The following is a 72,089-nucleotide window of genomic DNA, read 5'->3' on the forward strand; positions in this document are numbered from 1 at the left end:
TAATTACATAAGTATTTGTTGTCTACAATGAAATCAGTTTTTTATTTGATTTACTGTTGACATTGGTTCGAACTCGGTTTAACAGAATCCCACAATTTTTTGTACACAGACTTAAAGTTTGTCAGTTCTCTGCTTCCTTTAGCTATGTCTTATTCTGCACAATTTTCTACCCTTTGTTCACGGCGCAGCTGAAGCATGTGAGATGAACCTACGTGTTGCTTCTTTGTTGGAAAACATTTACGCCACTTCATTTTTCAAATTCGTAACCTTACTGCCTTGATATGTGTAAAATTAAGATGTTTTGTCCATTGTTCTTCCATTCTCTACATTTTAAGTATAATATTTAAGTTAAAAATTTTTTGCATATTCAAAAATTTACTACAAGCACTGCGCCATTTTTCTAGGACCTGTGATCGGTACGAGTGATTGCTGCCCAAGTACATTCACTTTTTGTACAATAATAGTGATTATCTTATAGAATCTTTTCTAATTGTTCTTTCGCATCTTTAGTCAGCAGTTTGGCAACTGAGATAAGCTATAACTAGTTACGTTAAGGTGATCTTTTTCCATGGAATAAGAGAACAATTCTGCTGGGCCGCTTTTTTTTCATACAGGGGTTTCAGTTACCTTGCCGCTATTGGGTCCGTTTAGCACATAATGAATATCCGCTTTAATTCCAACTAAATGTCTTGTCAAACTGCCTATTGGCTTCTGTCTCGGGTTCTTCGGCCGACGTTCATCTAATGATTCATTTTCTAAATGTCTTGTCTTTCCTTTTTCCGGCTATTGCACAACTTTTCATTTCTCATGTTGTGTTTCATTATCATCTGCCTGATGTTTCCTCTACGCTTAACAATGACGTTTCAGCGACATGGCATACTTTTTGTAAGCGAAGTTGTGTTTTCAAGGGTAATTAGTAGGAGAAGCACAGAAGTAAATAAAAGTATCGGAGAACAAACTTGCGTGAAAGGCATAACTGCGACTGTATTGAATGTGAAATGAAGGTGTCCATATTATGTAGGCAAATGCACAATTCGTTGGACAGTGAAGTTCTTTACTAGATTATAAGAGATAAGAAAAGACCGGGGTGATAACCTAATGGAAGATGGGTACACAACGTGCGAAAAATTTGAGGGAGCCAAGCAGCCTTATCCAACTGCTAGACTGACGAGACGAGAATCAAGAAAGAACAATAACACTGAAATCAATATTGCAAGTAACCAGGGAGATGGCGCTGGTCCAATTTCAATATGAGAAACATGTGGGTGGCTTTTTCTTGAACTATCAGCCATGGGACACGCGTTCAGTGAATACTTCTTTATTAATATCACACTACAAGTCTGTTACATCAACACGCCATCCTTGGTACGGATGGGATTGCTTTCAAACTGGCAGTGCAGTATATCACACAAAGAAAACTTTCCAGTAATAGCTGAAGAGAAACGAATGGAGACTGAAAAGTCACTGAGGCTAAACTTTTTGTTTTTGTGCTTATTAAAATCCAATTAATTCGTATTAGCTCAATCATTTCCCTTTACTTTTAACAGGTATTTGAATCGAAAAAAATACGATTTCTCGAATTCATTAAAATAAGCCATTTGTCTATGTTTCAACAGATACGGATTGGATAACCACTTCATATGATCTGGAAAATCTCTAACCGCATAATTTATTCAAAATGAATAAAAAGATCTGGTCGGAAGGAGTCGAATCTGGAGAACAGGACAACAACAGCGCGAGTGAGAGCAGTTACATCTTGTACACACTGTTCATCATGTGTGGCGTCATGAAGACAGTCTAGGACTGCATGTTAACATGTCTACATGCATTCTTTCCAAATAAATCGAATGGTTCCCACTTTGAATGGCGTTAGGAGTACTAATTTATGTAACGCTCAAGAATGAGCCACATTTCATCCTGGAGGATGATGTTCCAGGAGCATGTGATATCCATAGATGGGCAGTGTTACAACTTAGTCAATATTGCGATGAGGACCGACATAGCGATACCACTAGCCTGGATGGCGTTACCTTACGGTCACTTACGTCACCCTGTGTATTTTCTACAGATCTTGTGCGGCTGAAGTCTATAGGTATGACAAACTGCAAAGGTTTGTGCATCTTTTTCGTGGTGCACGTGACCAGGGTTCGACGTTGCGGATGATATTGCCTGATTAAACTTGGCTGGTCTAATAACTTCAACATTAATTGAGACGCTGCTTGTCTAGGGTGGCCAACTTACTTCCCAGACATAAAACCGGTTTTTTGCGGATAGGGTGCGCCACACCAAATGGCAAGCTACTCTAGTACTCACAGCACGTGAGACAGACTCTTATTGTGGATAATTTTTTGTCACATCAAAGATCTTAGCACAGCAGTAGTCGATTTCTATTTCTGGCATATGCAGAGAGAGAGAGAGAGAGAGAGAGAGAAACCTAACTAGAAATTTATACATATATGTTTAAAGGAAGTGAAACAGCCTCCTTTAAGGCCTCCAGAGTGCGCTTGTTAGACTGTTAAGGGCGTTTCCACCGTACGTGCTGGACTTAACAGTGGCGTACCCTGTACTGACGTGTGAGATCGTCACTCTCCTTATTTGTGTTCTGCATGCCACCAGCGTAGGGACATATAGCACTATAAGTGGCACCCACAGCCTGTGGTCAGTTTTCTAACGGCCTTCTTACCTGTATCATTGTGCCACGTATGAGAAAGTTACCAGACCACCTGTTAGAGCAAACATTATCGCCATGCTTAGTGTTGTTTCTAGTACCTCCAAGGCACCTTAATTTATTGATAACGTTGTATAACTGAACTGATACACGCATGAACCTTTTGTGCTTTTACCCAGGTTTCATTCGTACTTATACATTTCATGTTCAGTTACCTATTACCTGTTTGAAACACCTCACTGGCTGCAATAGACGAGAAATCAATATATCGAAGGAGGAGATAATACTGGATGGACGCACACGAATTGGCGCATATAAGACTTTTGATTTATCAACTATTTATCTCTAACTGTCGTGTTCGTTGTCAACAGGAATTAAAGGAACACCGAGTACATTACTTAATAAAAAATCCTCATTCCTGTAATGCAACAGATCCAAGCCTGCGGTTAGAGATTTTCCCGTCGCGACTCGCGCCCTTTGTGAACACTTTGTCTTGATGATTAAGTTGCTTCTAGCTTCATGTAGGTACACGCACGAGCTTCATTTAGAGGCGCCCTCTGAGTGGATTAAACGACTGCAGCTTTCCATAGACATGTGGTTCTTCAGTTACACCAAGAAACACAGGATATTATAATTACATATTCATTGAGTTGAATGAAAAGGTGTGTGTGGCGATGATGTAATGGCATAGGCTGTGGGAGGTCAAGATGAAAAAGAAATAAGAAGAAGGAATGTTGTAATCTTATCAAAAGCTACCGTATGAGCGATATGTGTATGTCTATTACATCGAAGATAACTCTTTCCTGCTTCCACAGTCTGAAAACTATAGGTTGAACGTTTAATGTTAAGTCATACAGTTATCATGGAAAAAGGAGAATGCTGCTGAAAAAGGAATGCTGTTTAATATACCCACGCTCTTCCTTGACCTGCGACAAATCCTTGCAGTTGTTCGTTTTATGCAGTTGCATATGCACTCACATTGTCTTTATTCCCTCCATCAGAGTAAGTGACACATTGTCATGGAAGGCCAAGCAACTTTCATTTCGCTGCGCTACACTTCAAAGTACCACAGATACAAATGCGTTGCTTTGCTAGGTATGGCACTATAGGCTTCCCCGTAATCTTTAAACTGAGTTGCCCAGCTGGGTGTAGCGGCACCTACACCTTATCTGGACTGTGAACTAAGGAATGGACACACTTGAGAATATAAGTATTTTTTAAATTTATTTCTACAAATTCCAAACTTATTTTCTCTACACACCCATTGTGATACTCACAATGCCCTGTTGTCCTGCTGACGTCAGAACTTTCCCGGACGCACCCTCCAATCTTCCTGATGAGAATGTGTTTGGTAGCACTGAGAAGTTCGAATAATTCCTCTATAGGGGCAAACACGAAATCCGTAAACACCTGTCTCACCAACGAAGAGGAAAGTAGAAAAAAAGCCTTAAAAACACTACAGTACGCGCTGTTAGTACCCGCATACTAAATAAGAAAACATTGTTGTAATTACTATTCTGCTAACTTACGTCTGCCTCTATAACTGAGTGATCAGCGTAGATGGCTGCCGTGCGGGGGACCCGGGTTCGATTCCTGGTACTGCCTAGTATTTATCCTGGGTGGAAGGACTGTTACGTGATGCGCCAAGCCTCGTCTTGCCAATTGAGGAGCCACTTGACCGAGTAGCAGCGGTTCCACGGTCTGGAAACTCTGCAAAACCGCCTGGAGGGCGGTGTGCTGACCACACGTCCAGCATATCATATCCGCATGACGCCGCAAGGCAGAAGATGACATGGCGCCCGGTAGACATCCTTTGGTTCTTCACGTCCCGAACGAGGGGTTCGTTTTAACTTACATTCTTTGTAGATGAGCAACATTTTTACCTACTCTTCCCTGGTGCAGACTGTGTTCACACAAACCTTCAACTGAAGAGGGTGTGCATCTCCCCAATGTTTTCAATTATTGACTGTAAATTACAGCAAGCGGACGAGGTACGTTACCTGAACCGTGTGCTAGCAGAGGAAATTCAGTTTGTTTTACGTTCTTAACAGCGTCACATTAATGAGCTGCACATTGTGATACGTGTTTTAACATGTCGTGAGTAGAGGAAGTAGATTACCGAAAAAAATACAGTGTGCTATTTAAACAATAACGAACTGATCTCCGTATCTTCTTTGCTTGAAAACCAGTCATGCTGGCTCATGTTCCCCTGGAAGCTAAACAACGTTTCCCTGATACATGTTTTACTTTTCTTCTGGACAAAAAGTGAATATTGATTAAAATTTTCGAGCCCCAAAGCTATACTTGCAAATAGTTCAAGTCAGTAATAGCTCTAAAAACAGAAGGGTCTAAGGGCACATACAGGAGACTGGTGTCAGTACAGTAAAATCCTTCCCTTAAGTGCTACACTAATTTTGCAGGATTTTCTATGAGCCCTTAAACCAATACTGTCTTCTTCAGGTATACATCTAGAAGGTAGGAAACATATAATCGCCATTATGATAAAAGCTGATATCTATCCTAATAATTTACCTTCAGAGTGTGGTGTCATTGTAGTATCTTTCACGGGCTACCTTCTCTCTATTTACAAGTCTTTGACCAAGATTCTGTGGGATCAAGAACGCAGGCTTTATCTTTTTTGTTCGTAACATTTTGCCTACTTTTTGTGAAATTGTGCCAAAGAATGGTGTGCTCTGGTAACCAATGAACTCTTCTTCCCCTTCGTCCACCCTTCGTAGTATGATTTCAGTACCATTTGACCTCTGCCTATTGGTAGCGATTTCCTTTTTACTCAGTATAACATTATTAATATTCATTATATCAATGGAATCATATCCATTGATATGTACGATGTACAGAATACACTGACATTCTCGATCATGTAGTCCTTAGACAAGGGTACACTGTGAAGGTGATAAAACATTGATCTAAAACCTGCCATCTTATACGAAAAGGGCTGATTAGACGTAGGTCGTATGGCGGTATCCGTGATTTTAGCCTTTCTAAAAAGGTTATGCTCAATCCTTGTATCATGTACGGAAATTTTTAGATCTATGTAAGCTAATCATCCTGTATCACTGTGTTCTATGGTAAATTGCACCTTTTCATGTGTAGCATTCATTTTATCAACAAAATCACAGCACTCCACTACAATGACGGATACTATCATAGACCGCAATTCTAATCAACCCTTTGCGCACAAGATTGGCAGCTTTTAGATCAACTTTGTATCGCCATCACAGTGTACCCGTGTCTAAGGAGGCACATGGTGGAGAATTTCAGTGTATTCAGTATTTGCACATGTCAATGGATACGATTCCAGTGATATAATGAATATTAATAACGGTATACTCCGTAAAAAAGAATTCGCTAGGAGTAGGTGGAGATAATGGAAATAAAATCACACTATGGAGGGTGGACGAAGAGGAAGACGAGTTCATTCGTGACTGTAGGATACCGTACTTTCATTCGATTTCACAAAAAGTAGACAAAAAGTTAAGGACAAAAAATATAAAGCAGCGTTCTTTATCCCACAAAATTTTGGTCAGACTTGTAAACAGAGAGAAGGTAGCTTGTGAAAAATACGACGCTACTGGTGTAGATTCGATTATTAGGATAGGTATCAGCTTTTATCATAATGACAACTGTATGTTTTCTGTCTTGTAGATGTATACGTGAAGATGTGAAACCAGTCGTGTTCCTGTAAAAGTTCATATACAGCGGTTTATTTCAGAAACATGGATTACTTCAGCTGTGATCGCCCTCGGTAGTAAACTATCCTTAACAGATCCAAATGTTTGAGGGTCTCTGTTGTACAGGAAGTACATTCATTTAGAATGTTATCGTGAAATGCAAGCAGACTTGCAGAATATCAATTCAAAACAGACCGCTGGCCTTTAACATCGTTATCATCATAATATACATCCCTTCGTTACGTCCTCTGCTGGATAGAGGCCTCCTCCAGTTGCTCCTCAACAAAACTACTCCCTGACGATGACAACACTCAGGCCAACCAACTTCACACCGCCCTTCGCAGACTATTTTATGACAAATGCGAAAACAAAGGTGTCACAAATTCTTTGCTCCCGAGAAGGTTGCGCTGGCAATACTCAAAATAAAGAACAAAGTGGCTCCAGTATCTCATAGCATCCACCACGAAACCGTCAAACAAGCTGCTCCACTTATCGTACGATACCTGACAGACTTACTGGAAGGAAGTAAGATTAAGTTTAACGTCCCGTCGACATCGAGGTCATTGGACATGGAGCACAAGCTGGGATTGCGTCAAGGATGAGGAAGGAAATCGGCAGTGCCGTTTCAAAGGAACCATCTCGGTATTTGCCTGGATTGATTTAGGAAAATCACGGAATTCCTAAATTTCGATGGCCAGATATACATTTGAACCTTTGTCCTCGAGAATGCGAGTCCAGTGTGTTAACCACTGCGCCACCTCACTCGATGACAGACTTACTGAATGATAGTCTACTACAAGAACTCATGTACGGAAGACGATAAATGCAGTTATAATCAAGAAACCGGAGGACAAACCAATGTGCTTCATTAACATCCTGGCAAAGGTACAGGAGAGACTTCTGTGCGACAGACATAGTCGCACCGATAGTTCTTTGGCCTTAGCCCAGATCAGTTTGTTTTTCGACCACATTGACGACGTAGTAAACACGGCCATAGAAATGATACGCACAATACGTTACAAATACATAGTACCAATGCTAATTGACATAGCTGGTGCTTTCGGCAACCTTTGTGGCCGGCGCTGTTTGCAAGTCTTAGAGAGATGAGTATTCTGCTGGCTCCATGCAACAGTCTTAGAGATTATTGTAAAAGCAGGACAGTGGAATGGAAGACCAGTCGCCAAAAGGCTAAAACAGTGTTACCAGGGGTTGTCCTCAGGGATCCATATGCCGACCGATTTTCTGCGTCATAGCCTCTGAACCACTACTGAATGCACTAGAAGACAATAACACAGCAAACGGCGTGGTTGTGTACGCTGATGACCTTATGGTCGTGGTATCTGCAAACTCCAGGTCCGAATTAGAGAGTAAAGCCACGTGCCTCCTCGCGTTCGTCGGTGCATGGTGCACGAACACAAACTCAGAATAGCAACTAACAAAACGGTTTACCTACTTCTAAGAGGCACACTGTAAAGAAATCCAATTATAAAGTTCAACGATATATCTATAAAAAGTAAAGCTATGACAACATACCTCGGCATTTATACTGGCAAACATTTACACTTTAATAAATATGCCAGACTAAAAGTTGACAAAGCGGCGAAACTCATGCACAAACTTGCAAGACTGAACACTATACGATACAGACTACCGCTGCAAACACTGCGGACATATCACACAGCACTCTTTGAGTCAATAAGTTGTCTTGCGGCTGGTGCTTGGGCACGTCGATTATGCTTAGGTACTCATACAAACATAGTAAGGGGCGGCCAGAGGAGTGTTCTACTCAGAATTTCGGAGCTTTCGTCACGACCTCGACTGAGGCACTGGAACTTTTCCCTGTAGATATTACAATTCACCACAGAGCAGCGGCCCACTGTCTGAAGAGGGGAAGACGCGACAAAATAAGAGAAATAGCTGGACAAGATGTAACCGACAAACGGAAATTGAACAAGTGAAAAATTGATACATAGCAGACAGAATGGGGCATACTTCATAAGGGAAAACGGGCCTCTATTTCTTCCCAAGTATCCGAGAGCGGATGAATTTGAAGTACGAATACATAAGCCAACACGCGGCATGGTGCACTTTCTTACTGGCCACGGCTCGTATCCCGTGCATCTCCACGGGTTTGGCCTGAAACAGACTTACATTTGTGCCTGTGGTGGGAATGGCACACTTGAACACATAGTGTTCATCTGCGATGCCCTAGGACTCGGATGCATAATACCGAGTTTAGTGAACCAGGGCATAAGACAGTAACACCCAGATGAGATGACTGGAACCCCGTAAACAAGATCGCAGACGAAGTATCGCCAGCCCTGCTTGCACTCGAGAGACCATACGCCAGTACAAGACAGGCTCCACATCTGACAAATCAGCAGTACACAGATACAAACTGACTTGGATGCTATAATAAAAAATGGGAAGTGAAAACGGTATACACATACGAACATAGCAAAAATAAGCTAACGTTCTCCAACACTAAATCGAATCAATCTGAAAATGTAACTCTCTATGTAATTGGTTGTTATACCATTCCACAGCCTGTGACACGATCTGATTCTTCTTGCGCTGCATCAGGTGCGACTGGCTCTAAGATTTACCTAGCCCTCACACCTGATGCAGCTGACTATGACATATTAAATCAGCTTCCAATGTTCACTGTTACCTTAAGTTTGGAAACATATTGCAACCTAATTAATCAGTTCATTATTAATTAAATATTTCGCCAGTCAAGACAACATATGGTACAGATGTAACCATACGCATAGGAAATATAAAAGGAAGAACTGTCACATCATATCTACGTCAAATTGCCATCTCTTATTTCTTCCATTAAATAGACTTTTAATTTTAATTTAAAATACACCCACAACCAATTATATATCTTACTTATTACCATTATCTAAGCTGGCAACATGTTTTAAAAAAATTGCATATACGAATTTGTAATTCTTTATGTTTTTCATTTGCTGTTTTTAATTTTATTCTTTTGCAAAATTCTCAAAAAAATGTAATAGTAATCAAACTGAATTTGTATGATGTAACACAAAATATACGATGTGTTATATAACAACATGCAGCAGGTCTTTAATTGAGAAATAAATAATAATATTAATAATAATAATAACGGAGCACCTCCTGCAGACTTCTCAGTACATCACAATTATAACTATCTATGCGGGTTCTGCTTGTTTTCTCATGCCATCTACCCACCTTGTGATATACTGTCTTCTTAGACTTTCGTATTCAGCAAAGAACTTCTTTGTCTGCCTCCGCAGATAAGCAGTCAGGGTGTCTTACTGTTGTGTGGAGAAACAGGGTTCAATTCCCGGTGCTTCCGGGGGTCTTTCTTTGGTGGGATTATTGGACCGGGATACACTCAACCTCATTATTTCGACTGAGGAGCTACTTGAGTGAAGCCCAGTATAACACTAAACTGCCGTGAAATAAGCTAATGTTACCCTCTGAGAGAATACACTCAACCTCATTATTTCGATTGAGGAGCTACTTGAGTGAAGCCCAGTATAACACTAAACTGCCGTGAAATAAGCTAATGTTACCCTCTGAGAGAATTTTGAAATTTTGACCGTGCGTATGTCTAATGGATAAAAGTATTGGACTAAAATTTTGAATATGGTAAAATTAACACAAAAACTAAACAGACGTTAACCTTGGGAGTTAATAAAAGTGATAAAATTCATATGTGAATGAAAAAATGAACGGTCGCCACCCCCATTGGGTACATTAATTTGGAAATATGTGTTTAAGAAAATTGGATAATGGTTATTAAAGCTACTTTCATTAATATTTCCCTTCGAATAGCCACAGGATACAAATTGACATAGGGTACTCTGAGTTATGTGTAGCAGCACACTGCAGTAATTATGGAAAGCAAATTTGCATTAAACTCATACTAATAATAGTTACACTCAAGATCTTTAGTTAAACCAATACTGAAATGTTACTGCATGAAGTACCGAACTAAATTTGGACATGAGGGACTTCTATCTTAACTGACATGTAAAACCATAAATAAAGGTAATTAATATCATCATTACACTGTTTATACTCCAAATTTCCTTAGCAGCAGTGATAGTTATGATTATTTCAGTAAAAAAGGCTAATTTAAACAAAGCTACTCCTTAACTTCACTTGGAATAGTTTATATTCTACTTTGCGAGGCAAAATATTCGACACCGAGCTCAATTAACTTAAAAAAAGGAATCATTCATGACAGGAATCAACATACCACTAATTTTAAAACAAACTTAATATATTTGTCTCCTTTTTACCACGTGTGAAGCAGGTATTTGAGACAATAACATTTACACAATCTGGCACTGTATTCTTGCAAAACTATACTTTGCAATAAACTGAAAGTACGTTAGGAAAATCCTATCTGACTTAAATTTTGTGATTTTAGCTTTAACTTTTGCTACTCCTGTCACATTTGAGAAACCAAAAGAAACCACTTTAGAACACTTGAAAGCAATAATAGTTCATTTAAAACAGGATACTCGGTTTTAGTAGCACTTAGGAGAGGACCCTGAACAGGTTCGTGATCGGGATAGAAGATATGGCTCCGAACACAGATTTACAGCATTTGGATTATTGTTAGAACCACTCACACAAATTAACTGGTCCATGTCCATATATATATCTGGATGTATGAAGTTAGTGAAGCAGTTGCGAAGCTTTGGTGGCAAGCGACTTGGCGGCTATCTGTACTTACGGCTCTTGAGGTTCGAATGCTCTATAAAATCTCTTCTTGGCGTCGAATTTCCAAAGTATTAGACCTATGCCTTTTTTTACTGAGAATACCTTGTAATAACCAGATCCACATCCGAGGATAAATTCCTTGCAAAGCAGCTTCCAATGGCCTCTCTTGGCACCGTCGAAGTATATTGTGCTACGGCTGGCCACGTATTACCTACTGTTCCCACCAAGGAGCCACCCAGTTCGACCACTAAAACCACCTTTTACATCGGGCCATGCCACTTTCGTTGCGGACGGGCTTCACTACATCTTCTACAGTTTAGAAGTGCCCTAAGCATGAACCAGGTTCCAATAAACATTGTCTTTCTTATAAACATACACATATTACAAAAATTCATTTTTTAACAAATAATTTTGCTTTTTACGTATATATATTACAAAACTCTAAATTTACTGTCACAAATCAATGACCTTAACTAACACAGAATACACACTCCATAATTGCAGCTACACAGTTGCATAATATAAACCTACTTCTAATCGATATAAGTGTTACAGTAACGGTTCTGGTATGCGTGTGTGTGTGTGTGTGTGTGTATGTGTGTGTGTGTGTGTGTGTGTGTGTGTGTGTGTTGTTCTTAGTATAAGTTACCTTAAGTTAGTTTGAGTTGTGTGTAAGTCTAGGGACCGATGACCTCAGCAGTTTGGTCTTTTAGAAATTCACACAAATTTGATAGTAGCCGTTCCAAGGTCTAGGAAATTGACAACGGGCGAGAGAGCGGTGAGCTGACCCCATTCCCTCCATAGCCCAATCGAATGACGCCATTATTGAGGATAACAGGGTGGTCAGTCGGTACAGAACGGCCCATCAGGGCCAGTATGTGGAACTGGTAAGTGCTCGCTCGGCACACCGACTACCGACGTATCCTACCCAACTCCATTTCACTACCTTTATCTTCCCTGTGATCCATTTGTCTTCGTTCTTGCCTCTCCTACTAATTCTCGAAATGTGTCTCTCCATCGTCGAGTAACCGTAAGTTTTTCAGTAGTTTCTTCGTTAAAAGAGCATATCTAAATGCCACTAGCCAAAACTGGAGAAGCATACTGATTGCAAACGTTAATTTTTCGGATATATAGAAAGCTTAGCTTTTTGTATCCCATTTTCTTTACGAAAAACACTTCAGGCCACTATTCTGTTTATGTCTTTTGCTCTCCGTCCAGTGATTGCCTTCAGACATCCTAACTACGTCAAATCCTCGACTCGTTCAAGAAATTCGTTGTTAATTTGTACAATTTTCTTTTCGCTATGCAGGACGCGTATTATTTTCGACTCATTGTACACTGCCGTAAAATAATTAGTACACCTGTAAATACGACATCCGTTTTCATCCATTAATAGCATATGCCACATGGGTGACAATAGGTGCACTGGTAATCGTTTCAGTGTCGTCAGCCAACAGAGAGCGTAGTGGCGTAGGTACGTGAGCATTACCTGTGTCTACCCTATAATAGGGAATGCTCACAGCCAGAAGTCTCAGTGTCGTACAAACAGCCAACTAAGCGAGTCTGAAAGGGGTAAAATTGTGGCCGAATGGTCCTTCCGGAGAACTGCCAAACAAGTTGGATATGCTGCGTCAGTTATGGAAAGATGTCGGTATCAGTGACACGTGAACATTCTCCCACCTGTAGCATGGGCATCCATGCAGCACAGACGCCCGCCAGAATGTTCGTGCTGTAAGGGCAGCAGTTACAGATCGAACAGCTATCACACAACAGATAAGAGGTCACGTCAGCACTTGCGACCCGTTTGTTAGCAGTGGGACTACGGGCACGCACAACTCTAGCCTGTCTTCCATCCACACCACAGCAGCGGCGTGTGCACGGCTCTACTGGTGCCGTCAGAGGATCACTTGGAAGACGGAATGGCGCACCGTGGTCTTCAGCGATAAAAGCATAGTGTGCCTGCACGTAAGTGACGGTCGTTTGCGCGTGCCACGTAGGGCTGGTAAGCACTGTCTCGTAGAGTGCATTCGTCCGAGACACAATGGCCTCACCCGAGTCCTTAAGGTGTGGGGTGCGATGAGTTACAACTCTCGTTCACCTTTGATGTTTCTGGAGGGGACGCTAATCAGCGCTCGGTACGTGAAGAATGTTGTTAGACCTGTTCTTTTGCCGGTCTTGCAATGGGAAGGTGATGAGTTGTCCCAACAGGAAAATGCTCGCCCACACACTGCCTGTGAAACTCAACGTGCTCTGAAAGACGTGCAGCAACTTCCCCGGTCTGCACGAGCTCCGGACTTGTCTCCAATAGAGCCCTTATGGGATATGATAGGACGAGAAGTGACTCGTACGACTCGTTAACCCACAACTCTTACAGAACTGCTTAAAAAGGTCAAGCAGGATTGGCGAAATGTATTCTAGGACAGTATTCGCCATCTGTATGATCGATTGGATGCGAGAGTCAGCATCTGCATTTCCGCCCTCGGAGGCTACATCACATGCTAATATGGATGTTTCAGCACGGGTCGATACCTGTTACCTCAGAACAGCTTGTGCTATCGATCTGTAAATGTAATCATTTCATGTACTCCATATGCACTATTGCAACAATAAATCGTGAGCAAATTACAACGGTTGTATAATTTTTTCCGTTAGTATATTTGCTGGGAATAGTTTTCATGATATGGAATTTACTTTCCTCAATTTTGTCTCTGTTGTGGATCTCCTACTACCCCCAGGAAGTATATATTGCCAAACATAAGAGTTGTACAAAAATATGGAAACCCGTGAGAAATGCATGCTTGCAGGTTGCGCTGTCGTATTTGACCACGAACGGCAATAATGCAATGTCCTTAATACGTTGCAAGTATCAATCGTGGAGCCGGCCACTGTAGCCGAGCGGTTATAGGCGAATCAGTCCGGAACCGCGCTGCTGCAACTGTCGCAGGTTCGAATCCTGCCTCGGGCATGAATGTGTGTGATGTCCTTAGGTTGGTTAGTTTAAGTAGTTCTAAGTCTAGGAAACTGATGACCTCAGATGTTAAGTCGCATAGTGCTTAGAGCCATTTGAACCATTTGAATCAATCGTGGACAGAATAGTGTTCTCTGTAGTTGTGAGTGCATTATGTCGGAGGTAAAAGAATCCGAACTTGGGCACATTGTTGTTATTCATATGGTGGACGCCTCTGTAACCAAGGTAGCCGAAGTGTTTCAGGAGGCACCGCATCGAAGATTTATACTGCATACTGTGAAAGGGAAAAACTTAAACCGCTAAGTCACAAAGCGGATGAAATTGTGTGTTGAATGATCATCACGGACAGTCCTTCAGGAGGATTGGGACGGAAGATACGAGGGTGACTGCTGCAAAAGTCACTGCAGAACTGAATGCCACACTCGCGTACCATGTCAGCACCAAAACAACGCGAAGGGATCTCCAGGAGCAGAGGACTGCAGGGCGACCTGGAATTCCAAAACCGTTCATCAGTGATGCAACTACCCGTAACAGAAAAATATGACGCCGAAGGCATAAAACCTGGACTATGGAGCAATGAAAAAATTCATTTGCTCGGATGAGTCTTGTTTCATATAGTTTCCAACTTCTGGCGGAGTTTACATCCCACGAGTGAAACGTGGCGGGGATTCGGTGATGATTTGGGCAGCCGTATCGTGGCACAAAGCCCATGCCTACTACAGTAGTACAGGTTTATATGCCAACTAGCTCTGCAGATGATGAAGAAATAGATGAAATGTATGACGAGATAAAAGAAATTATTCAGGTAGTGAAGGGAGACGAAAATTTAATAGTCATGGGTGACTGGAATTCGTCAGTAGGAAAAGGGAGAGAAGGAAACATAGTAGGTGAATATGGATTGGGGGGGAAGGAATGAAAGAGGAAGCCGCCTTGTTGAATTTTGCACAGAGCATAACTTAATCATAGCTAACACTTGGTTCAAGAATCATAAAAGAAGGTTGTATATCTGGAAGAGTCCTGGAGATACTAAAAGGTATCAGATAGATTATATAATGTTAAGACAGAGATTTAGGAACCAGGTTTTAAATTGTAAGACATTTCCAGGGGCAGATGTGGATTCTGACCACAATCTATTGGTTATGAACTGCAGATTGAAACTGAAGAAACTGCAAAAAGGTGGGAATTTAAGGAGATGGGACCTGGATAAACTGAAAGAACCAGAGGTTGTACAGAGTTTCAGGGAGAGCATAAGGGAACAATTGACAGGAATGGGGGAAAGAAATACAGTAGAAGAAGAATGGGTAGCTCTGAGGGCTGAAGTAGTGAAGGCAGCAGGCGATCAAGTAGGTAAAAACACGAGGGCTAATAGAAATCCTTGGGTAACAGAAGAAATATTGAATTTAATTGATGAAAGGAGAAAATATAAAAATGCAGTAAATGAAGCAGGCAAAAAGGAATACAAACGTCTCAAAAATGAGATCTACAGGAAGTGCAAAATGGCTAAGCAGGGATCGCTAGAGGACAAATGTAAGGATGTAGAGGCTTGTCTCACTAGGGGTAAGATAGATACTGCCTACAGGAAAATTAAAGAGACCTTTGGAGAGAAGAGAACCACTTGTATGAATATCAAGAGCTCAGATGGCAACCCAGTTCTAAGCAAAGAAGGGAAGGCAGAAAGGTGGAAGGAGTATATAGAGGGTTTATACAAGGGCGATGTACTTGAGGACAATATTATGGAAATGAAAGAGGATGTAGATGAAGACGAAATGGGAGATAAGATACTGCGTGAAGAGTTTGACAGAGCACTGAAAGACCTGAGTCGAAACAAGGCCCCGGGAGTAGACAACATTCCATTAGAGCTACTGATGGCTTCGGGAGATCCAGTCATGACAAAACTCTACCATCTGGTGAGCACGATGTATGAGACAGGCGAAATACCCTCAGACTTCAAGAAGAATATAATAATTCCAATCCCAAAGAAAGCAGGTGTTGACAGATGTGAAAATTACCAAACTATCAGTTTAATAAGTCACAGCTGCAAAATACTAACGCGAATTCTTTACAGACGAATGGAAAAACTGGTAGAAGCCGACCTCGGGGAAGATCAGTTTGGATTCCGTAGAAATGTTGGAACACGTGAGGCAATACTGACCTTACGACTTATCTTAGAAGAAAGATTAAGAAAAGGCAAACCTACGTTTCGAGCATTTGTAGACTTAGAGAAAGCTTTTGACAATGTTGACTGGAATACTCTCTTTCAAATTCTGAAGGTGGCAGGGGTAAAATACAGGGAGCGAAAGGCTATTTACAATTTGTACAGAAACCAGATGGCAGTTATAAGAGTCGAGGGGCATGAAAGGGAAGCAGTGGTTGGGAAGGGAGTGAGACAGGGTTGTAGCCTCTCCCCGATGTTATTCAGTCTGTATATTAAGCAAGCAGTAAAGGAAACAAAAGAAAAATTCGGAGTAGGTATTAAAATTCATGGACAAGAAGTAAAAACTTTGAGGTTCGCCGATGACATTGTAATTCTGTCAGAGACAGCAAAGGACTTGGAAGAGCAGTTGAACGGAATGGACAGTGTATTGAAAGGAGGATATAAGATGAACATCAACAAAAGCAAAACGAGGATAATGGAATGTAGTCAAATTAAGTTGGGTGATGCTGAGGGAATTAGATTAGGAAATGAGACACTTAAAGTAGTAAAGGAGTTTTGCTATTTAGGGAGTAAAATAACTGATGATGGTCGAAGTAGAGAGGATATAATGGCAAGGAAAGCGTTTCTCAAGAAGAGAAATTTGTTAACATCGAGTATAGATTTAAGTGTCAGGAAGTCGTTTCTGAAAGTATTTGTATGGAGTGTAGCCATGTATGGAAGTGAAACATGGACGATAACTAGTTTGGACAAGAAGAGAATAGAAGCTTTCGAAATGTGGTGCTACAGAAGAATGCTGAAGATAAGGTGGGTAGATCACGTAACTAATGAGGAGGTATTGAATAGGATTAGGGAGAAGAGAAGTTTGTGGCACAACTTGACTAGAAGAAGGGATCGGTTGGTAGGACATGTTTTGAGGCATCAAGGGATCACAAATTTAGCATTGGAGGGCACCGTGGAGGGTAAAAATCGTAGAGGGAGACCAAGAATGAATACACTAAGCAGATTCAGAAGGATGTTGGTTGTGGTAGGTACTGGGAGATGAAGAAGCTTGCACAGGATAGAGCAGCATGGAGAGCTGCATCAAACCAGTCTCAGGACTGAAGACCACAACAACAACAATCGTGGCATTCCTTGGACCCATGTCTACTCTGCAGGCTCGCATTACTGCTAAAGATTATGTGACGATTTTGGCTGATCAGGCCCAACACATGGTACAACATTTATTCGCAATGGGTGTTACAAGACGACAGGGCTGGGCACGAATGTGATTTGTCGCATCTTCCCTGCTCATCACAGTCACCATATCTCAATATTATTGAGCCTATATGGTCACTTCGGAGGGAAGGGCGTGTGATCGCTCTCCACCTGCCTCATCGTTACCTGAACTTGCCACTATTTTCCAGGAAGAATGGTGTTAGATTCCCTTGAAAATCATGCAAGACCTGTATTTATTCATTCCGAGACGAGTGGAGGGTATTTTGATGGCCATAAGTTTTTCTACAACGTATTAGACATGGTAATGATGTTTGTGGTGTTTCCATATTTCCGTCCACCCTCTGTAGATTATTCAGTGTGCTAACGTGACTTAACTCATTGCCTTATTGTCAGGAGTTGATATTTCAGACTGCTGAAACTAAATCGAAAGTTCTTATCCATAATTCCAGACAAATCGGTAAACCATACCCATTGTTGTATTCTATAATTTCGTTCACAATTCTCATGGGGTCCATTGTGCTGTATCCGTTTCCAAAGGTAGTTTGTTTCTTTGATTAATCAAAACTCAGTTTTATTATGCAGCTGGTGACTAATTTAGTGGAAACATTGGAGAACATTTATATACTGCCAGTCTTTTTTGCTGTGAAGTGGACAAATGACAGCAATGTCCAAATTTACAGGATTGTCTTTCTTTGCAAACATTCTGTGAATAATATAGTGAATTACTTTTATATTTTTAAATGCCATCATTTTAGGTTAGGTTTGACTGTGACCGTTGTGAATATCTACTGAAATCACAATTTACTTTAAACACCTCCACTCATTTTACATTCCACGGCTAGTTTTGGAGGATTACACCTGACATACCTCGGGTGCCATACCGGGCTGTAAAATGAGCTCCTCGTCTAGGCCGTGAAGGCCCAAGGGATGTCGACCGGCCGCCATGTCATCCTCGGCCTTGAAGCGTCATACGGTTCGGTATGGAGGGGCATGGGGTGAGCGCATCACTCTCCTGGCCATTTTGCCGACTTCCCAGACCGTGGAGCCATTACTTTTCGGTCACACAGCTCCTTAGTTGGCATCTCGAGGCTGAGTGCACCGCCTACCAGTTCTCCCAGCAAGGAAACTGCCTTCAAAAAATGGTTAAATGGCTCTGAGCACTATGACACTTAACATCTGAGGTCATCAGTCCCCTAGAACTTAGAACTACCTAAACCTGACTAACCTAAGGACATTACACACATCCATGCCCGAGGCAGGATTCGAACCTGCGACCATAGCAGCCGCGGGGTTCCGGACTGAAGCGCCTGGAACCGCTCGTCCACAGCGGCCGGCGAAACTGCGTTACCAGGCCAAGTCATAATTAAAAATCACTTAGAATGATAAGCTCTAAAACCCACAGTTTCCTCAAAGTGATCATAATCGCACTATGTCCTCTCTCTCTCTCTCTCTCTCTCTCTCTCTCTCTCTCTCTCTCTCTCTATCTGTCTATCTATCAATGTATCTGTCCCGCCTTACTCATCAAGGGCTCTTTAGATATCGCATGATCTCACATAAATGCTTAACTCATTGCAATGGAGACGCTACACAAGAGACGTATTACTTCCACCAGAATACATCTCGCCTGATGACTATGACGGTAAAAAAGAGATGTATTATGAGCAGTAATACCGACAATCCATCTTGTTATGTACAGTATGCATATTAAGTGGGCTCGACGGAGGAGCGGGGGCGGGATTATTTTGTGATATAATAAACCCTCGGCCACATACCGTACTGAGACTTGCTGAATTTAAATGCAAATATTCTGTTCTTTAAATTAACAGAATCATACTCCGTTGTGTAGTTGGTGATGCTGGCGAGTGATTACTGTGAGATGTTATCAGACGGACGGGGAACTGAGGCCATGGAAGGTAGGACCGTTAGGATGCTACACGTTGTGGAAGGCACCATCATAAGAGGCGCAAGACAATTGGAGAAGGATGGAACGAGAAATTGGCCATTATCTTTCCAAAAGAACTGTCCAGTATTTGACCTTGGTAATTTAGGGAAACTAATGAAAACCTAAATGTAGGTTAAGGGAATTTGAATATAGTTTCTTCCGAATGCGATTCAAGTGCCGTTAAAACAATTCAGGAACAATTTTTGGCGGATTTCTCTTTCCACTTGGCGTATGAAATACACTATTTCAACATAAAATACTCCACCAGCGTAAGGGAAAAAGACTCCAATAGGGCATATATATGAATATGCCGATTTCTCACAGTGTAAGAACTACACGCTTTCCAAGATTTCGTCGGAACTTTTGCATTTACTGCTGGAAAAAGTCATAGATCCGTACCTTGTCAGATCTATGTATTCTAGACCATGTCAGTATTGTCTGTGTAAAATGCAATGCCTTACCATTTCACTTACTTCATTGCTCTGGAATCCACGCTCAATCAAAAAACTCCCTACTCCCTGCGACAGCGATTTATTGTCAGAACACTTAGAAAATGCAACAAAGCTACTAAAGAGACTGCTCCGAGTGCTGTTCGACAGTGAAAAGGTAGAGAAATAGGTTGAACGTGGTTCGATGAACCCTCTGCCAGGCACTTAAATGTAACTTGCAGAGTAATCACGTAGATGTAGACTCTTCAACTGATCCAGGGTTCTGTCGCTGAATCATACATGCTACAGCTATCGCATTAAAACTCCCCTATGACTTGGCGCTAGTGAAGTGATACTCGCTCACACTCCCGAATCCCATAGATTAATAGAATAGTCAGGCTAATGACACTGTCACTGGCTGGATTAGAACTTTTTTCTAGTCTGGCAGTCAAATTTGGCACAACGCTTAAAATGTAAGGAAATTGGTGCTCAGAGAGATCGCCCTATTAACTGCACAGATTACTAGCGAATGCACAACTCTCGATAATCCTTCTGTAAAGATATACGTCTATGTTACACTTATATTGTACTATATTTATTTCTATATTATATTCATTGAGGAACGGTGTGATTTCCGTAATTACAAATGTTTCAAATGGTTCAAATGGCTCTCAGCACTATGGGACTTAACATCTGAGGTCATCACTCCCCTTTAACATAGAACTAACCTAAGGACATCACACACATCCATGCCCGAGGCAGGATTCGAACCTGCGACCGTAGCGGTCGCGCGGTTCCAGACTGAAGCACCTAGAACCGCTCGCCCATAGCGGCCTGCTGCAAATGTTTAACACGACAGTGGCTAACATATTTATTATCAAGTGTTAAAAAGAAAGTGACTGAAGTGAAACACATCTTTTTTTTTAAAAAAAAAAAAGTCATTCGCATCCTTCTGTATCTGTGCATCACGAGAGTTCAGGGTGAAACCCAGAATATACCGTAGCGCCATGACACGAACTTAAGACTGAGGGCGCTACGAACACTGGGACGCCCTGTGTGCAACTGCTTGGACATTATTTCGTGAACTACTTGCATTTATTGGAGAAAATTACGAGGGTGTCTTAAATCCACAGGTATCTGTTAAATTCTTGGTTCACGTATGGAAAGGTCTATAACAACTTCGATCCGGCGTGTACATATAAGCTGAATGAATGTTGTTATAATGCATTCTTCGAGACTTCAGTGTATTCAGACAACCTTTCTCGGTTCTGCTATTACACAACAGCTTTGATAACTGAAGAAAGTTTTCCATTAAGACTCAGTCACGTTCGACCAGATAATGAGAATGCTGTCGAAACAAGTCGTTGAATAAAGTGAAGTCTCAGTTTCCAGGCGGCACGCCTTCCTTTTTCAGATCTGAAGTTTGTTTAGGAATAATCTTTGTGTAAGTGTCACATTGTTATCAGGCTTATGCAGTAACTTCCAGGCGACCGCATGACAGAATAAATCTTTCGAAACGATAAGTCTGCCTACAGAAAATTGAACAAACCCCTCGAAAACAATTTCTCCTATGAAGCGAAAACGTAGGTAATGAAACACGACTTTTGATCAGGCCATAGAAAGAATCCAGGCCTGGAAGGAGTTTAGCAGTAATAGAACAAAAGAGACATGGTAAGATTTCCACAAAGTCCATAAACAATCCTCGAAATATGTTAGGAGCGTGAAAAGGTCATATGACAAAAATAGTCTAAATGAGATCGAGGAAGACTTCAAGAGATATATTACCACAAATTTCTACAGAATTTTCAGGGAAAATATAAAAGGTTATCAGCTTCCAAATATCTGCTTCAAAAGAACAAAGTGATCTCTGGAAATAAATACTAAAGAAAACAGCAACATTTTTAAAAATTATTTTGATAAGCTCCTCAATTGCGAGAGGCCTAAAGAAAAATTACACTTCACGATAATAGTACCAAACGAAGATTCAGTACCACCTTCATTAACAAGGATAGAAGAGATTATAAAACAACTAAAAACAACAGAACCCCAGGAGCGGACTCCATTATCACCGAGATCTGGAAACTCAAAGACCAAACTATCACGACGAAAATCCATGAAATTCTTACAGAAGTATAGAATACAGCGAAACTTCCAAGGGAATGGAAATGTCCGTTGATTCATCCACTCCACAAAAAGAGCGACAAGGCAGACCCCAATAACTACGCTGGTATCTCATTGTTACCGGTCACCTACAAAATTCTCTCCAACTGACTAAACCACAAGCTGATGCAAAGATAGGTGAATACCACGCAGGCTTCAGAAAAGGAAGGTCCTGTGTAGAACAGATTTGGAAAATACGAACGCTACTGAAGGTCAGACAGACGAACCACCGTAATCACATTCGTGAACTTCAAGAAGGCCTAGAAGAATATGCAATACACAGAAAAACTAGGACACTCGTACAACAGACATTTGTAAATACAACAACCAAATAAAATTAATGGGAGAAATCTCAGACCCATTCGAGATACATACATGGGTCAGACAAGGAGATGGTCACTCACCCATTTTATTCAAAATTATATTAGACAAAATTATCAAACAATGGGAAGAAAAACTAAAAGGAATTAAGGTAGGAAGAATGTGTGCAAACAAGGTGATCTGCAAATGCCTAGCATTTGTGGATGAGCCGGCCGCGGTGGTCTAGCGGTTCTAGGCGCTCAGTCCGGAACCGCGCGACTGCTACGGTCGCAGGTTCGAATCCTGCCTCGGGCATGGCTGTGTGTGATGTCCTTAGGTTAGTTAGGTTTAAGTAGTTCTAAGTTCTAGGGGACTGATGACCACAGCTGTTAAGTCCCATAGTGCTCAGAGCCATTTGAACCATTTTTTTGTGGATGACGTGGCAATACTTAGTAATAAGAGGCAAGAAGCACTGGAATACTTAAATGAAGTCTCTGCGAAAACAAGTATACACATATCGTAAGAGGAAACGCAATACTTGGAAAGAAAGAACAACATCGACCAAACCAAAAAATGGTTCAAATGGCTCTAAGTACTATGGGACTTAACATCTGAGGTCATCAGTCGCCTAGATTTAGAACTACTTAAATCTAAGGACATCACACACATCCATATCCGAGGCAGAATTCGAACCTGCGACTGTAGCAACAGCGCGATTCCGGACTGAAGCGCCTAGAACCGCTCGTCCACAGAGACCGGTGACCAAACCATGTACATAGAATACGGAAAGGTTAACAGAGAGGAAAAATTCAAATACCTTGGGTAATATATACTCAAAGGATTATTAAACAAGGCGTCCAACGTACAAAGAACCTAAAAACTTCAGAAAGCGTAAAAATCTTCATGGAGGCACTACAATAAAAGAAATATTTCAAGATAGGCTAAACTCAGGCGCTACAGACCAGTTATACTAACAGAAGCAGTCTACGCCTCAGAAATTACCACAATCGAAGCATCAGGCATCACACAAACAGAACCAATAGAAGGTAAAATACTCAGAAAAGTTTTTGGATTAGTACACAGAGATAGTATATGGATGAAGAGACCAATTAAAAAATTATATAAACACACAGACAGGCTCACAGACATGATCAGAAAATGCCGATTAACATTGTGGGGACACATGCATAGAATCAACAACAACATACAAGCGGATTTTTGTTGTAGTAAACGGTTCAATTAAAAAAACAATTGGTTCCAAGAAAAACAAGCAGCGATCATTATTTAAATGATATATGAAACAGACAAATTCAAAAACAGAATTCTGAACACAGAATCCGAAGTAAAAGAAACGAAGAAAACAGGCAAAATATGAGCATAGCAAAGAAAACAGGAATACAGACAAAGAATGAAGAGGTTTTGGGAAGAGGAAAAGAAGAAGAAAACAAGAAAAAATGAATAGTAGTGTAACATTCAAGTTAATCACCTCCATCATAAATTGTTTTAGGATACGAATAAATTTGCGTTGTAAATCTTTAAAAACTGCTTAATCAGACTGACACGTCTATCTCCGCTTGAATAAGTAAAATACAGCCAGCAAATGCATTATACGTCTTCCACTGGGGAAACGGAGTGCAATTCCAAAAAACAGTTGATCCAGCCGGCTGACCGCGTCGTATGTATACATCTTGTCTCCGAACTTCTACCAGTATAATTCAAAATAAGAATCGGCATAAGGACATTTTTTCCGACTCAGGCGCCTCAGGCCGAAATAGGCAACCTAAAGTGCAAGCCATCTTTTGAATGCAGCATGTGTTTTCTCGGAAGTGAGTCCTCGATAAAAACAGCATTTGCTTTCAGGAAACAGAGATGCAATTTTTTTTGGCAACATAAACTTGAGCTTGACATTTCGTCGCTCTCTCTATTATATGAAATAGAGAAAAGTGAACAGAAGTTCTCTCGACATCAAAAATGACAGACAGTGAAAGAAGCTTGAAAATGAAGTATTTGGGATAACTGAGAAATATTTTCGCAAAATACGGATCATGCAAGGAGAGAGAAAAAGGAGTGTTACAAAAATAATAAAAAATTACTGTGAAAAATTAAAACTTTAGGTGAGAAACACTAATCTTGTAAAGAGGAAAGATGCTTAGTTCTTTTTACCGTCTTATGAACTACGCTTCTTGATAGTGGTGACAGTAGGAAGGGAACGCTTGGTAAACTGCAGATTGTGGTAGTCCCGAGACATTTTTATAACTGTCCAAACATGGCGTGAGACAAGAAATGTCTACAGACGTCAGGAGCAAAGACAAGACTTCAGGAGACGTATAAGACGTCTGGGATTAAGAAATGGATGATCGGTAAAATTAAAAAGAGCTATATTTGGGGAAAGATAATGTACTACACAATACACATTAATAATTGCATAAATGCATCACTGATTTCTCGCCGCGTCAGATTTGTGTGTAAAGTCAAGCTTCCGATGATTTCCACTGCTGTCATCGTCGGGAGTTACCTACAGGGCGTGTGGCACTTCATTTACAACTACAGAATGGATCGTTTATTTTACCCTGTGCGAGTCTGTTTAAATGTTTTAAACTCTAACAAACAGTTTTACAGTGTGCTCCTCTATACTCTGCCTGTCACGTCCAAGTGATGTCAGTTAACGAACAACTTGTAGAACAGCTGCTGCGTGTTGTTTAACAACGTTCTGCAGTTTGTTTATTATTGTAATATGAAAACTGACTGGTCTACAAATAACCCTTCCTGACACTCACGACAGATAAAAGTTTACGTATAACTTATGCTCTGTCTGCATATACTTTTAATTACCTATTTGTAAATAACGTGGAGATTCTTAACGCTGACTCCATAAAAGATGACATAGGTATTACAATGAAGTGATATTAAAACAGGAAAACATATTTCTCTCAATTCAAGACTTTGTTCTCCACAATACCGTCAGCTACAGGTATTGCCGAATGAGGACTGATACCTACAAACAATGTTATCTCATAAGTCATAAGAAAAAGAGTAAATGTGTCACACAGATTTAAACCATATCTCAATTTAGAAATTACGTCTTTAACTGTAATTACTGAGTTGTGCGAAAGAAAAGGAGAATTGGAAATGAAAGGGATAGAAGCCAAAGAACGAAAATTGGAGTATGGGCGGAAGGCAACTGCCGTAAAGTAAGAATATAAATTGCAATCGGAAAAAGAAAGAGTTATTGCGGATGTGCAGGTAAGGCTTACAAATTGCTTTAAAGACAGTGTATGGCTACTATCGGGGAATATAAGTATCTGCATTTACTGTTAATAGGACTGTTAAGTGGCTATATATTGGAGGCCTACTATATTAAAGAGCACTCGAAAAATCTGTTCATTAAGCTCCATTCCCACCCAGATCTGCTTAAAAAAAGAATGCTTATGTTGTATCTAAATGTGCTGGATTGGACACAGTGCATCTAGTAACAGAACAACCTTCTGCAGAGCTTAAAACCAACTGAATAACAACATTTAATGACCACTCATTTGCAAATGTCATAAATATGAAGCTCCATGCGGACATTCCTCAAAAAATGTGCAGCATCAGAGCTAATAGCATACGCCTAAGAAGACGTGGAGTGTTACAACTGTAGTATTATGCAGGAAATAAGAGGTAAAATTAAAATCCCTGAATGTTCTCGCTTGGAAGAACTGCTGGAAGGAAGGGAGCTAATTGTCAAAGCCATAAAAGAGATTGTCTACACGAAAAATTTTATTTATATTGGAATTCGAGACCATGCCTTCTTCGTATCTTTCAGATTACTGTTTGGAGAAAGAAATCGAAGAGTCCAATGCGTATTTAAGTTATAAGTTAAAAATTAAGAGTTGTTTTCCGTGCGTGAATCTGCAGGGAAGAATTAATAAAGTTTGAAAATATATTATGATTTCTTATTCGCTGCCCTAGCAAAAATCCCGGGAAGTCTCCCATTTACGGTGATGTACGTGTGTGTGATGTAGGTAGTGTATGGCCTCGAAAAGTAGCTGAAACTAGGTAGCTGACAGCGCAGCGAGTCTCTATAAGACTTCGAGAGCCCACATTTCCGGTTTTTCTTTTTTCATATACGTGAGACACTAACAGTGCTTAGGGGCTCATTACTCCAGTATATAAACTGCGGAGCACCACACAAAGGCTGACATTTTTTTCTGTATACAGCGAGGCTCACCATTGGAGTTTGAGAGCTATCTGCTATGCAACGCTTCCAAATTACGTTGCAAACTAGCATTCCTTTAAAGTTGCCAGACGATTGTTAAGTGATTATCACCGGAACACTACTTGCAGCTTGTATGTATTGGGATAGACTACCACTGCATTCAGATTCCAAATAAAGGGTACAATAGAATCTTGTAGCTGGGAACAGAATGGATCGTGTGCTTTAACATTGTGCAAGACTCCTTAAGTGTATCAGAAACCATCCAACAGTATTTACGATGTGCTCCAGTCTACTCAGTACCGTTGTTTCCATTTGGTATCAACTAACAAATAACTTACAGAACAGTCTTTGTGTGCTGTTTACCAACGTTTCTGCAGTTTGTCTACTGTAGTACAGGTAAATCAGTAACTACAATGAAGTGCCAAAGAAACTGGTATAAGCATGCGTATCCAAATACAGAGATATGTAAACAGGCAGAAGACGGTGCTGCAGTCGGCAACGCCCTATATAAGACAAGAAGTGTCTGGCGCACTTGTTAGGTAGCCTACTGCTGCTACAATGGCAGTTATCAAAATTTAAGTGATTTTGAATGTTGTGTTATAGTCGGCGCACGAGCGACGGGATACAGCATCTCCGAGGTAGGGATGAAGTGGGGATTTTCCCGTACGACCATTTCACGAGCGTACCGTGGATATCAGGAATCTGGTAAATCATCAAATCTCCGAGCTCGCTGGGCCCATATAAAGAACCTGCAAGAACGGGACTAACGACGACTGTAGAGAACTGTTCAACGTGCCATAAGTGCAAACTGCTGAAGATTTCACTGCTGGGCCATCAACAAGTCTCAGCATGCGAATCATTCAACGAACCATCATTGATGGGGCTTTCGGAGCAGAAGGCCCACTCGTGTACCCTTGATGACTGCACGACACAAAGCTTTACGCCTGGGCCCGTCAACACGGACATTGAGCTGTTGGTGACTGGAAACATGGTGCCTGGTCGGACGAGTTTCAAATTGTATCGAGCGCGTGGACGTGTACAGATAAGGAGACAACCTCATGAATCCATGGAGCCTGCATGTCAACATGGGGATTGTTCAAGTTGGTGGAGGTTCTGTAATGGTGTGGGGCGTGTGAATTTGGAGTGATAAGGGACCCCTGTTACTTCTAGATACGACTCTGACAGGTGACATGCGAGTAAGCGTCCTGACTGATCACCTGATTCCATTCATATCCATTGTGCATTCCGACGGACTTGGGCAATTTTAGCAGGACAATGCGACATCCAACATGTTCAGTATTGCTACAGAGTAGCCCCAGGAATGCGCTTCTAAGTTTAAACACTTACGCTGGCCACCAAATTCCCCAAACATGAACATTATTGAGCATATCTGGGATGCCTTGCAACGTGCTGTTCAGAAGAGATCTCTACCCCTTCGTACCCTTACGGATTTATGGAAAGACCTGCAGGGTTCATAGTGTCAATTCACTCCAGCACTACGTCAGACTTTAGTCGAATCCATTCCACGTCGTGTTGCGGTACTTCTGCGTGCTCGCGGGGACCCTACACGATATTAGGCAGGTGTGTCAGTTTCTTTGGCTCTTCAATGTGTATTGTCTCTGAATACAGCTGTAATAAGCTACTCTGACTTCGATAGAAATGCTGTGTTAAAACAGGGGAGAAATATTGTTCTCCACAATACCATTAGCTGCACAGTCCATCCGTCACGATCTGGTACTCTGTCACGCACAAATCGTAGAACAAACCACTAAATTATACCGTTACATTATTATTCTCAGCCATTTTTTGTGGAATATCCCATGACACCATTAATTTATGCACCGCGCACGTGGAATTCATATACTGTTCTGCTTCGTGTAACAGCTTTATAAATCTTTATTAACGGAACCAGCCTGCTTCGGCTGTTGTACAACGTTTTTCCTTGGTGGAGCGTAATGTTCGCTTTGAGTTAACATCTCACATCTACCGCGACAACTAGGGTTATGCTATATGATAAGACAGTTAGGGTTGAGTGTTTAACGTGGGTCTCCTCCAGTTGTAGAATAAAGCTTATATAATATATCGTATTGTCAACTCGCAAGCCCCAGAGTGAGCAGCATTATTAGTAACTAGCTTATAGACTTTATGAAGTAACCTGACGTGTGACTACAGAAAACTTTATGCGGCTTCCCTGTCTGAAGAACATGGCATTACCCGGCTGGGGACCACTGCAGAATGGATTGTGTGTTTAATCCCTATGTATGACTGTTTAGGTACCTACACAATGACTTGGATCTTTTTTTCAACTATTCTGTTATGGAACATAATTTCGTCACTTCGACCGTTACTGGTAATTCCTCACAGCAATTGCTGCTGCCATCATATTATTTCGTCTGTGTTTTCCGCGTGGTACGATACCGGCACTCCCATGGTGTCTCACTGCAACGTTGAGGTAATATTTAATACATTTACAGCCATTTTGTTTAAGCTTAGGTTGTTAGAAGTCGATACGGATAAGGACTCGATGTTAAGCATAGGTTTCAGCTGAGGCAGCATCACTGTTTGGTACAATCTCTAACGTCAAATCCGGTTGTGACCCACTAAATTTTAGAACACGCAACCTCCACATCCATATCTATATATATGTACGTTATACAGAATGACACGACTTTAATACGTGTTGTGGAATGTGTGTAGCATTTATAGCAACTGAGGGCTGGCATGCAATGCCTTGCTGTAGGCGTTAGGCGTATTTGATGCGTCGTTGTGCTTGCAAGATGCGTGAAATCGAATTTTGCAAAGAGATCTTGCTTATGTTAACGATAAGCATGCATTTTAATGATTTATACAAACAACTTAGACGCAGAAATATTTAATTTGTGTTCGCAAAGTGTGAAACGTCTCACAGTGTAAGGCAAGTGGTTTTATTGCCTTTGGAAATGTCACTTCTCTCACTGTTACAATCTTTGGTCGTGAGTTAATAAGCGTTCCATGTATATCTGCACTTAAAGTGATAATTAATAATAGAAGCACCTTATTTATTATTTCCTAATACGACACTTGGAATACAAACGTCTCAAAAATGAGATCGACAGGAAGTGCAAAATGGTTCAGCAGGCATGACTAGAGGACAAATGTAAGGATGTAGAGACAAATGTAAGGATGTAGAGCCGCTTATCACTAGGGGTAAGATAGATACTACCTACAGAAAAATTAAAGAGATCTTTGGAGAAAAGAGAACCACTTGCATGAAAATCAAGAGCGCAAATGGGAACCCAGTACTAGGCAAAGAAGGGAAAGCAGAAAGGTGGAAGAAGTATATAGAGGGTCTATACAAGGGCGATGGTCTTGAGGACAATATTACGGAAATGGAAGAGGATGTAGATGAAGATGAAATAGGAGATGTAATACTGAGTGAAGAGTTTGACAGAGCACTGAAAGACCTAAGTCGAAACAAGGCCCCAGGAGTAGACAACATTCCATTAGAACTACTGACTGCCTTGGGAGAGCCAGTCCTGACAAAACTCTACTATCTAGTGAGCAAGATATATGAGACAGGCGATATACCCTCAGACTTCAACAAGAGTATAATAATTCCAATCCCAAAGAAAGAAAGTGTTGACAGATGTGAAAATTACCGAACTGTCAGTTTAATAAGCCACTGCTGCAAAATACTAACACGAATTCCTTACAGACGAATGGAGAAACTCGTAGAAGCCGACCTCGGGGAAGATCAGTTTGGATTCCGTAGAAATGTTGGAACACGTGAGGCAATACTGACCCCACGACTTATCTTACAAAATAGATTAAGGAAAGACAAACCTACGTTTCTAGCATTTGTAGACTTAGAGAAAGCTTTAGACAATGTTGACTGGAATATTCTCTTTCAAATTCTGAAGGTGGCAGGAGTAAAATTCAGGCCGCGAAAGGTTATTTACAATTTGTACAGAAACCAGATGGTAGTTATAAGAGTCGAGGGTCATGAAAGGGAAACAGTGGTTGGAAGGGAGTGAGACAGGGTTGTAGCCTATCCCCGATGTTATTCAATCTGTATATTGAGTAAGCAGTAAAGGAAACAAAAGAAAAATTCGGAGTAGGAATTAAAATCCATGGAGAAGAAATAAAAACTTTAATGTTCGCCGATGACATTGTAATTCTGTCAGAGACAGCAAAGAACCTGGAAGAGCAGTTGAACAGAATGGACAGTGTCTTGAAAGGAGGATATAAGATGAACATCAATAAGAGCAAAACGAGGATAATGGAATGTAGTCGAATTAAGTCGGGTGATGTTAAGGGTATTAGATTAGGAAATGAGGCACTTAAAGCAGTAAAGGAGTTTTGCTATTTGGGGAGCAAAATAACTGATGATGGTCGAAGTAGAGAGGATTTAAAATGTAGACTGGCAATGGCAAGGAAAGGGTTTCTGAAGAAGAGAAATTTGTTAACATCGAGTATAGTTTTAAGTGTCAGGAAGTCGCTTCTGAAAGTATTTGTATAGAGTGGAGCCATGTATGAAAGTGAAACGTGGACGATAAATAGTTTAGACAAGAAGAGAATAGAAGCTTTCGAAATGTGGTGCTACAGAAGAATGCTGAAGATTAGGCGAGTAGATCACATAACTAATGAGGAGGTATTGAATAGAATTGGGGAGAACAGCAGTTTGTGGCACAACTTGACTAGAAGAAGGGATCGGTTGGTAGGGCGTATTCAGAGGCATCAAGGGATCACCAATTTAGTGTTGGAGGGCAGCGTGGAGGGTAAAAATCGGAGAGGGAGACCAAGAGATGAAAACGCTAAATAGATTCAGAAGCATGTAGGTTGCAGTAGTTACTGGGAGATGAAGAAGCTCTCATAGGATGGAGTAGAATGGAGAGCTGCATCAAACCAGTGTCTGGACTGAAGACCACAACAGCAACAATGAGACACTTGTGTTGTGCATGCGTTTGTGGCAGTGTAGTTGATTAAAGGTTATATTTTCATGAGCCATAGTTCCAGTAATTCAAATGCACAGATTGAATACACAGTTCACGTCTTTAGATACTGCTGCAACGTGGACATGTCTATTTTCGCGTTGCTGTCATATTTTTTAAGCAATAATATAGGAAAACTACGGTCTAAAAAACTCAATAGGCCTGTGTGGTTTGTAATAATAAAATATTGGCAATCAGTAGCAACGTTGGTATCATTTCTAATGGATAGCATGATGCATATCTCTGTCACCCCCCAAAAGGTGCTTGAGAACGATTTAAATGAAGAAACATTTGATCTGAGAATGTCAGCATCGGCAGTTTCTTATCCACAAGAATTCCGAGAATCAAGACATCAGTATCGTTGCATCTGACCACGTGCCAGGGGAATGTGCAGGAGGCAAGGATAAGGCCCCACACCCCCAAGTGTCCATGCACCTCTTTTCGGTGGCCAAATAAGATAAAGAAACTGAACTGCCGAAAAATTTGTGCGTTATGTTTGCATCACTGACTCTCAGCCGCATTGGTAAATTTCATTTGAAGCCGTATACCAATCACAAGCGGTAATTTAAGAAGATGGGACCTGGATAAACTAACAGAACCAGAGGTTTCAGAGAGTTTCAGGAAGAGCATTAGAGAACAATTGACAAGAACGGTGGAAAGACATACAGTAGAAGAAGAATGGGTAGCTTTGAGAGATGAAATGGTGAATGCAGCAGAGGATCAAGAAGGTAAAAAGACGAAGGCTAGTAGAAATCCTTGAGTAACAGAAGAGATATTGAATTTAATTGATGAAAGGAGTACATACAAAAATGTAGTGAATGAAGCAGGCAAAAAAAGGAATAAAAACGTCTATAAAAGAAATCAACAGGAAGTGCAAGATGGCTAAGCACGTATGGCTAGAGAACAAATGTAAGGATGTAGAAGCATATTTCACTAGGTGTAAGATAGATACTGGATACAGGGAAATTAAAGAGACATTTGGAGAAAAGAGAAACGCTTGTATGAATATAAAGAACTCGGATGGAAACTCAGTTCTAAGCAAAGAAGGAAAGGTGGAAGGACTACATAGAGGGTCTATACAAGGGCGATGTACTTGAGGGCAATATTATTGAAATAGAAGAGGTTGTATGATACTGCGTGAGAATTTGATAGAGTACTGAAAGACCTGAGTCGAAACAAGGCCCCGGGAGTAGACAACATTCGATTAGAACTACTGATAGACTTGGGAGAGCCAGCCATGACAAAATTCACCCCATCTGGTGAGCAAGATATATGAGACATGCGAATTACCCTCAGTCTTCAAGAAGAATATAATAATTCCAATCCCAAAGAAAGCAGGTGCTAAGATGTGTGAAAATTACCGAACTATCAGTTTAATAAGTCACGGCTGCAAAATACTAACACGAATTCTTTACAGACGAATGGAAAAACTCATAGAAGATGACCTCGGAGAAGATCAGTTTGCATTCCGTAGAAATGTTGGAACACGTGAGGCAGTACTGACCCTACGACTTATCTTAGAAGATACATTAAGGAAAAGCAAACCTACGTTTCTAGCATTTGTAGACTTAGAGAAAGCTTTAGACAATGTTGACTGGAATACTCTCTTTCAAATTCTGAAGGTGGCAGGGGTCAAATACAGGAAGCGAAAGGCTATTTACAATTTGTACGGAAACTAGATGGCAGTTATAAGAGTCGAGGGTCACGAAAAGGAAGCAGTGGTTGCGAAGGGGGTAAGACAGGGTTGTATCCAATCTACAGTCATGCTCATAAATTAAGGATAATGCTGATACATGGTGAAACAACGCTCTGGTGGGTGATTTGCGGGTTTAAATCACCTCGGGGTGTGATCATGCGGTGCATTTGACCTGCGGTCGTCGCACGGTGGCCCTACATACGCAGAGGTGTGTTGGTGCATGTAGGAGTACGGTTCAAATGGCTCTGAGCACTATGGGACTTAACATCTGAGGTCATCAGTCCCCTAGAACTTAGAACTACTTAAACCTAACTAACCTAAGGACATCACACACATCCATGCACGAGGCAGGATTCGAACCTGCGACCGTAGCGGTCGCGCGGTTCCATACTGAAGCGCCTAGAACCGCTCGGTCACCCCGGCCGGCTGCTATTTGGGGAGCAAAATTACTGATGATGGTCGAAGTAGAAAGGTTATAAAATGTAGACTGGCTATGGTAAGGAAAGCATTTCTGAAGAAGAGAAGTTTGTTAACATCAAGTATAGATTTAAGCGTCAGGAAATATTTTCTGAATGTATCTGTACGGAGTGTAGCCATGTATGGAAACGAAATACGGTCTATAAATGGTTTGGACAAGAAGAGAATAGAAGCCTTCGAAATGTGGTGCTACAGAAGAATGCTGAAGATTAGATGGGTAGATCACGTAACTAATGAGGAGGTTCTGAATAGAATTGGGGAGAAGAGGAATTTGTGGCACAACTTTACTAGAAGAAGGGATCGGGTGGCAGGACATGTTTTGAGGTATCAAGGGATCACCAGTTTAAAATTGGAGGGCAGCTTGGAGGGTAAAAATCGTAGTGGGAAACTAAGAGATGAATGCGCTAAGCAGATTCAGGAGGAGATAGATTGCAGTAGGTAGTTGGAGATGAAGCAGCTTGCACCGGACTGAAGACCACAAGAACAACAACCAGTCACAGTGGAATGCTGTAATGAGTAGACAGCACATTTCTCTACAAACAATTATATAGCGAACATTCGCTTGTAAAATATCAGTAACGAATTAGGAATTCATATTATTTGAAAGTGAGTTTTATCTTAAACTCTATTTCCGAAACCCTAAAAACACGAAACGAAAGTAAGTCCTGTTTCATATCCTGCTTGGGCCTGTCACCAGCAGATGTCTGCACTGTAGAAAACGAGTGCTTACTGTCATCGGCAGATGGCTGCACTGTAAATAGAGCAATTTTTTATCTTTTTACCACAATTTCTTACGGCCACCGGTAGATTGGTGCACGGTTAACAAACGCAACAGTCGTAAATTAATTATTTTCAAACAAATGGTTCAAATGGCTCTGAGCACTATGGGACTTAACAGCTGTGGTCATCAGTCCCCTAGAACTTAGAACTACTTAAACCTGACTAACCTAAGGACATCACACACATCCATGCCCGAGGCAGGATTCGAAACTGCGACCGTAGCAGTCGCGCGGTTCCGGACTGCGCGCCTAGGACTGCGTGACCACCGCGGCCGGCAATAATTTTCCACACCTGATATGTCAACAAATTCTAAAATGTTGAAAGGAGATTAGTCTCTAGGGGTCACCTCTGTTTTACCTAATTAATGTCAATAATGATCCGTATGCAGATTAGGGCACTTGTGTTGCGTTAAGGAGTAGGCCCAATTAATTTTATTCAGTCTATTTGTTCGCCTGGTTAGTGTAGTAAAAGCTGTCACGTAATCACCTATGGTGGCATGGTCAGGTTAGTTTTACAACATCGAATTATTAGGCCCAACTTCTAAAATGTCTAAAATGTAAGTTTAGTACTAGATTTTTTGGGATTAATTTGATGAACATTTGTGTACACTTTTAGTTTTACAACATCGAATTATTAGGCCTAACTTCTAAAATGTCTAAAATGTAAGTCTAGTATTAGATATTTTGGGATTAATTTGATGAATATTTATATACACTTTCTTTCACATTGCAGATTTTTGCAATATTGTAACATCACATTAATTGATTTGAGTCTTAGAGCATTTTTTTCATGTATTGACCTCAACTATCATTGTACCATCGCACTTTTTGTGCCGCCTATGTATTTTGCAGTCAATACAAAACGCCTGTAGAGTTATTTGATTTTAGTAATATGGGATACCACTCCTTATTTCAATCTCTCAGGTAGTACTTTACGTGACAGAGTCATCTTTCAGCAACACCCCTGTGAAACTACATGCAACGGAGATCTTACTACAACCAGTTAATATTTTGGTCGTAGTGGCGAAGCTCAAGTAGATGCAGTATTATAGATCCTCCACAAAAAAATTCGCTTGATGCCTTCCTGAGAGAGAGCCTTCATTCCTTCCAAGCTAATTATGTAAGTGTAGACCAGATACGGCTCAAAGATACAGTATCGAGAGCAATAGATAGATTCATATCACATAACTTAATGAGAGACGGGGCTGATCCACCATGGTACACAAAACACGTCAGAACACTTTTGCAGAAGCAACGAAAAAAGCATGCCAAATTCAGAAGAACGCAAAATCCCCAAGACTGGCTAAGTTTCACGGAAGCTCGAAATTTAGAGCGGACGTCAATGCGAGATGCTTTTATTAGTTTCCACAATGAAATATTGTCTCAAAATATGGCAGAAAACCCAAAGAGATTTTGGTCGTATGTAAAGTACACCAATGGCAAAAAACAGTCAATACCGTCACTGCGCGGTAGTGATGGAAATGTTACCGATGATGGTGCCACTAAAGCGGAGTTACTAAATACAGTTGTCCGTAATTCCTTCACGAAAGAAGACGAAGTAAATATTCCAGAATTCGAAACCTAGAACAACTCTTAGCATGAGTGACATAAAAGTAGATATCTTAGGTGTTGCGAAACAACTCAAATCACCTAATAAAGGCAAGTGTTCCGGTCCAGATGGTATACCAATCAGGTTCCTCTCAGAGTATGCAGACACAATAGCGCCTTTCTTAGCAATCGTATACAACCTCTCACTTGACGAAAGGTCTGTTCCTAAAAACTGGAAAGTAGCACAGGTCACACCAATATTCAAGAAATGAAATAGGAGTAACCCAACGAATTACAGACTCATATCACTGACCTCAATTTGCAGTAGGGTTTTGGAACATATACTGTACTCGAAAATTATGAATCACCTTGAAGAAAATGACTTATTGATACATAACGAACACATATTCAGAAAATATTGTTCTTGTGCAAGACAGCCAGCTCTTTGTTCCCATGAAGTAACGAGTGCTGTCGACAAGTGATTTCAGATCGATTCCATATTCCTGGATTTCCAGAAGTCTTTTGATACCGTTTCTCACAAGCGACTATTAATCAAATTGCGTGCATATGGAGTATCGTCTCAGTTGTGTGACTGGATTCGTGATTTCCTCTCAGAGAGGTCACAGTTCGTAGTGATAGACGGTAAATGATCGAGTAGAACAGAAGTGATATCTGGCGTTCCGCAAGGTAGTGTCATAGGCCCTCTGCTGTTCCTGATTTACAAATGTGATAATCTGAGCAGTTCCCTCAGATTGTTTGCAGATGACACTGTAATTTACCGTCTAGTAAAATCATCAATTTCAATTACAAAATGATCTAGAGAGAATTTCCGTATGGTGCGAAAAGTGGCAATTGGCACTAAACAAAGAAAAGTGCGAGGTCATCCACATGGGTACTAAAAGAAATCCGATAAATTTTGGGTATATGATAAATCGCACAAATGCAAGGGCTGTCAATTCGACTAGATACATAGGAATTCCAATTACAAGCAATTTAAATTGGAAAGACCACAAAGATAATATTGTTGTGAAGGCGAAACAAAGACTGCGCTTTGTTGGCAGAACACTTAGAAGATGCGACAAACCCACTAAAGAGACAACCTACATTACACTTGTCCGTCCTCTACTGGAATATTGCTGCGTGGTATGGGATCCTTACCAGATAGGATTGAAAGAGGACATCGAAAAAGTGCAAAGAAGGGCAGCTCGTTTCGTGTTATCACGCAATAGGGGTGAGAGTGTCACTGATATGATACGCGAGTTGGGGTGGCAGTCACTGAAACAAAGGCGGTTTTCTTTGCGGCGAGATCTATTTACGAAATTTCAATCACCAACTTTCTCTTCAGAATGCGAAAATATTTTGTTGACACTCACCTACATAGGGAGAAATGATCATCATAATAAAATAAGAGAAATCAGAGTTGGAACAGAAAGATTTAGATGTTTCTTTTACCACGCGCCATTCGAGAATGGAGTAGTAGAGAAGTAGTATAAAAATGGTTCGATGAACCCTCTGCCAGGCACTTAAGTGTGAATTGCAGAGTAACCATGTAGATGTAGATGTAGAAGTCCGACTACGAACGACTTTGAAAGTCTTAGAGAAACAACCCAGCTTTACAGCTATAGAAGGTAGTTAATGATGGATCCCTATCACAACAGCAATTTTATGTGTAGCTATTATTATTATTATTATTATTATTATTATTGTGATTCATGTTGTTAATTACAAGTACTGTCATAAGATAACTTATTACAAAATAACAATCTCTTAGCACTATAACAACTAGGAAATCAAAACACAGCACTGTTTCTCCGCTGTTTCATTCTAATCATCTTTAGTTACGTATGGAGCAGATTTCAGCAGTGAATTCCATGGAATACCAGTCCCAAGAAATCCTGATACCCACCTTGCGCGTTTACGCTATCCTGAGATTGCTTAGACGAGCAGCACACCGTAGTTACTTATCATCGGCAGTACCATTATGACGCTCCTAGTGTTGAAAGATGCGACATACATCGGAAAAGAGCCACTTCTTGTACAACTGTAATCCAGTTACAGTATGAGCTTACTTCGCAACTTTTCGTGTTAATAGGTTAATCGAGCAGGGGCTGCAACCAAAGTAAAACAGCATGAAACATCCAGAGTTAACGTAAGCAACAACTACATGAGAAGCAAATGCTTGACGCAGGTCGCTCTTTCAACATGCGTCACTGTTTGCTGTCATTTCATTAGATTTTGTTTGCCATAAATGTTTCTTTAGAGTATATTAAAAACTTAATTATAAAGATGTATAGGCTAGAACGTGACTAACATGGACAATCGTATTTGGTAACAGCTTCGATATACGAGTATGCAGTACCCGGACCGACGCAAGAAAGATCTGTAGGAGGTAATCAAGTCAGCTCAAATAAACGAACAGGTTGATAAGTAAAATGGAGATCCTTAGGTTTCCGACTTCTAGCAGCAACCAACTGCATTTACGAGAAATGGTTTTGGAAGGAAATGGTGATTCTTTAAAGTATTTATAATCTTCCACGAATTTCATGTTCCAGTAAATGTTGTAGCGCCAACAAAGTCGATAATCACGTGAGAAAGTTACCAAGAATTGACCACTGGGTACCGCTTTTAGTTCACAGGTTGAGCTATAATAAGGCTTCGCAACCTCTCTCAACATATCACCTTTTTATAAAGTCGTTAATACTAAATATAGCATTTACCTGTTAGTCAAAATTTTATTAGTAATATTCATTTACTAACTGAGGCGGCTGAGAAGTTACCAAACAACACGCTTCTTCGATAGGACAGAGATTCAACTCCCCTTCAATAATTATTATTGTGGCCTCTGGCAGTTTTTCTAATTTGTGCTGCATCGAGCGAGTTCTGGATTTCTCTTCTAAAGAAGATCATGGCTAACTTCTTACCCCTTCTTTACTGCTGTGTGTATGTGTTCAGTCGCTAAAGATCTGGAAGAAGAGGGGTCCTCAAACTCTCCTCTTTTCTGACTAATATTTCTCAGCTGAGCGACTATGCTCGTGTATTTTTGGTTTGTTAGTGGGAAATCTTGGGAGGGTCGAGTGAAGTGTTTTTGCTTTAATTTCTTTCAGTGTCGGTCAATATGGGCGTTACTTTTTCGAGGATCGCTTTTCCTCAGGAAGAGTGATGAACCACCCACACACTTGCCAACGGACATTTTCCTAAACGCACCCAAAAATTAAACAAGAAAAAATACGCACCCTCATATTAAACAATAAAAGAGACAAACATATGAAACGCTACGCTACGATCAATTTCGATTGCTGCAAGTATTATTAACAGCAGTACAGTTTTGTAAACTGAGTATGCTGCAATAAGTTTGTATACGCATCAGTCGTAAGGTCTTAGTAAACAATAACTGACTGCAAAAGTAGCTACCCTCTTTTCTGGGAATTACATCGTGGTGCAAGCTATACTTCTGTGCTGTCCTACGGCGGGAGACCTGCTTATAGACAATAGAAATGAAAGTAGTTAATTCTTCAATGATAACTTCTTTACAAAGCGAATCATTGCACACTGTACTCGCTCAGTTATCCGATAATTCTGAGTCGTTTAATCTACATCTCGCCAACGGTCCAATCGGTAAGTTCCCGAAGATCTCAGAGACTGTATGGTCGTATGTTGAGGAACTTACACGGCACCACATCTGTGAACATATGGAGTTTCTGCCGAAAAACTAAACAGACACGGGGAAAGTTTTTATCCCACTCGTAAAAAATAGTTACAGCTCGCATCTGAAAAGCGCTAAGCAGGCATGATGTTGACATATGTTTTAAACCGAAAAGAAAGGTACGTGAAAATTTGAAAACTTCAAAGGAACTCTGCTCCCCATTAGCCATGGAAGGAGTAAAAAATTTTTGCAGATACTGTCAAGTGTACACAGAGTTACTAAAAGAAGCATTAACACCCGGATTTCATAAGAAAATATCGGTTGCCGTCCGAGCAACAGCGATGAATAGGCAGTAGCGTAACATGCACTGTGCCCAGCAGGTAGTCAAACTCCAGTCTTCGGTACCAAAGCATTACCAAATCTGTTATTACTATTTTAGGGTGTGTAGAGACCACATATATCCAGAACTACAGAACGTCTAAAGTTAGTGAAATTGTGGGTCTCAGTAGTAAATCACGCAAACAGCGCCAAATTTTCTGCCTTAAAAATTCCGTAACCTACATCGGCGCGACTCTGTGGTGTTTGGCAACGGTCACCTTACTTCACTCCTCTACCGTTGCACCGTCTCGAATAAACAGCTGGACAGTTTCAATTAGCTGTGCAAGTACAGTGCACATTGATTCACTTTCTGAAATATTTTACGTTGGAGAATCGTCTACCTACATCTCCATTACCTTTAAGGATGTCACCCACAGTAGCACACGAAACTTTAGTCACCAAAATACGCCTTAGGTTACAACCTAATTCCCAGAGAAGCAATGTCGTCAAGAATATATCCAAAAAATAGTCCAACCGACACGAGTACTTTAAGTTCACATACTAACGACTTTCTCGGAATCAGTGTGACTTAATAAGAGATAAGACAACGCCACATCTACAGCCATGCTCCGCAAGCCACCCTTACAGAGTGTGGCAGAGGATACTTTTGGTTCTTCTTAAATTTATTGACTTTTCCATCCGATTCGCGACTCGTCCTTGGGCAGCCTTCGTAACAGCGCAAACTTTTATTTGCTCGACTTGGTCACTTCTTGGGATCTCGTAAGTGGGAGGATGTAATACATACATTGCCTTATTCTTCTTGGAACGTACGCTTTCGGAATTTCAAAAGTAAACCTATCCGCGATGTATAGCGTCTCTCTCGTAGCGTCTGTTATTAGAGTTTGATATGCATCTCCGCTTATAATACCAATCGTACCTTTTAAGGATCCCAGATTGCCGAGTAATACTCAACAATCGGTCAGTCGAACGATTATCTTCCTTCGAGGATGAGTTACATTTCTTTAGTGTTCTTCCAGTGCACCTCAATGTGAAGTCTGCTTTTTCTACAAGCAGTCTCATACGGTCGTCCTACTTTAGATCGTTCCGAATCGTTACTCCTAATATTTTACAGTCGTTATTGTTTCCTATTCTCTTCGCCAGTAGTGCCATCGAACAATAGTGAGTTTCGCAATACGCTATTTTTATTTACTTTGAGGGTCAACTGTTGGTCCTCTATCGCGTGTTCCCTCTTTTGTTACACCGCCTTCTGGCATTGCAACTTAACTGCCCAGAGCTGCGTCGTTGGTCAACAAATTCAGGGAGCTTCCGGTATTATCTGCTACATATAGAGGAAGTCCAATAACGCATGCAACTTTTGAGTGCATAATAACATACAAATTTATAAGTGAGACTAGCTTAGCGCCGTTGCTCGCGTAGACTGTATGGCACGCAGAGAGTTTTTGTTTTTATTTAATCAAATTTTTATGTTTTTCACAAACTGCGGCACCTTCTAAACTTTTCAGGCTAATTAAGGCCACATAAGCATAGACTTTTCCGAATGTAATTCTGAACAAATAGCGATTCTGGTAGCTAGAGCCCCAAGTTTTTGTTAATAATGCCTTTTGCGTCCTTGTGGAGATATTTTCATTGCAAATTTCATCCCCTTCCAGATATTTCTTTATATCTGACCGAGAAATGAAATACCAATTTTCACAAATTTTGCTTTAATTTTTTTTAATGTAACGAAATTTTCATCCCCATAGCACTCCCTTAGGGACTGAATTTTCAGAAACACTGAAACACTTATTTTTCTTATTTCTAACCGAGAAGTCAAACACCAATTGTTCTAGATGTACCTTAAAAATTCTTTAGTAGTTCTTTAGTAAATATTTATTTTCAAAAAAACTTCCAGTCACTATTTCATGCCCTCAGTGGTTGAATTTCCAAAAATGCTGAAACAAGTATTTAATATTTTCTGACTGAGAAACCAGATGCCAGTTTTCGTGCTTCTCTCTTCAACATTCCTTAATAGCGACATACCTTCAAAAAGTTTCAAAAAGTAGCAGTTCGGGCCGGGCGATGATGTGTCAGTGAATCAGTATGACACTATTTCGTCCCCTTAGGGGCTAAATTTCCAGAAACTGGAATACGTAGTTTTTCATCTCTAACCGAGAATCCAAACACTAATTTTCAAAGATTTATTTTTAAAAATGCTCTCGCAGTGAAATATTTTCTTAAAACGTTTCATCTCCTATTTCACACCCTTAAGGGTTGATTTCCAAAAATGTTGACATGCATATGATTTCTTTCTAACAGAGAAGCAAAATATAGATTTAGCTTCAAAAATGCTTGCACAATGACATATATTCATAGATACTTTCATCCCCCGTTTCAACTCCACAGGCATTGATTTCAAAAAAACAATGAAATAAAAATTTTTTATTTCTAAATTTAAATTTTCGTAGCGTTACTTTTGAAAATGCTTTCATAATAAAATCTTTTCATAAAAAATCTCATCCCTTATTTCACCCCCTTAGGGGTTCAGTTTCCAAAAACACTGAAACACGCTTTCTTTTACTTCTGATCGACAAACCAAATACCAGTTTTCGTAGGTTTAGTTTCCGAATTGCCTTAATAGTGACATTTTATTGAAAAAAATTCTTCAACCCCTATTTCACACCGATAGGGTTGGAATTTCGAAAAATTCTTTCTTAAACGACGCCAACAGTCTAAGATACACTCCTTCTCCAAGTTTCAAGTTTCTATCCTTAGCTGAAAAAACTGGAAATTTGTGGTAAGGTCGTATGGGACCATACTGCTGAGGTCATCGGTCCCTAAGCTTACACACTACTTAATCTAACTTAAATTAAGGACGACACACACACCCATGCCCGAGGGAGGACCGTGCCAAGACACCGTGGACCGTGACAAGAGCCGGCCGAAGTGGCCGTGCGGTTAAAGGCGCTGCAGTCTGGAACCGCAAGACCGCTACGGTCGCAGGTTCGAATCCTGCCTCGGGCATGGATGTTTGTGATGTCCTTAGGTTAGTTAGGTTTAACTAGTTCTAAGTTCTAGGGGACTAATGACATCAGCAGTTGAGTCCCATAGTGCTCAGAGCCATTTTGAACCGTGACAAGACACCCTAGACCGCGCGGCTACCCCACGCGGCTATCCTTAGCGGTTTTGGCTGGGCGATGATGAGTCAGTCAGTCAGTCAGTCAGGACATTGCCTTATACAGAGAGAGATTAAGAATTTACATATTATTTGTGTGTACGCTGCCTGCGATTGTGTATAAAATACACTCTAAGACCAAAAAGGACGTATCACGAAGGAACTATCCGAATGGGACGAAAATCGGTAGATGCGAAACACACGTACTGATTAACAAATGATTACAGTTTCAAAGCTCTTGGATGATTTATACAAGATAAAGAGATTCACAAGTTGAGTAACACGATGGTTAACCTCTAGACCTAATGCAAGCAGTTATTCGGTTCCGCACTGGTTGACAAAGTTGTTGGATATACCCCTGAAGAATATCGTCCCAAATTCAGTCCAATTGGTGTCTTACACCGTCAAAAATCCCGAGTTGGTGGGAGGACCTCCCCCGTAATGCTCCAAACGTTCTCAGTGGAGAGAGGTTCGGTGACCTATATGACCAAGGTAGGGTTTGACAAGCACAAAGACAGAGGGAATTCTCACAGGATGGCTTGTCATGAGGGGCAACAAAACGAGGCGTAGAATATAGTCGACGCACAGCTATGCTGTAAGGACGCCGCGAATGACAACCAAAGGGGTCCTGCTATGAAAAGAACTGGCACCCCAGACAATCACTCCTGGTTGTCGGGTCCTATGCCGGGCGACAGTCAAGCTGGTTTCCAACGCTGTCTAGAACGTCTTCGCTGGTTATCAGAGCTCAGTTCCAAGCGGAGTTCATCGCTGAAGACAATTTTACTCCAGTCAGTCATATTCCAGGTCGAATGTGCCCAATACCACTGCAAACTCCAGTAAATGAATCCGGGGCTCTTAGTGACTCTCTGACTATTGCTCAGTCCTCACGTTTTGTCGTTATCTAGGTCGACCGCTTCCTTCGTGATACTGTGGTCGGCCATGGTTCACCTATTCCTGCCAATATCGTCGAATAGTGGCGACGTTCCCAATGTTGAGCAATTCGCTAGTTACTCCAACCGGTTTGTCTGAACCCAACTACACGTCCTCTCTCAAATGGTGACATCTGCGTATGCTGTTCAGGCTCCTTTCTGTAATGTTTAGTTAGTGTCCAACTGAATACTCCGAATGAAATTGCCAAAGAATTTATTCTCTGGTACCGAGATGTCCCTGCTTACGATCCTTGCCAGCAGCGCAGTGAAATTGCATTCAGCTATCGTCCGCCGAAGTTCATAAGTTTGCATTTTCCTTCGATACCTGTATGACTATCAATTTGTGACCAGTATGCATAACTCCTTCGTGCTGCGTCGTTTTTTTGTCTTGCATGATATTACTCGGCGCACACACGATCCTACAGGCAAGCTCTTCGTCCATCGCTGAAATTTTTCAGAACGTTTCAGCGTAATTCCACATCTAGTTCAGAAATTGCACGCTAAATCTCAGCCTTGAACTCCGGAAATGATCGTTGTTTGTCGGTGTACACACGAGGTTTCAAATACGCCACAGAAAGAAATCATATGGCATCAAATGACAAGATCTGGATGGTCAGTTCACATCACCGTTATGAGAAATCACCCGTTCAGAGACCAGGTCTCGTAACAAGTCCATTGCTGCAATCTAACGAAGACGGAGCACAAACTCGGAGTGGTTCAAGGATGGGCAACGAAATACACTCTCCCATTTCAAAGGAACCATCAAAAATCTACATCTGCATGGCCGGACGCGGGATCTAAAGGAATCGTTCCAACATTTTTCTGAAGGGATTTAAATAAACCACGGGAATACTAAATCTGGTCGGCCAGACAGTTCACTGAGGTAACCAGTGCGCAACCTCGCTCGATTGTTGCAGTCGATGTGTGAAAGGCTGCGCCATCTTGTTGAAACGAAAACTCTTCAACATCCATACGATCCACTCCAGAACACAGAAATGCTCTTAACATTTTGCTGTAGTGTACGCCGTCCGCTGTCAATGCATTTCCTGCGCCATCTCCGTAGAAGTATGGCTCAGTCACATCCTCAGCCCAAATGCCACACCACACAGTTACTGATTGTGGGTGTAATGGCGTCTCCATAATTGCTCGAGGATTTTATATGCCTCAGATCCTGCAATTTTGCTTCGTCATGAAGCCATTCAACAATAAGTCCGCCTATCACTTTTTCAATGAAACAGTGATTGCTCTACGTTTCGCAAGTGCCCAATGTGCAGAAGGTCGGCGCTTTTTGTGATCGCTTGCATTCACTTCTGGTGTTAGTAGGATTCTACAACCCAAAGCTGCAGATCTTCTTTCAGAATTCGTTGCATGCTGCTTCTGTGAATGCCCAACGGCTGTGAACGTCGGCGAATAGATTTCACTGGACTTACAGCAACATTATCATTCACGATGGTGATTTTTGCCGCACAAGACTAAAACAAGGACGCCATGAGGGTTTAATGCCCAGAACCGAACCGATTTTCTGAGATTTAGCAGTTACTCTCATCACAGTCGACATACTTAGGATATTACGTTGACCAAATATTCCGTCGAGTTTGCAAATACTCCCTGCACAACATTCAAAACATTTGCAACAAGATTTTCACTATGACAACACGCTATTCCGTCGTGAAGCGGTCTATTACTGTATATCGCGAACAGTAGTACTCCTATAACAGTACCTTGGATTTCTCCTAAAGTTACTTTTACATCTGACGATTGCGACCCGTTAAGAACAACGCGATGAATTCTACCTTCTAAGAAGTCCCGAACCCCGTTACAATGCCGCTGCGATCCTCTATAAGCTCGTGTTTAGTTCATTAGGCAACAGTGTGAAACTGTCTCGCATGACTTTCGGAAGCCGAACAAAATTGTATCAACCTGTAAGTCGTTGTATAAGGTCTTGTGGATCCATGAAGGCACAAACCGAGCTGAGTTTCATAAAATCTCTGCAGAGACCACATTCATTCCAAAGAGTATGGTATCATTCTCCAAAATAATCATATACACGACCGTAAAACATCTTCCAATCACTGTTGCAGATTGACGTCAGCAATGTAGGCCCATAATTACACAAAACTGTCAGTCGACCATGCTCCAAAACGGGAATCTCGTGCGGTTTTTTCTTCACGTCCTCCGTTGCTCCAGCGACCTACGATAAAACCGCTGCTGGAAGCTGATCACGTTCGTTCGCACAATCTGCACAGAATTGTAGTAGTGTCTAATTGGGACCATGTGCCTTTCCTCTTTTGAACGATTACAATTGATTTTCTATTCCGCGATGTAACTCTATATACTATGTGATCAAAAGTATCCGGGCACCTGGCTGAAAATGACATACAAGTTCGTGGCGCCCTCCATTGGTAATGCTGGAATTCAATACGGTGTGGGCCCACACTTAGCCTTGATGACAGCTTCCACTCTTGCAGGCATACGTTCAATCAGGTGCTGGAAGGTTTCTTGTGGAATGGCTGTCCATTCTTCACTGAGGAGAGGTGTCGATGTCGGTCGGTGAGGCCTGGCACGAAGTCGGCGTTCCAAAACATCCCAAAGGTGTTCTGCGGGATTCAGGTCAGGACTCTGTGCAGGCCGTGCATTATGAACAGCTGCTCCATCGTGTTGAAATATGCAATCGCAATCCCTGAATTGCTCTTCAACAGTGGGAAGCAAGAAGATGCTTAAAACATCAATGTAGGCCCGTGCTATGACAGTGCTACGCAAAACAACAAGTGTGCAAGCACCCTCCATGAAAAAAACGACCACACCATAACACCATCGCCTCCGAATTTTATGTTGGCGCTATACACGCTGGCAGGTGACGTTCATCGGGCATTCGCCATACCCGCACCCTGCCGTTGGATCGCCACATTGTGTACCGTGATTCGTCACTCCACACAACGTTTTTCCACAGTTCAGTTGTCCAATATTTACTCTCCTTACACCAAGCGATATGTCGTTTGGCATTTACCGGCTTGATGTGTGGCTTATGAGCAACCGCTCGACCATGAAATCCAAATTATGACGCCTAACTGTCATAGTACTTGCAGTGGTTCAAATGGCTTTAAGTACTATGGGACTTAACATCTGAGGTCATCAGTCCCCTAGACTTAGAACTGCGTAAACCTAACTTACCTAAGAACATCACACACATCCATGCCTGAGGCATGCTGCGACCGTAGCAGCAGCGCGGCTCCGGACTGAAGCGCCTAGAACCGCTCGGCCACAGCGGCCGGCACTTGCAGTGAAACCTGATGCAGTTTGGAATTCCTGTGTGATGGTCTGGATAGACGTCTGCCTATTACACATTACGATCCTCTTCAAATGTCGGTGGTCTCTGTCAGTCAACAGACCAAGTCGGCCTGTACGCTTTTGTGTTGTAAGTGTCCCTTCACGTTTTCACTTCACTAATCACATCGGAAACAGTGGACCTAGGGATGTTCAGGAGTGTGGAAATCTCGCGTACAGACGTATGACACAAGTGACATCCCATCACCTGACCACGCCCGAAGTCCGTGAGTTCCGCTCTCTCACCATGTCTAATGACTACTGAGGTCGCTGATATGGAGTACCTGTCAACAGGTGGCAGCACAATGCACCTAATATGAAAAATGTATGTTTTTGGGGTATCCGTATAGTTCTGATCACATAGTGTATATGCTAGCCATAAAGCACGTATACACACTGCCCCCATGTGACTTCTTAACCGTGTAAAGACCGAGCTCAAAAATACCAATAGAAGCATATTAATACTCTGATATATAGCGAATTTATGTTTTTTCTATAGGTCTTGTAATTAAAATCATTAAAAGAAACGCTTGATCAGAGACTTTTGCTAAAGAGGGCAAACGGAAACAAATTCTATACATCTTTTGCTGTAAATCAAATAATGTGGCATTTCATTTTTTCTCGCCATTCTGAGGTGTCTTGTTTCGTCTAGCTGTTGCAAATTAAGCATACATATATCCAAGCAGAACCACAATGAGATAGAGTTGCCAGTTATTTAGTTCAAATGCTTCAAATGGCTCTGAGCACTATGGGACTTAACTTCTGAGGTCATCAGTCTCCTAGAACTTAGAACTACTTAAACCTAACCAACCTAAGGTCATCACACACATCCATGCCCGAGGCAGGGTTCGAACCTGCGACCATAGCGGCCACGCAGTTCCAGACTGTAGCTCGTAGAACCGCTCGGCCACACCGGCCAGCCGCCAGTTATTTATTTTTATTCCTCACGTATATTTTTTTTACATAAGAATAATGTTAAGTTCGTCGATCAATTTCCTTCGCACGAAGTCGTTGGCAGTCTTTTCAGGGGCTTGATATTAACAGGCGGAAATCGGATGACTACGTGAAGAAGTGATTTATATCTTTTGATGCTAATCTTTAATTTCATTTATGTGAATGTTTTGCTCGGATTTGCCATCTTTGAACGTTTGTCTCGCCAGTTACGGAGTTGCATAATAATCTGCATTTTTATTTGTTGTGACATACTGGGAGAAGTTTTCATTACAGTAATATTCCAGGTCTCTCTTTCATACTACAAATTGTAAGAGGGATACGTTTCGGCTATCACTAACTTCTCAAATCTGTCATTTTTTAGTTCGTGGCATGATGAAAGGAGGAACCTTATTACGACATTCCGCAAAGAAACAATTTAAGACCGAATTTCGTCCTGGTGCCACGCAGTCGTTGCTTCACTTTTGCACGAACTTTCCAAATCGAAAATGAGATCTTCTGAAACATTTCCGTGTCGCAGTAACGAGCAAGTACGAAATTCGTAATCTGGCATCAGACGAGTTTTGTTGTCCCGACTGCTATCTGTCAAAGACGACTTTCCACCCTCCGCTCAGCGACCCCTGGTCTGCTACACTTTACAAATGATCGGCGACCAACGAGTGTTTTCCATTCCTTCAAGAAAACCAATTGGTAGCACGAACAGCGAACTGTTATGAGACTGCATCGTTATATTTTCAGCTATATCTCCTCTAAATGAATTTTGAGTTCTGTATGTACGCGATCTGCTTCAGGTGCGTCTGCACTTGGATTGGTCTGCTGTCATTCATCAGCCGATAAGAATTTTGTAAGCTATGATTATTCACAAGTAATGTCCAGCTGATTTAACATCGAAAATCGAATCAAGGGCAAATATTCGCAGGAGTTAGTGTAGAGCCGTTTTCATCGACGGTGTATTTCTCCTTATGATGGCATGTTTGATTCTACAACTGTATACATTCTCTGCAAACTACTGTGTCATGCGTGACGAAGCGTATTTTGTACCATTGCTTGGCATTCCCTTTCTTGTTCCACCAGCAAACGGTGCGAGGGAAAAACTATATGTTTGTACAAGCCTTAATATCACTTATTTTGTCTTACTTTCTACACACAATATGAACATTGCAGTCAGTAAACCCCTTCTACAGTCTGTCTCAAGTGTTGGTTCATCCGAATTTAGTAAAATTATCGTCATCTTCCCCTAAGGATTTCCATCTACGCTCACGGATCATTTCCGTAACATTCTCATAGTGGTCGCGTCGACCGGTAACAAATCTAGTAGCACTCCTCTTCGAGGTCTTCCTTTAATCCAACATGGTGGTAATCCCAGACACGTGAACAGTACTCAACAATTGATCGCTTTATAGGTACGCTACACTTTCCAGGGACTCTTCCAGTAAGTCTTAGTCGGCTATTCGTCTTCGCTACAACAAACGTTAAGTGCTCTTTGCAATCTATATCGTTTTACAATGTTATGCATCGATATTTGAGTGAATCAGAAAATCACTAATATTACAAGAATATTTCTCCTGTCAACATATTTACTTACATTTAAAAAAGGTAAAGTTGTCATTAACCCGAAGGCTGATTTGAACATCGCAGTAAAAGTTTACTGTGTAGCAGGTATTCCACCTCCAAATACTCGCTCTTTGGAATCTATATCGTTTTACAATGTCATGCATCGATACTTGAGTGAATCAGAAAATCACTAATATTACAAGAATATTTCTCCTGTCATCATATTTACTTACATTTAAAAATAGGTAAAGTTGTGCAAGGTGCCGGGGCAAGCAGTGTATTTAACACTAAATTCTAGAATCTACATATGTAAATGATGCTCTAAGCCCCCCCCCCCCTATTCTAACTCCGACTTTTGCTGTTGCACATGGATTAAAAAATATACGCGAACTGACTGTAATCAACCCTGCAAGTGGAGTAGAAAAGAGTTTGGCACCTGCAATAATTTAATTTGATAAATAAGTTAAATAAAGGAAGGTTTCATTAACATAGTGAGAAATGATGGGTTGCTCTACCGATTATCAGAATGAAAGTTCTGTCTAAAATAACAATATGATTTATTAAGACTAAACACAAAATAATAAACAAAAACACATGAAACATTTATAATACATCAAATTGGCTCAAATTGGATACTCAAACAAACGCTGTGAAGGTGAAGTTGTCCCTAAACTAGATTGTGAGGCTTATGACGAAGTGGTATGTGGAGCCAATTCCTTGCCACTCAAATCTTAAGAGAGACACACAGCTAACCCAACATTAATTGCTGCTACTCAAGACAGAACAAAGTTAGAAAAAGACGAACAGGCGCGCTCTGCTGAGCTCTGATTATCACCTAGGAAAATCCCTATCTGCCGGAGCTACGGACATGCATTACCAAACTGTCTTCTTAACCGCCAGAACACGATCTGGCGTACCGGAGGCGATGGCTGGTTGCTTCGACGTCCTCGACCGAAAAGCGAGAGCCGACTCTCTAGAGCACCCGTACAGGCCGAACACACAACATTCCCGCCCCCACGACAGTGGCCGTGGTTAAACGTTCCAATCAGCAACTCGAAAACCGGCGGAAAATTCCACTCTATTGCCGGAGCACTACCATTCCACCAATGGAGATTCTTGGCGCCAATTTCTGCGCTGATTTTGCTACGTCACGGAGCTATGCCCTGAGCAAGCCAATCACAGTTACTATTTTGCAGAAAGCGCGGGAATTTTCCCGCCACAACTGCCTGGGTACACAAGTCATTCCCACGCCTCGCTGGTAGCCCGCCAGAAAGGGTTTTCGCTAAGTTTCTGCGAAGTAACGGAACCTCTAGCCTAGCCACTACTTCAGACCCCTCCGGGCGTGTGTTTTGACAATGTCGGCATCTGCAAAGCATTCACTCGACTTCCTCACACCCGTCGGCTTAACCCTTTCCAGATCAGCAGAACCCGCCTGTCACCGCACCACCTGGGTGACGAGATACGCTGTGTGGGAAGTCCGCGTGTGAAGGAATAGCGACTTATCACTGCATGCAATTAGAGAGGAAAATCGTAAGATAGAAATATGAGAGGGGGCTCATGCCACCTCTCATAGCCTCTACGCCATTTTAGATTGTAATTGGTGAGCGGTTGGCTCACTTAGGAGCAAGGTAGTGAGTCAATCGCCCAAGAACAATCTCGCAAACTGGATGCACATGCTGCACTCTATAAAGAAAATCACTGCAACTGAAAAATGCAGCTCATAGAGGGAGGATTATTTATGATGTAGCCAACTTCACCTTCTTAATATGGAACACTAACACTCACATCACACATCCATACCCAGGGAGCCCCTTCCAAACACCGATTCACACAGACATTCACTCTCTAAATATGGCCCGGACATTTGAGGCAAATATGGAGCAATTTATTCTTTGCAATCAGACTTGGAGTGCTCCGCAATTAAATGCCCAAGATGTTACAACAATTTTAATCATTAAACTAACCTGAACTCACCTACACATGATACTATTTAAGTTAACAATCTCTTTGTGAGCTTTCAGAATCTAATTACAACCTCCGATTCATTCTGTCTCCCTGCAGCAAGAATAACCTTTACAAAATGTTCCCTGAACTGATGGTCCATTCACAATGACAGTGGCGGTATCTGCTTCAGTTTATGGGGACTTCAGGCACACTGTTTGCATACACACAACAACAAATACAAAAAACAAAAAAACACATGGTGTGGAGAACAATACAGTAATTTGTAATAAGAATTACAGTGTAAAACACAAACACATACAAGGTATAACATACATTACAAAAACAACAGTAGAGAAAGGAATTCATGGGGCATCAAGTTGTGCGTGCACATTGCACAAAGTTCACGACTGTGCTGAGAATGAGGCACTAAATCACGTTGTTAGAAATATTCGAAGCACTTCACAAATTCCACAGTAGTGACATCACATTGGGCTAAACGTCGGGTGTTGTTGCTACGTTGTTGCAACGGCAATAGGGTGTGCTGGAGCATCTGCAGTACTCTGTTGAGATTGCACCAAGACCCACGCATATGATCACGGCAGTACGGTAGGAAGACACAGTGATAGGCTCTCCTCACGTCGATTAATTGTCTCTGATGTCTACTTCTTGGGATACATCACTAGTCTAGGTCTCTTCTCTCGCTGGACAGTATTTTATGTTTCCCAATATTGCAGTTCGATGAGGGATGATGGCACTTGGAGTGACTCCACAAGTGTGTGAGGTCATCCATACAGGATAGAAACTAGGAGTGACGATTGCTAAAACTGCTCTCTAATAGAGAGGAGAAGTTAGAAATGAGACCATACATTTGTTAGTGTAGCACGATACTGCTGTGTGTATGCAGATCGGCCAATGCTAGTGAGTTGTAAAAACCCAAACAGGTGAGTATATAGCGTCCCTTTCTGTCCTGAGGCACATGAGGCGCAGGTTCTGACACGATATGTGATCTTCTCCATGTACTCACAACAACGTGGTCTGCCGCAGGGAATTCCTCCAAACGGCTGCCGCGTCCGGAGAGCTAGCAGGCTGTCGCGTGTGGGTTGCATGTCAGTGTCAACGGCCAGCCTCACTTTCGCTTGTGGCCCGGCGAGGATCCCGCTTAATCCCTCAGGTATATGGCCCGGTGTCTGTCAGCTTCCAGGACCGGACGCTCGCCTTCTTGCAGGTAGCTGAAGACCTCTTGTTTTTGCGCTGGCTGGCCTCTGCATTGCCACGATACCAGTCATCTGCACAAGTCTGACAAAAATCTTATGCCTAACTTTTTCCCATGACCTTCTATGTTATAATAAATTTACATAATGACACATTGATGGTCTGTCATTTCAGACACTCTTATTTTACTTTTATAGTTATTAATCTATGGCTATCATTACAAAATCTTGGTGTATCAAATTTAGACATGGAAATAATTTATCTTGATATTTGTGTAGAGACCGGTCTCACTACTGTACATGGTGTGTGACGCTACTCTGGATGAACAGCTAAATGTGCGGACCCACACTAATATTACTATTAATTATATAGATCGACAGTAGACATGCTCAAGAATTAATTACCATTTGCCAACGATCTACATTCTATGTTTTTTGAATAAATTATGTTATTATGCAGGTCGAAGTTTTACTGAGCTTATAAAGAACAAGCAACTAATCTACGTTCGCTCGCCGGTCGTCCCTCCATCTTGGCTCTGTGATTTGATGACCTGAAAAATAACATCCCAACAGACGCGAGCCAAACACTTGTGGTAGAAAACCCCCACAATATTAATCTAGTTATTGTTAAATCCTACAGTTTAACTTATCCTAGTATATCGTATCTTTTTTTTGTTTTTTTTTGTTTTGTTTTGTTTACCTTATACAATACTCTTACATAATTCCTGTTACGTTGAGATGTCTCGCTGCTCGCCGCTATTGACGACAGTGATGTGCGCGCTGTACGACATGACCTCCGAGTTTTCATTACGCCTCACTGAAACTCCAGAGACTGGGTTAGCCATGGCTATACACGACAATAAATTTATAGTTGCAACTTCCTTCTCTATGTGATGCGGTTTTCGCGATCAAAGCACACCTTTCCAGAGGCAATGTAATATGACCAAGCCAGGACTGGTTCCTGTTGCGGATTCAGTCGCCCAACACACGCCAGCTACACAGTATGTCACGAATATCCAAGTATAAGTCCCTGGTTATTCATCTGTGACAGTCACGAGCAGCACGCTAAATCCCCAACCAGCACATTGGCATGGTAGGCTTTATGCCCGCATTTCTATCGTCTAGGGCACCATTGGAGTCAAACGCTCACAGGTCCACCCCGACTTGCAAGACAACGATGCTGGCACAGCTCTGCAAAAACTATACTGCCCATATTCATCCTCGAAATCACGCAATATTCCACAATCTTGCAGTGCACTGACGCGTGCCTGCAAGCATCGGTATGAACGTCTCACGAACTGGTTGTGGCCGCTATGGAGCGTATCACGACTTCTCAGAACGCTTCTAAGAGCACGTTCTTGTATGCGCCCGTTTGTGCGACATCTCGTCACTCATCTTTATCCCTTAACATGGACACCAGATAGGAAAGGACAAAAACATTGCTCATGGGAAGGTAGTGCCTCTTATCGCAACGACAGAGGAGATCGCGAACATAGACAAAAAAAGTTAACAGCAGTAAATTCTTATGCGAGAAAAGGCAGCGTGTTAATACTTTAACAATCTTAATCTATTAATGCAACGATTATTGTTCCCCGAAGAAAGGTTCATATATCTGCCTATACTACTATGTACACCACTTAAACTATTATTCTTCCACGAACTTCTTTGTGTGAGAGATGTGGTGGAGTCCTATGGACTAGCGCCAATCCCTTGTCAGACTCCCCCTCCTCTGACGTGCTTTAGGATTTGCAGGTCTAATTTCAATCCCCTGGTTCTCCTGTTGTCCGTGGTTTTGCTCTCTCCAATTACGGTCGCTTTGCCGTTCGTTATTCCTCCTCTCCCAGATTCCTTGTCTAGCATGACCCTGTTCCCTGACGTTCTGGTTTCCGTGTCTCTAGTTTCCATAACCTTGAATAGCGTAACCTTGATTTCCGTAACCCTGGATTCCTAACTGACCAGTGCGATTATGCGATCTGTTGTCGCCTTCCCTTGCTGGCCAGTGGTATTTGTTATTTTGCGCCTTCTTCCTGTCCTTTGCGTCTTGTTTATCAAAGACTACTTCGAGTTCGCGCAATAGACTCTTGAATGCTTCTATGTCAGATCCACACTTCCCGACAAGTGTCTGTTGATACCTAACTGGCAATTTGGAAAAGCAAAATTTGATGATTTCTCCATTGCCGTATGGACTATCTAAAAATTGATTCTTCTTGAGTAAATCATCAAAAAATTTGGTTGTGCTCCTTTGCCCGGACACTTCCAGTTCGGGACAAAATATTATTTCCTCTTTAATCCTGTCTTGCGTTTCCTTTGCCCAGTAGATCCCCAGGAACGCATCAACAAATTCCTGATAAGTCTAACACGTCGCTGCCACACCCCGCATCTTTTCCGCGGCTTGGCCTTCGATGTGTCTACACATGAATTCTAATTTTGCCAGGGTTGGCCATGATGACGGTAATGAATTTGTAAACTGCATCACCCAGCTCTTGGGATGCATCGACCCTCCTTTATCTCTGAACTTTTGGAATTTTAGTATCGACAGGAAGTGATTGTGATCAAAATCCTGTCCGATCCTCGCACTGGTGCTGTCACTCGTTTCCGATACTTGCACGTCTGCTGAGTGTCCTGATCTATCTTGCTGATAACTGTGATGTGCTACATCTGTATCACAGTGGACGTGGCACTTGGAATTCACTCTCCTAAGTGGGCTACAATTATTGGAGCTATTACTAGGTGTTTCTGCGTGTGCCTTGTTAGTTCTGCACTCTGTCACTGGGCTAGAGCACGGCGGGCTTTTCCTCGGAGACACAATTCTGTGTACTCCATCATTGGTATCCGAACACGCAGTGCTCATGTGCCCGTTTCGCTCTAGTTTTGCCATCTGACTCTCTACTTCTTTCATTTGTTTCGTGATGTTCGTAACCGCAATATTACCTTGAGTTTTTAAGAACGCTAGGGATTTTGCGTGGGCTTGTTGTCGCACGTCGCAAGCGACCTGCAAGTTGAGAAGTTACTTTTGCGATTTTCATTGCCCCTGTTGCTGCCGTTTTGGCTAGGCCTGCTACTTTTTGTGCTACCATTGACATTTGTTTTGCTTCTCCACATTCTTTCTTTATTGTTAGTAATTCTCCACGAATTTCCCCTATATGGGAAATTATTGCCTCAGTGTCCTTCTTACGCTGTTCGTCAGCTTCTTCCATCTCCTTGTTACGTTGTTTCTCCTCTTCTTCCTTCTCCCTCTTACGCTGTTCGTCAGCTTCTTCCTTCTCCTTCTTACATTGTTTCTCCTCTTCTTCCTTCTCCCTCTTACGCTGTTCGTCAGCTTCTTCCTTCTCCTTCTTACGTTGTTTCTCATCTTCTTCCTTCTCCTTCTTACGTTGTTTCTCCTCTTCTTCCTTCTCCCTCTTACGCTGTTCGTCAGCTTCTTCTTCCATTGATCGTAGGAAGCTCAGTATTTGGTTTACGTCATCTTTTTGATCCTCTTCAAACGTGGGAGATGTAACTCTGGACACCTGGGCGCTAGAGCTCTGACGTGGCCGAGCTAGCCCCTGTCTGCTCTCGTTCGTTTGATTATAAACTTCTGCTACCGTCTCGACCTGTGTGCCTGTCTCTGTTTCATCCTCTACTTCACTATCATAATCACGGCCGCAACGCTGCTCTGAGATCGCGTCCAAATCACCTTCCTCATCCATGACCCTGGCGTCCTGTCCTGCTAAAAATGTGCCCATCTCATTTCTGAACCTATTCCCGTCAGTAAACTGCCCCTTATCCATTATGCTATCCTCTTTTGTTTTAGCTTCGCTCGATAATAGTCGTGCCTTACTTCTGGTTATCATTCATGAAAAACAAATGTATCTAAAATGCACAATAAAATTAACCTACTCCATATATTTTTTACACATAGACATAAAATTTCAACAATGCCTCTCCAACGCTGTGATTATACGCACGATTTGTTGTGGTACAAAAACCGCACACAAACCCGACAAAGTGGGATGTGATACGGACACACCATCAAAGGAACACAAAAACAATGAACAAAAGATTATATACACTGAAAACAAAAACTGTAATCATGCGCCACTTCTTAAAACCAAACGCAGAACTACCAGAAAAAAACTTGGGTATTAATCAATAAAAAAATTAAGCAAAAAAATTCTGAATGTCCTTCTACTAATAATACTTGCTTATTAGCGATTCACAGGAAAGATCCTTGCAGGGTCGCCATTTTATGCGAGGTGCCGGGGTAAGCAGTGTATTTAACACTAAATTCTAGAGTCTACATATGTAAATGATGCTCTACGCCCCCCCCCCCCCTATTCTAACTCCAACTTTTGCTGTTGCACATGGATTAAAAAATATACGCGAACTGACTGTAATCAACCCTGCAAGTGGAGTAGAAAAGAGTTTGGCACCTGCAATAATTTAATTTGATAAATAAGTTAAATAAAGGAAGGTTTCATTAACATAGTGAGAAATGATGGGTTGCTCTACCGATTATCAGAATGAAAGTTCTGTCTAAAATAATAATATGATTTATTAAGACTAAACACAAAATAATAAACAAAAACACATGAAACATTTATAATACATCAAATTGGCTCAAATTGGATACTCAAACAAACGCTGTGAAGGTGAAGTTGTCCCTAAACTAGATTGTGAGGTTTATGACGAAGTGTTATGTGGAGCAAATTCCTTGCCACTCAAATCTTAAGAGAGACACACAGCTAACCCAACATTAATTGCTGCTACTCAAGACAGAACAAAGTTAGAAAAAGACAAACAGGCGCGCTCTGCTGAGCTCTGATTATCACCTAGGAAAATCCCTATCTGCCGGAGCTGCGGACATACATTACCAAACTGTCTTCTTAACCGCCAGAACACGATCTGGCGTACCGGAGGCGATGGCTGGTTGCTTCGACGTCTTCGACCGAAAAGCGAGAGCTGACTCTATAGAGCACCCGTACAGGTCGAACACACAACATTCCCGCCCCCACGACAGTGGTCGTGGTTAAACGTTCCAATCAGCAACCCGAAAACCGGCGGAAAATTCCACTCTATTGCCAGAGCACTACCATTCCACGAATGGATATTCTTGGCACCAATTGCTGCGCTGATTTTACTACGTCACGGAGCTATGCCCTGAGCAAGCCAATCACAGTTACTATTTTGCAGAAAGCGCGGGAATTTTCCCGCCACAACTGCCTGGGTACACAAGTCATTCCCACGCCTCGCTGGTAGCCCGCTAGAAAGTGTTTTCGCTAAGTTTCTGCGAAGTAACGGTACCTCTAGCCCAGCCGCTACTTCAGATCCCTCCGGGCGTGTCTTTTTACAATGTCGGTGTCTGCAAAGCATTCACTCGACTTCCTCACACCCATCGGCTTAACCATTTCCAGATCAGCAGAGCCCGCCTGTCACCGGACCACCCGGGTGACGAGAGACGCTGCGTGGGAAGTCCACGTGTGAAGGAATAGCGACTTTTCACTGCATGCAATTAGAGAGGAAAATCGTAAGATAGAAATATGAGAGGGGGCTCATGCCACCTCTCAGTTGTCATTAACCCGAAGGCTGATTTGAACATCGCAGTAAAAGTTTACTGTGTAGCAGGTATTCCACATCCAAATACTCGCTCTTTGGAATCTATATCGTTTTACAATGTTATGCATCGATATTTGAGTGAATCAGAAAATCACTAATATTACAAGAATATTTCTCCTGTCATCATATTTACTTACATTTAAAAAAGGTAAAGTTGTCATTAACCCGAAGGCTGATTTGAACATCGCAGTAAAAGTTTACTGTGTAGCAGGTATTCCACCTCCAAATACTCGCCGCGAGTGCACACTCAAACTCGAGAAATCAAAGGCACTGAATTTGAGGACGCATACTTTATATTGTCATCAACCGAAAACCGAAAAGGCTCGAATTAAGAACGAACTTCTGTCATATGACAGAAACCCTCACTGAACCATCTTCACACTTTGGAATAAATTCATGGCCACCTTGCAAGATGGATGATGCCTTCTGAAAGCCTCTCCTCAGTTCACAAGGAAAGTTGGTCAGTATGGAAGACGCTAACAAAAAAAATGTGTATGAAATGTTCAGATGTGTGTGAAATCTTATGGGACTTGCTAAGGTCATCAGTCCCTAAGCTTACACACTACTTAACCTAAATTATCCTAAGGACAAACACACACCCATGCCCGAGGGAGGACTCGAACCTCCGCCGGGACTAGCCGCACTGTCCATGACTGCAGCGCCTGAGACCGCCCGGCTAAACTCGCGCGGCGAAGACGCTAACAGGCTGTGCTGTAAAGTTAGAAGATCAACATGAGAAAATAGGGATTTGTCTGCGACTGTACACTATGCGAAAATGCTGACCAACAGGCTGTGAAGCATCTACTTGTCTGCAAGTCTCCCCAGAACATGATTCACGCCCTCAAGGAAGCATGTCAATTAACTGCACACCGGTTACACCATATTTAATATGTATTTGTGTAGCATGTAATTAATTAGCCGATGACTTTAACTGTTAGTACAAATTATAATGCTAATATGTTTGAGGTAGTTTTATTAATATTTCTGATATCCTGTATAATATATGTCTCTGACACGATTAACTAAATCCATACATATTACAAAAATATATTCATGTAAGTATGCACAAATACTCCCCTTCTCTTCCTACAGCAGTGGACCGATTGCAAACTCGGTAGACAAATCATTTACTGTCTGGAAAGAATAGCTTTATGGATAAGAACACCTACCTATCAAAGCGGTGGTGTGAAAAAAAAGTGCACCACACCGACCCGCGAATACCCATACTTTATTCATTCAGTATTTGAGAAAGTGAGCACTTAGTGACTTACAACAAATAATTTCAAACCTTTACAAAACTCTTTGTCGCTGACAACCATCACAAAATGATGGAAGGAAGAAAGTTTATCGCTTACTACATTTTGCTGTTCTGCATTAAAACTGACGCTTGAAGCGTGACGTTTTAATTTATTACTTCTTTGCTACTAACTTTATTTGCGACATATTCTGCAGACAGGATTCACATACCCCACAGAATGTACCAGCAAAATTAAATCATTGTACGATACATAGCTCAGGAGCTATAACCTTATAAAGACTGAGATAACTGAAAAACTTCCACTCCATGCATGACATTTAAATTTATTGCTTTTGTGCCCCTTAATCTATTCGTAACACAGTTCCTACACAGTATCCACACATGGCGCTTAATACGCCTACAAAAATATATCATTGTACAACAAATAATCCGGGAGCCACAAACATTGAGCTGGCTTAAAGTGAAAATGCAGGGCGAAATTCACTACAGACATAAGTGATATATGTGCACAAATACGTGTGAAATTGAGAAAAATTTGTGACATATATGTAAAATATATTTGACTTGCGCTAAACCACTGGTAAAAAGTTCATCCTAAGTCCCTGGAACGATTTCATTCAAATTTGGTACACATATTAGTTATCGTTTGGAAAGAAATGATATGGAGTAAGAACCGTCAGCCGCCTATCGGGATGGAGGTGATAACATGGAGAGTGGTGGGGGGAGGAGGAGGTGGACCGACAGAAAGAAGAGGGGGGGGGGTGGAGGAGATGGGCACAGATAGGGCGAGAGGAGGGGATGGAGAGAGAGAGAGGGGCTGAAAGAACAGACGGACTACTAGAAAACTGGAATAAATACATATCCAGACAACGCCGGGTACTCAGGTAATAAATAAATTAATAAAGCATCGTAGTCCTTCACTAAGCATGTTCCCATTGGAGGTGGCATGGTGTTCTCTTTTTCCGCTCTCTGAACTGACTTACGCAGCTATTTATGAGGAGACCTGCAGTATATCGTCGACCCCGAACCACGTTGAAACTCGTCATTTTTCACATCAACAAACACTGCCATAGCTGAAAGAAGTAATAAGTCACCCGTTAAAATCCTGTGGCTGCCCGGGGATCAAACCACAAACCTATGGATCTGTAGTCTGGCACTTCAGCACTGAGTTAACGAGTTACATATTTCACACAATTATCCATAGTTAAAGCCAGTTGTCGTCAATGGTGCGGAAATTTTGCCGATCCCGAATTCCATGCAGTTATTCAACGGCAACACATCCCCGTACACAACAGCATCATCAGCAAATAGTCTCAGATTGCCATCCAGACTATCCGACAGACGGTTTGTGTACATGGAGAAAGTGTTCTATGAGGGGTGTTAAACTAGTAACACAATGCATTTTTTTCCCGGCCAATTTCGGTTGAAAAAACTGCGCAGTTTGTTGTGGGACATGGCAGAATATTTCCGCTTCACCTGCTACAGCTTCATGAAATTCATAAAGGTGGTGGCGCAATACGTAGCCTTCAAAATGCCTTTTGTAACGGAGGTACATTCCAAGCAGAGAACTGTCATTGCATTTCTTTTGGCGGAAAATCGTAGCATCGCAGGTATTCATAGGTGCTAGCAGAATGTCTACAGAGACCTGGCAGTGAACAAAAGCACGGTGAATCGTTGGAAGAGGCGTCTGTCATCAACGCAGCAAGATCACGGAACCCTGTCTGACCTCCGGCGTGTCGGTCGGCTGGACACAGCTGTGTCTACTGCAATGCTGAAACTCGCAGTCGCTTTCATTCGAGGTGATCGACGGACCACAGTCAGACACGTCTCTGCCCAACTGGACGTCTCTGCTGGTGGTGTTGACATACGTGTACACCAGTAGGGGTATTCAAATGTGCGTACCCGCTGGGTACCACGCCGCCTAACAGAAGACCGTGAAGAGCTTCCATTCGTTTGGCCGAGTGAAGGTTGCACTCCGCACGAAGCAGTACGTGGATGACGTGGAGGTTACTGAACTAGCAAGACCGACCAGTGGAGCGGTACTATGCGTGTGTGTGCGGGCCCACCCAGTAAGATAGCGTAGAGTCATAACATTGAAGAATCCGTTTTTGTAGCCAGAAAAGTTATGAATAATACTCTGTATTGGAATCTTTAATAAAACCAAGCTGCTTTCAGAAAAAAAGTGTTGCATTACTTATTGACAGGGACAGGAGAATTTTGCGAAACCAATAATGCGAAAAATAGCGTGAAATTGGCTGTTTTTAACGAAATAAAGTCAAAATGACAATTTTTAGGAAATATAATGATATTTGTCTTTTACCATAGGAATAATGTTGTAAATCCCAGGACGATAATTTACCAATATCCGTAAATGGCAGTTACTGAATGCTGAAATTGCATTAGGCCTTCTCTATTTCCTCGAGACTGAGGTTCGTGTACAATATTAAAGTGACAGTTCAAATGGTTCAAATGACTCTGACACACACATCCATGCCCGAGGCAGGATTCGAACCTGCGACCGTAGCGATCGCGCGGTTCCACACTGAAGCGCCTAGAACCGCTCGGCCACACCGGCCGGCAAAGTGACAGTTCATTTCCCACGTAACAAACTATGAGGTGAGTCTAAAATAGCACAGAAATTGGCAGAAAACATCTAATTAGGCAAAATACAGCGGCATTAGCAAAAAAAAAAAAAAACGAATTTGGCAAAAGATACACCGAATGTGGCAAAACAGTAACAACGAAGTTGGCAGAGAATAACACCGAAATTAGCGAAACGTAAAACCAAAATTGCAAAAAATAATCGAAATTGGCGAAAAAGTAATATCGAATTTGGAAAAAAATAATATTGAACTTGATAAGAAAAAAAGCACCAAATTTGGAAAAATAGTATCGAATTTGGTAAAAAGATAGCACAAAGATTGGAAATAAAATAACACCAAATTTGGAAAAAAGTAAAACCGAAATGGGGAAAAAGTAACAGCGAAATTGGAAAGGAATTACACCAAAATGGGAAGAAAATAACACGGGATAGAAAAAAATAACAGCAAAATGGGAAAAACTTAACACCGAAATAGAAGAAAAATGATAATTAATTGAAACCCTCAGCTGCCGACAGATGTTGATGTACCTCGATGGGGACAGCGAAAATGTGTGCCCCAACCGGATAGAACAAATTCATCGAAATTGAAAAATAACTACAGAAAAATTGGAAGAAATAAAAAGGAAAGGAAAATATGACACCGAAATTGGCAAAAAACACTTAGTGAAAATGGCAAAAAATAACACTGATTTTGACCATAAAATAAAACGATTTTCTCCTGCCCCTGCTTGTTGAACGCCCCTCTTACAGCACCACCTTGGGGTACTCCTCAAGTTACGTTTGCCTCTGTTGAGCACTCGTCATTCTACATCTACATCTACATTTCTACTCCGCAAGCCACCCAACGGTTTGTGACGGAAGGCACTTTACGTGCCACTGTTATTACCTCCCTTTCCTGTTCCAGTCGCATATGGTTCGCGGGGAGAACGACTGCCGGAAAGCCGCCGTGCGCTCTCGAATCTCTCTAATTTTACATTCGTGATCTCCTAGGGAGGTATAAGTAGTGGGAAGCAACATATTCGATATTCATCCAGAAACGCACCTTCTCGAAACCTGGACAGCAAGCTACACCGCGATGCAGAGCGCCTCTCTTGAGTTTGCTAAACATCTCCGTGACGCTGTCACGCTTACCAAATAACCCTGTGACGAAACGCGCCGCTCTTCTTTGGATCTTCTCTATCTCTGTCAACCCGACCTGGTACGGATCGCACACTGATGAGCAATACTCAAGTATAGGTCGAACGAGTGTTCTGTAAGCCACCTCCTTTGTTGATGGACTACATTTTCTAAGGACTCTCCCAATGAATCTCAACCTGGCACACGCCTTACCAACAATTAATTTTATCTGATCATTCCACTTCAAATCTTTCCGTACGCATACTCCCAGATATTTTACAGAAGTAACTGCTACCAGTGTTTGTTCCGCTATCATATAATCATACAATAAAGGATCCTTCTTTCTATGTACTCGCAATACATTACATTTGTCTATGTTAAGGGTCAGTTGCCACTCCCTGCACGAAGTGCTATCCGCTGCAGATCTTCCTGCATTCAGGTCAGCTTACTAAGTTCTATTACACGAAAAGCCTTCGAGACAATCACTTATTTGAGACTCTATCCTGCGGTGTTTAAAATTAAGCCTGCAAGGCTGTCCCTCAGGGATACGTTAACCAATTCAAATACGTATGAAACCACTTTGCCGCGTCACAACTGCTGCCGACGGGGGCGCGAGACCCAAAACAAAGTAGCGAATTCTGCGAGAGCGAGCGAACGGGCCGCCAATGACAAAGTGCCGCCGCTGTCGAGGCTGGTGTCCAAATTTATCGAGCCCGCTGACTGGGGCTGGCGGGCTGCGGAGGAAGCGCGCGGCAACAGGTACGCGGGCGACCCCCTCATCTGCATACAATGCGCAGTTTGACCGTAAAACGGAGAAACTCGGCCCGCCATTTGCGTATTTATGGCGCCTCATTAGGACCGCGCCGGCTGCCATCTTCATTAGCGGCCCGGCCCCGAGCTGGGCTCTGGGCCCGCGATGCGTATCGGCTGCCGCGATGAAAATATAATGGCCGCTATCTGCACGCGCACGTCCAAACAAATGTCATTTCCCACGGACCGCACCGAGCCGGACCGCGCGTCTTCAGGGTTCGACGCTCTCGAGTGCGTGCCCGCGGCAGCGAGATCACTTCCTCCCTGTTGGCTCCTGCCGACTCGGAAAAGCGTGCCGGCTCTTTTATGGACAACTTCCGCTTGGCGTGGACAGTGTAATACACAGAAGGGGCATATCCGATTATTCAGACATGGAGCGAACCGTTACACAACTTCATTTTGTTCTTCCTTTCCTTTCCTCTCCTCGCTTTCTTCTTCGTCACTGATTCGTACTGCTGAGAACCGGTCTTTCGCGACGGTTTTGTTCTATTAAATATTCTCGGTCCCCTTGTTAATTTTTGACAGCCGCTGTGGCCGAGCGGTTCTAGGCGGTTCAGTCTGGAACCGCGCTGCTGCAACGGTCGCAGGTTCGAATCCTGCCTCGAGCATGGATGTGTGTGATGTCGGATTTGTTAGGTTTAAGTAGCTGTAAGTCTAGGGGACTGATGACCTCAGATGTTAAGTCCCATAGTGCTAAGAGCTGTTTGAACCATTTGTTAATTTTTCGTGAAAAACTCGAGCTTTCGACAATATCGAACACTGTCATCGTCGGGAAAGCAACTAATTTCGGAATATTAGAAAAAATCACACAGATGCCTGCTGCGACCAGAGAGTAAATTGGCTCCAACAATCAAATTTCCAACACGATGTACTCTGTCCGACAAAAAAAGTCAAGAACCCGATAGGTAAGGAGGAATCGAAATGAAACTTCACGAACTGAGAGTAAGCGTCACGGTATTTGAGTGATTACAAAACCGAGTCTAATTTACTAAGAACTTGGCAGTGTGAGGTCACGTGTAGGATGACGTTGCACCCCTTCTTCTCTGGATGTATGCGCTGATGTTGCGGATGGTGTCATAAAGCCATTGCGTCATCTCCTTAGGCAAGCTGACCCAGTACTGTTGAAATTGATCCTGGTATTGGGATGGAGTTAATATCTGAGCTGCTACCACACACGTTCTATCAGAGGCAGATCTGGGGATCTTGCTGGCCACAGGAGTAGCTGAACATCACGGAGACAGATCATAGAGACACGTGCCTTTTGAAAAATGACACCACGAAACTGTCGGATGAGAAGTAACACATGAGGACTCAGGATGTTTTTGAAATACCTTCGTGCTTTCAGAGCTCCCTCACTCACTACCACTCGTCACCTGAAGTCGCACCCACTGACTCCCCACACTATGATGCCACAGGTAACATTTCAGTGCCTCCCCGAAATATTAGAAGAATAGATGGGACATTTCCCCAGGTCCCCACCATATTCGCCAACGAGTCACCTGCATAGTGCAGGACAGCGATTCGTCGCTGTACACGGTGGGACGCCATTCATCAGGAGCCCATGCCTCCCGTCCTGGCACCACGCCAAACGCAGTCGTCTGTGTTGTGGTGTTACCGGCAGCCTGCCTATGCGTGGGACGGTATTTCCCTACTTCACTTGCTGCTAGTCTGCGGGATGACACAGGATGTTGCAGGGAATTCACTACTTGTTCTTGGATGGCAGGTCCAGATTTGAAGGAGTTAAGGTGTGCCTGGTGCACAGTACGGCCATCTTCCCTTGTGGTGTTGATGCCTCGTCTACTGGAACCTTAACGAAGTTTGTGCTTGCCCTCAGGTTCCCATTCTGTCCAACATCTGGCCACTGTCACATTCGAATGGCCCACAAATTTCGATATTGTACAATGAGACCAGCTGGCCAAATGGAGACACACAATGAAGCCCCTTTCATCTGTGTCAGGTGCTGATAGTGTGGTCTCACACGCGAACACAGCATTTTCGTCTCCTTTAAAGTGATAACTTCTAAAGCTGTTCATGCCCCTTATATGCCCTACCAGGCCTGGTAACAACACTAAGCACGAGCAGCTGTAATGCACTCTTGTGGCCGTTCTACCTGTCAAAGAGAATTGCAACTCTTGAAACGTGGCAACCCGTTCGGCTCGTCTCTTTTCATTGATGTTTGATGTCCGGCCGGATAGCTGAATGATCAAAAATGGTTCAAATGGCTCTGAGCACTATGGGACTTAACATCTGAGGTCGTTAGTCCCCTAGAACTTAGAACTACTTAAACCTAACTAACATAAGGACATCATACACATCCATGCCCGAGGCAGGATTCGAACCTGCGACCGTAGCAGTCGCGCGGATCCGGCTGAAGCGGCTAGAAACGCTCTGCCACAACGGCCGGCCTGAATGGTCAGCGTGACGGACTGCCATCCTCAGGGGCCCGGGTTCCATTCCCGGCTGGGTCGGGGATTTTCTCCGCTCAGGGGCTGGTTGTTGTGTTTGTCTTCGTCATCATTTCATTCCCATCCGGAGCGCAGGTCCCCCAATGCGGCGTCGAATGTAATAAGACCTGCCCCGTAAGGGGCCTACCGGTCAATGTCGCCACACGCTCATTTTCCATTTCCATTGATGTTTGATAAATAATTCTACAGTATGTGAGCTGAGCTAGACCCGATCTGATAGCACAAATTTTGATTTGGATTAATGCGACTGCAGTGGTTTTATGCACCTAATTTAATGGCCCCCTTTTTAACATTCTTTAATTTAAGTTGGATGTGCCCACTTCAATTCCTTTTCTGGGTGAGCTTTAGTACTGTGATGCGCTGAGAATACGGGACAAGTGAGTCGCAAGAGTGGGAAGCCGAAACAGCCACCTCTTTCCCGTCGATGCCCAAGGAAGCGTGTCCTTCGCACAACTGGTAGCCGGGGGATCGGCAGGTAGAAGCTACCATCCAGCCTGTTGTGCAGTTTAACTCTGCCTCGCAGGAGATGGACGTCCGGACGATGATAAGGAAAATAGATTCAGTTAATAAACATCTCTCGGCTGCCCAAAAGTCCAAAAAAACATGGCAAAACAGCTGTGACGTATTACAGGTCGCCAACCGATAGTTCACTTACCTACGTTTTATAGTTAATATTCTATTTACTGCTGTTTTCGTGTATTCATTACAATGAATGCTTGTACATTCTCATTACTTTTTATAATAAACTAAAGAGAAATCATGTCTTTGTTTCGAGTAGGTAGTTTACCCCTGGTCATATGTAACATTTTTCAAAGATAAAACGCGTATACCGCATCTTAAGATTCACTGCTACCGCCGCGACCTTCACTAGCGCTAATAACTCCCTTGAGTACATTTATTCTAGTATGAATCATAAGGGTGTGTCTGCATCACGTTGAGTTTTGATACAGCTAACTTCAATCACATATGCGTGGGGTTTCGCACTCTTAACTATTCATGTACTCGATCATGGTGTGTAGGTGTACTAGGTAACATTGATACTCTATCATGACTTCTGCGTGTTTTACTTTTTTATCAGCTACTGTATGATACCTAACAGACACCCACATAGCCACGGAAATGACGTAGATACACTACATATGTTGAGCAAGTCATCGACTGTACTTTGCACACCTAAAAGTAAAAACAACTACACACATACTAGGGCTTCATATTGTCGCAGAGTTAAATTAAAATTAGTCCCCGCTTCTGCACAAGGTTTGCGCGGTTGGACTGAACTAAATTCATTTTAAGATTATTGTTGCAGAATTTTTTTACGTCAGTATATTTTCTCACAACATTGTTCCCACAAAAATAGAAAATTACGTCCGATCATATCAGAGGAATGCTTACGACTCCCATACTCTGCGGAAATAACCATATTCCAAAGAGTTTACAATTTTTCTTAACAAATGAATTTTTACTAGCTTCAATTTCGATTATTATTTCAGAAATGAATCAAAAAATAAACGTAGTAAACAACTCAGGATTTCGTAAGTAATAATACAAATCTTAAGTATACCAATAATTCATAATTTCAAATTCGTAAATTAAAAAAAAAATAACTGTACATTCAGAACAAGTACTTATCATTTATATCACCGAAACTAAAAAAAATTATAAAGTTATTCTTTTTCATAAATTTTAGCTTGAAATATAACATACTGTGTATAAAATTATATGAAAGTTTTCAGAAAAGCAACTGAGATAATACTGACCTGTCCAAAATTTGATAAACAATACTGGTATCAAAAATCGTTCAAATGGCTCTGAGCACTGTGGGACTTAACTTCTGAGGTCATCAGTCCCCTAGAACTTAGAACTACTTGACCCTAACTAACCTAAGGACATCACCCACATCCATGCCCGAGGCAGGATTCGAACCTGCCACAATAGCGGTCGTACGGCTCCAGACTGTAGCGCCTAGAACCGCTCGGCCAATACTGGAATCGACAACTACTGTTGAAGAAAGGTAATGCTAGAGGAGGCTGTCCCGTTACACCACCAACCACACAAACTGATAGCACTCAGCCTAAGTTGACTTTATCATTCACCACATCGATTAGAATTCACAGTTTTTTACACTGTACAGCACCCCTTAACGCAGATGTAACAAAAGACAAGGGCGAACTACAGGGCTACAGCTTCACTACCATCTACAACGTGCATACTTTGGAGAGAAACTTCCCCATGAGCACCGCTCAGCGGGTTGCAAACAGGCATCAGAAGATCCAAGGACAACGTCAATAACTAGTACATCTTGAAAGAATGGAAGACAACAACGAACATGTCGGACTGATCTCTATGCCCAGATATCTCTACGCAGCTAGATGTTGGACTGGCTAGAAACAGTGTCATTATCGTGTTCGAACGTTGGACTTACTCTGTGAAAATACGTCCTAATATGGAAATAAAAAGGCAACATCATAATTTTTTATACAAGTCGGAGTTCTATTTTATTCCCAATGGGTTATTTAAATCGTATGCATGTCACCCAACAAATTTTGTATTCTTCTTTTAAAGTGTATTCATAACAATTTCTAAATGAATTTTGAGATGTAACCGTTTATCACCTCTGTGTTACTTACTCTGTTTGTCACAATTAAATGATTAGTTTACTGAGATATAAACGTTTTCCCATCTTTTATCTTGATATGTACAAAATGTGATTACTATTTCTGCGATTCGGGAATTGCATCTTCAAACCATCAAAAGTTGCTACACCAGATTTTTTATGACTAGTTTTAATCGTAGATCATTACCTGGTCGACACTGCATTATAATGTAGCAGAGAGGCAGCGTTGGCATCAGACATACAATCGGGGTGGAAGAGCCCCGGGGGGGCCCCCGCCCCTACTGAACTCCATGACTCACAAAATACTACAGCCCGTTGATGTAAGAAATAGTTTTGGGTGGCCATTGGATTGCCTGTAATACTAATCTTGTTGGTGAATCCTATATCAAAGAATTGAAGTGATTTTGGAGGCATCGAGGTCAACACATGCTCTCTTAAATCTCAGTTGTATGTCTGATGTCAGCAAACTGCCCATCCGTGCCATGCTGTTGCTACTTAGTCGACCTGACGATGATCTGTGATTGAAACTAGTTGTAAATAATAAATAATTATTGATATACCAGTTTAAAACGATTTGAAGGCGTCACTTCTGAATCATTTGCGAGCTGTGGAGGAACACTGCTTCTTATGCTTATGGATTAACCCAATGTGTGCCACGAACATAGGTAAAGAAAGACAAAAAACCATGCAAGAGAAAGCGTAGGAAGGGTGGTGGGATGTATCAGACGACTTCCCTCATCCAATCTCCCCTCCCCCCTTCCATCCAATCAACCACATTATTGTGGAGAGGGGACACTGGTTATTGTTCAAAGCCATCTGCCCGTGGGATGGACGTGTCAAATTAGGTGGCCTCCTCGACCTTACTCAAGAAGAGCAGGTGTAACGCCATCTCCTACTGTTGTCGACTATAGATTCAACGTTTACTTCTAAATTCATTTTACACCAAAATAATAGGTGTGTTGCGTTGTTGTGAAAGATACTGTATTTTGAGAACAGGGCGTGAAAATGCGTGCATTTTTGCTCTTTAGGATCATTGATCTCTACGAACGCCTATTCTAGACATTCCATTTTTGTCCCGATGTCATTTCAGTTTATGTGTATTGCAACTGAATCTGGTGATTCTGGTTATTTTACACAGTTATTTATTCACCAGGCAAACTACAGCTCTAAACATTTCACAGCTGCACTAACACGGCTCCATACTTAAAGAGTGTCATTTTAATGATAAGGAATTCCGCTAAAATATGGTACAGATGTTCACAGTTGTTGACGTCTGTCAATATGTGTTCAGTTCTGTCAAAGATTATGTACATCGAGTGCTACATACGTTAATCTCCAAGCAGTTTATTATAAATTTATAGGTTTTTATTATATTTGTGTTCAAGTGTATGTAAATGAAAAAGAGCTTGTTGCATGGAACATTATAATTTTATATTGCTACAAAAAATAAATACAGGGTTATTTTTTTACCCTGTACAAACACTAGGGATTGACTGATGAGAGGATACGGAACAATAAAGGTCTAATGAATTTAAGTCCGGAAATGCATGTTTCCATGCTAGAGATCATTTATTCACTCTTTAATTCTTACAGAGACTGCAGGCTAACACGCGCTGCACGACGCAACCACGCAGCCACAATTACGGTATGCATGGTTTCCTCCTAGAGGTTGGTACTGTTTCTCATATGTACTAGCGCCCCCCCCCCCCTCCCCCCCTGCCACAGTAATTGGTAATGTTGTGCCCGATTCACTTCTCTTGCTGGCTCACATTGTACTGGATGTGATACAGCGTTGTACACAATGGTTCCGTATTCCAATCGAGAGCTTGCCGACAGTTTTTACAAACGGAAAGGCAAATGGCAACGGGCGGCGGGCAGCAAGGTTGTATCAGACCTATCCCAACCGACAACAAACGCAGCATTCAACGTTTGCAACAGTGTTTTGCCGTTTGTCTGGGACAGGGTTGTTTCAGGAAGCAGGAAATCATGAAGGATGTACTCGAAATTTTCGGACAGCAGACTTGGAGGAAAACGAGATTAACACTGTGAAAGGCGACCGCCGTGTCAATACCAGACAGTTAGCCTTCTAGTACGGGGTAAGTCAGACGACCGTGTGGTACATTCTCCATGATAATTGTTACTACCCTTGTCACCGTGTGGAACATTTTCCATGATAACTGTTAATATCCTTGTCACTTACAGCGTCAGCAGGGCCTACTAGCGACAAACGTCCCACATCGGGAGCAGTTTTGTCCCTAATTTCTTCAGCAAGCAACCATGATTTGTGTCATCCATCCTATTCACAGATGAGGTCACCTTTACATGAAGTGGTATTTTCAACTTTCACAACTGTCATCTGTGGGATAGTATACAGAACCCCCATGGTATGGTGACAGCGAATCATCAGCATAGGTGCAGACGGAATGCCAGATTATGTGGTCCAGGATAATTGGCGACCGTATTTTGGGACCAGCCTTCCTTCAGTTCGCGTAACAGTCCGGAACTATCGGCGTTTCTTGCTGGAAGAAGTTCCATTGATGATTCAAAGGGTTATGTGGCTGCTACATGATGGTGCTCCAGCCTACTTCGCCGTTAACGTCCGGACGCATCTCAACCCCTGTCCATGGATCGGACGAGGGAGTCCAGTTGCATGGCCCGCTCG

The sequence above is a fragment of the Schistocerca serialis genome, chromosome 1, assembly GCF_023864345.2.
Source record: "Schistocerca serialis cubense isolate TAMUIC-IGC-003099 chromosome 1, iqSchSeri2.2, whole genome shotgun sequence".
Classification (NCBI taxonomy): Eukaryota; Metazoa; Arthropoda; class Insecta; order Orthoptera; family Acrididae; genus Schistocerca; species Schistocerca serialis.